Raw genomic sequence first — 71,816 nt, 5'->3', positions numbered from 1 at the left:
GAATAGCGACCAGCTCTCGCTTCATCATGACAGTCAGTTTTACCTTTCTCCACTGAGGTGCTCGACCCAGCTCAACTGGGGCACAATCGCAGTGGTTCTCCTAGTGCTACCTTAGCCGATATAGCGGAATGTAAGGCACCAAAACATAGGAGCCGGGCAAACCCAACTATTGACCCAAGACATGATTCAGAGCCGATGCATATAATGATATAAGTTCGGGGTGCCGCACTTGTTAAAGTGTTCGGACTTCTCACACCATATTGAGGGGTACTAAAGCCCCTGGCGTATTTTGGCCGTACCAACATGTACGGGTGCAACATGTCATTAAGGAACATATATAAAGAAAAAAGGTAATGCAAAAATAGACGAAAGCTATGCATTGTTTATTAAAAAGGGGTGCGATCAAGGCACAACGATACAAGTAATGCGATAAGTGGAAGGTTGGACTAGTTAACATGTCCGTTCCAGGGGCAAGATGCGGAATAGTATGCGGAATGGGTATACTGCTCGTGATAGAGACCACCTGGGAGTTTCGTAATGCGGCGTGGCTTGTCTGCTTCCCTGGTTCTTGCATCGTTTGTGCGGCAATTGAACTGCCGAACAGACCTTCTGAAGGATGGAGTCCTGAAAGTAAGAGAAAATTAAAAAATCGGCAGCGGTTTAAGCCGTGTTTTGGGCGTGCCGTGATGGTGCCCCTCCCCCTGTGCCCATGGTATCTCTAGAGCGTAGTTATGTACGCGAAGTACTGGCGTCGCCTTTTTGCGAGGGTTGGGGTTGAGGCCGCATTGCTACGCCTGCTCGGATCATGCCAGGCGGTCTTGTTGTAGGTTACTCCGGGCGCACTTGATGGTGTCCCGTCATTTAATGGCCGGACTGGAGAACTTCCTGGAGAGGCTGCTTTGTACTTCCGCTGCAAGGGCCGCCGTGTGCTCCTCCATTCGGAGGGAGCGTTCGGTGTTTCCATTGACCGTAATTACTCCTCGAGGGCCTGGCATCTTGAGCTTAAGGTATGCGTAATGCGGTACCGCATTGAACTTAGCGAATGCGGTTCGCCCGAGCAGTGCGTGATAACCACTGTGAAACGGGACTATGTCGAAGATTAACTCCTCGCTTCGGAAATTATCCGGAGATCCGAAGACCACTTCAAGTGTGACTGAGCCTATACAATTGGCCTCTACACCTGGTATTACGCCTTTAAAGGTCGTTTTGGTGGGCTTAATCCTCAAGGGATCTATGCCCATTTCCGCACTGTATCCTGGTAAAGCAGGTTCAGGCTACTGCCGCCGTCCATAAGGACTCTAGTTAGATGAAATCCGTCAATAATTGGGTCTAGAACCAATGCGGCGAATCCGCCATGACGGATGCTAGTGGGATGGTCCCTTCGATCAAAGGTGATCGGGCAGGAGGACCATGGGTTGAACTTTGGGGCGACTGGCTCTACCGCGTATACGTCCCTTAACGCGTGCTTCCGCTCCCTTTTGGGGACGTGGATTGCATATATCATGTTCACCGTCCGCACTTGTGGGGGAAAACCCTTATGTCCACTGTTGTTCGGCGGCCGGGGCTCCTCGTCGTCATCGCTATGCAGCCGCTTGTCTTCATTTTCGGCGTTTAACTTGCCTGCCTGCTTGAACACCCAACAATCCATGTTGGTGTGATTGGCTGGCTTTTCGGGGGTGCCATGTATCTGGCACGAGCGGTCGAGTATTCGGTCCAAACTGGATGGGCCCCTAGGATTCCTTTTGAATGGCTTTTTCCGCTGACCGGATTTAGAGCCTCTGAATCCGACATTGACTGCCGTATCCTCAGCATTGTCGTCGTTAATGTGGCGCTTCTGCTTGTTGCTATGCGACCTGCCACTACTATCCCTGGTGTCCGAATTACCAGGGTTCTTGGTCATATTGTTGCTACGAGCAAGCCAGCTGTCTTCTCCCGCACAAAAGCGGGTCATGAGTGTCGTGAGTGCTGCCATAGATTTCGGCTTTTCCTGTCCAAGGTGCCGGGCTAGCCACTCGTCACGGATATTGTGTTTGAAGGCTGCTAGGGCCTCAGCGTCCGGACAGTCGACTATTTGATTTTTCTTTGTTAGGAACCGTGTCCAGAATTGCCTGGCCAATTCCTCTGGCTGCTGAATTACGTGACTTAGGTCATCGGCGTCTGGGGGTCGCACATAAGTGCCCTGGAAATTGTCGAGGAATGCGGCTTCCTGGTCCTCCCAACAATTGATTGATCCTGTTGGCAAGCTGTTAAGCCAATGCCGAGCTGGTCCTTTAAGCTTGAGTGGGAGGTATTTGATGGCGTCGAAATCATCGCCGCGGGCCATGTGGATATGAAGGAGATAATCCTCGATCCATACCGCAGGATCTGTTGTGCCATCATATGATTCGATGTTTACGGGTTTGAAACCCTCGGGGATTTGATGATCCATTATTTCATCTGTCAAGCAGAGTGGGTGTGTGGCGCCTCTGTATTGGGCTATATCGTGATGTAGCTCCAATGAGCCTTGTCTACTGTGTTTGGCCCCGCCGAATTTGTGGCCGGCGTGACGGTTACCGTCTCGAGCCGTGGGGCGCCCACGCGATCCGTAGATCGATCTTGTTTGCCTTGCCTTGTCCTCCAATATGTCTCGTAAGTCCGGCACATATTCCCGTGCCTTGGTACGGGGTGCAGCTTGAGTGGAGGGCCGAGAGGCCTCTCTGTCGCGACCACGAGGTGGCCGGTCGGCCGCATCAAGTGCTTCCTCCTCTAATCGGGGTAGCAACCTGCGCTTTGGGTAGCTCTTGGAGGGGCGTTCGAGTTTATGCTCTTCAGCCACAAGGACTTCAGTCCATCTATCGACTAGCAAATCTTGATCAGCTCTAAGCTGTTTCTGTTTTTTCTTGAGGCTTCTTGCCGTGGCCATAAGCCTGCGTTGAAAACACTTTTGCTCGACGGGATCCTCTGGCACAACGAATTCGTCGTCCTCGAGGCATGCCTCGTCTTCGAAGGGAGGCATATAATTATCGTCCTCGACCTCTCTGTCTGCCGCTCTCTCATGAGGGCTGGTTTCTCCATCCTCCTGTGCTAAATCTTGCTGGAGGGGGTTTTCTTCGGCGCTTTCCGGAGTATTATTATCTCCCGTGCTGGAATCACCTTGTTTGTTTTGGCGGGATTTTGAGCGGCGCCGCTGACGCCGACGCTTAGGCTGTTTCTTGGAGGGGTCATCCTCCGTTGTTCCATCGCCATCTCCCTCTTTTGGGGTGTCCACCATGTATATGTCATATGACGAGGTGGCTTTCCAGGGCCTAGTAGGCGCTGGTTCTTCATCATCTCCTTCATCGGCGTCCATACCGTCGATATCTTCGGAGTCGAAGTCAAGCATGTCGGTTAAGTCGTCAACAGTGGCTACAAAGTGGGTGGTGGGTGGGATTTGAATTTCTTCATCGTCCGTACCCCAACCTTGCTGACCGTAGTCCAGCCAGGGCTCTCCTGATAAAGAGAGAGACTTCAGTGACTTCAAGATATCGCCGAAAGGCGAGTGCTGAAAGATGTCCGCGGCGGTGAACTCCATGATCGGCGCCCAATCAAATTCGATTGGCAGGGGCGCGGAGGGTTCGGAGTCCGGAGAGGAATCCGGCTCCTTGGAGTCACGAGTCTCGCAGAGTACGGTGCTGGTGCTTGGCTCAATCGCCGTTGGGGTCACAGCCCCTGAGGTGGCGTCCAACCGCCCATCCTCGATCGGCGCAGTTGGCTCTGAATTAAGGGTCGGAGCCGATGCGGGTGCGGCCTCTAGGGCACTGTTCGGCGGCAGAGCTAGGTCATGCTCGTGGTGACAGTGTGGCGCGCTCGGCAGTGGCTCGAATCCGTCAAAGATCAAGTCCCCGCGGATGTCAGCCGTGTAGTTTAAACTTCCAAATCTGACCTGACGGCCAGGGGCGTAGCTTTCGATCTGCTCCAGACGGCCAAGCGAATTGGCCCGCAATGCGAAGCCGCCGAAGACGAAGATCTGTCCAGGGAGGAAGGTCTCACCCTGGACTGCATCGCTATCGATGATCGTAGGAGCCATCGAGCCTGGCGGCGACGACACAGAGGAACTCTCAATGAAAGCACCAATGTCAGTGTCAAAACCGGCGGATCTCGGGTAGGGGTCCCGAACTATGCGTCTAGGCCGGATGGTAACAGGAGACAAGGGACACGAAGTTTTACCCAGGTTCGGGCCCTCTCGATGGAGGTAAAACCCTACATCCTGCTTGATTAATATTGATGATATGGGTAGTACAAGAGTAGATCTACCACGAGATCGAGGAGGCTAAACCCTAGAAGCTAGCCTATGGTATGATTGTTGTGTAAGTTGTCCTATGGATTAAAACCCCCCGGTTTATATAGACACCGGAGAGGGTTAGGGTTACACAAAGTCGGTTACAATGGTAGGAGATCTTCATATCCGTATCGCCAAGCTTGCCTTCCACGCCAAGGAAAGTCCCTTCCGGACACGGGACGGAGTCTTCAATCTTGTATCTTCATAGTCCAGGAGTCCGGCTGAAGGTATAGTCCAGCTATCCGGACACCCCCTAATCCAGGACTCCCTCAGTAGATAAAGCTCTTGTGATTGAAGGGAAGCAGCGGCAGCTTGAGAGCCGCAAGAGGAAGTATGGACAAGGGAAGTACAATTCAGGAGCTCAGGAGAAGCCTCGTTTCACCCCGAACCCGGGAGGATTTACCCATAACCATGGAGGCCATAACCACAATGGAGGAATTCCTCATAACCACAATGGCTCTAGGAATGTAAATGGGAGTGGAGCAAGCAGTCAGAACCGCTCTAACCCAAGTACACCCGCCAAGAAGGACCAAAGCCACATTACTTGTTTCAAGTGCGGGAAGACTGGACACTATGCCAATGAGTGCCCTGAACTCAATGATGGAAATGGCAATGGAAGCTCTGGAAAGAAGCCCAACCCTTTCAACAAGGGACAAGTGAACCACGTTAACGTGGAGGGGGTTGAGGAGCAGCTAGATGCAGTTATCGGTAAGTTTTTGGTTAAGTCATTTACTGCAATAGTTCTTTTTGATATTGGTGCATCGCATTCATACATATCAAGGGGATTCATGGATAAGTATATGTTGCCCACCAAAGTTCTTAAGAAACCTATCTTAGTAAGCTCACCCAGAGCAGAGTATATGGAAAGCAGTGGATGTTTTCAGATGCCATTAACCATAGGTAGGCATGTTTTTTCCTCAGATTTGATAATTTCGGAATCACAAGGATTGGATGTGATACTCGGTATGGATTGGCTATCGAATTATGGAGGAAACATTGATTGCGCCAGTAGGTCAATTCTACTCACCACACCGAAGGGAAAAAGGATTAAGTATGTATCCAGGCATACTCCTAAGAGTACTCACGTAAATTCCCTCACGAGAGTTGTTTAGGAAGAAGTGTCTGTAGTAAAGGATTACCCAGATGTATTTCCAGAGGAACTACCAGGCATGCCCCCAGATCGAGACATTGAGTTTTTTTATAGAGTTATTGCCAGGCACCGGACCAATATCAAAGAGACCATACCGGATGCCCGTAAATGATCTAGAGGAGATTGAGAAACAGATTAAGGAGTTATTGGAGAAAGGTTACATTCGACGAAGTTCGTCACCATGGGGATCCCCAGTGCTCTTGGTTGAGAAGAAGGATAAGTCTCTGAGAATGGTTGTTGATTATCATGCATTGAATGAAGCGACGATCAATAACAAGTACCCACTACCGATGATCAATGATTTGTTTGACCAACTGCAAGGAGCTAAAGTCTTTTCCAAGATCGATCTTCGATCAGGATACCACCAGCTGAAGATTCGAGAACAGGATATACCTAAGACAGCTTTCACCACCAGGTACGGGCTGTATGAGTATATGGTTATGTCATTCGGATTGACTAACGCCCCTGCCTATTTCATGAGTATGAACAAGGTGTTCATGGAGTTCTTGGATAAATTTGTCGTGGTGTTCATTGATGACATTTTGGTGTACTCGAAGAATGAAGAGGAGCATAAGGAGCATTTGCGTTTAGTTCTCGAGAAGCTCAGGGAACATCAGTTATACGCCAAGTTCAGCAAATGTGAGTTTTGGTTGAAGGAAGTTGGATTCCTTGGACATGTTATATCAAGAGAAGGTATAGCAGTAGACCCTACTAAGGTTCAGTCAGTCACTGAGTGGTTGGCACCCACCTCAGTTGGAGAGATCCGCAGTTTTCTAGGACTCGTGGGATATTATCAGAGATTCATTGAGAATTTCTCTAAGATTGCAAAGCCCATGACAGAGTTGTTGAAAAAGGACACCAATTTTAAATGGACAGATGAATGTGAGGCAAGTTTTCAGGAGTTGATGAAATGTTTGACTACAGCCCCGGTGTTGGTTCTGCCAGATTTACGCAATGATTTCCAAGTGTATTGTGACGTGTCTCGCTTAGGACTTGGAAGTGTACTTATGCTAGATGGAAGAGTTGTTTCGTATGTCTCATGAAAGCTTCGACCACATGAATTGAATTATGCCACGCATGATTTGGAGTTAGCAGCCATAGTGCATGCACTCAAAACCTGGAGACATTTTCTTATTGGAAACCATTGTGATGTGTACACGGATCATAAGAGTTTGAAGTACATTTTCACACAGAAGGAGTTGAATCTCAGGCAAAGGAGATGGTTGGAGCTCATATAAGGATTATGATATGAATTTGCACTATCATTCAGGCAAGGCCAATGTCGTAGCAGACGCTCTAAGCCGGAAGAGTTACGTCAATACCCTCGTGAGCGGAGGATTGCCAAAGGAGTTAGCTGAAGATCTCAGGGAGCTTCGTTTGGAGATAGTCCCTAGAGGTTTTGTTGCAGTAATGGAAGTTCATTTGACATTACTGGGAAAAAATCGAGAAGCTCAGAAGGATGATAAGGAAATTGCTGAGATAAAGGAGAAGATGAGCAAAGGAAAGGCCAAAGGTTTTCATGAGGATGAGCATGACACCTTATGGTTTGAGGATCGTGTTTACGTGCCCAATAATGCAGAAATCAGGAAGTTGATACTTCAGGAAGCTCACGACTTGCCATACTCGATACACCCTGGAAACACCAAGATGTATTTGGATTTGAAGGAGCATTTCTGGTGGACGTGTATGAAGAAGGACATTGCCGAGTATATAGCCATATGTGATGTAGGTCAGAGAGTGAAGGTAGAACATCAGAAGCCAGCAGGATTATTGCAGCCTATGCTGATACCCGAATGGAAGTGGGATAAGCTTGGCATGGATTTCATCACCGGATTACCCAGGACCTGATCGGGATACGATTCCATTTGGGTAGTAGTGGATCGCTTAACCAAAGTGGCTCACTTTATCCTAGTGAAAACCACCTATACCAGTGCGAAATTGGCAAAGATATACATGATCAGGATCGTATGTCTGCATGGAGTTCCGAGGACTATTGTATCAGATAGAGGAACCCAGTTTACTTTAAAGTTTTGGCACCAGCTGCACCAGACTCTGGGCACCAGGCTAGAGTTCAGTACATCTTTTCATCCACAGACAAATGGATAGACCGAGAGAGTCAATCAGATTCTGGAAGATATGTTGAGAGCTTGTGTGCTTGATTATCGTTCTAGTTGGGATGATAATTTGCCCTACACAGAGTTCTCTTACAACAACAGTTATCAAGCTAGCCTAAAGATGGCACCCTTCAAAGCTTTGTATGGAAGAAGGTGTAGGAAGCCGTTGATGTGGGATGAAGTTGGAGACCGTCAGTTGGTTGGACCAGATTTGATCAAGGATTCATAAGAGAAGGTTAAGTTGATCCGAGACAGACTGAAGGTAGCTCAGTCCAGGCAGAAAAGTTATGCAGACTGAAAACGCAAGGAGGTAGTCTACGAAATCGGAGATAGAGCATATCTTCGTGTGTCACCCCTGCGAGGAGTTAAACATTTTGGCGTCAAGGGAAAGCTAGCCCCAAGATTCGTAGGACCATACCAAGTTTTGGAACGTATGGGAGAAGTTGCCTACAAGTTGGAGTTACCCGAAGGACTGTCAGGAGTTCATGATGTGTTTCACGTTTCCCAGTTGAAGAAGTGTCATGCAGAGATGGCCGATATTCCTCTGAGAGATACAGTGCCCCTAGAAGCAATTCAGTTGGAAAGTGATCTGACCTATGAGGAGAAACCTGCCAAGATTCTCGAGTTTGCCAGCCGAGTTACACGCAGTAAGGTTATGAAGTTTTGCAAAGTTCAAAGTTCAGTGGAGCCACCATACCGAGGATGAAGCCACCTGGGAATGAGAGGATGATCTACGGAAAGACCACCCACACCTATTTTCTAGCCAACCCGAATCTCGAGGGCGAGATTCATCTTAAGGGGGGTAGGTTTGTAACATCCCAAATTTTCAATTTGGAATGTTATACATAGATCATTCATGCATATCATATTTTATTGCATTTCGTTCTGCGATCCTCGAAATTCTAAGAAACTCAAGGCCCACGGAGAGAGTTGGGGATTTCATCGTTTTCATATTTGAATTTTTCTCAAATATCGAAACAAGGATCATTTTGGTTTTAATTATTTTCAATCCGAAAATATTTCAAGATTAAAATATATGAGAGGTGATAATATGACTTCTCCAAAATAAATGAAATATTGGAGGAAAAATATTAAAATCAAACAAATAATTTTATTTGGATTTTATTGCTATTTTATTTGAATTAGAAAAAATGCATTTTTCAAAATTGCATTTTAGGCCAAGAAAATGTTCACTTTGTTCTAAATATTCTATTTAGACAGTGAAAATTTGTTTTGATATTTTTAGATTTTGATTTTATTTTCTAAGATTTTTCTGGCGGAATATGTTTTAAAAAAAAGTTAAACTGACCTAACGGGCCATGCCCGAGCCGGACTCCTCCGACCAAGGCTTTAAAAGTCGCCGCCCGAGGCCCCGAGGCCCAAGTCGCCGCCGCCAGTGGCGCCCCCCCCCCCCCAAACCCTAGCCGCCCTCCGCCCGCGCCCCTCCCGTACTGCCGCCGCGCCGCCACCCGTTGTCGCCGAAGCCACCGAAGCCGCGTCGGATCTCGCCACTGACCCCGCCGCCATTGACCGATCAGTTTTCTTCGGTAACCTCGGTTTTTTTAGTTTCCGGATTAATCTATTAGATCGGGTTTTTTCGATCGATTTATTTATTTAGCGGGCGCTCGTCCGTTCGTTCGTTTTAACGAGCGTATTCGCCGATTAGGTTCATACAACGAACGTTCGTTCGTTAGCCTTTTCTTTTTCTTTTATTTTCGGCCAGGGACCTATCCGCGATTATTATTATCATAGATTAGCCCCTGATCTTCAAACGCTAGCCGTTTCTTAACCGTTTGTCCAAATCTAGTGAAACCAACGCCAAAATCTACGTATCGAAACCCTATTTCTGTTTAATCAACTTGAACAATGTTTTGAAAATTTTAAAATTTGGTTTCAAGCAGATTTATTTTCGAAGTTCTTTTGACCGTAGTTTCAGTTCCGTAGCTCCGATTCGATTGATTCTTTTTCCAGATCGAATCTCTTCAGTTGAGTTTTCAGATTCAATCTTCTTATTCGATATTTACCCATGCATATTTGCTTGAGTGCTTATGTATGCTATTGTTTGTTTGCGATAGAATTCCCGGAGTGCGCAGCGTGCTACTAACACTTTGATCATATTCCTTTTACCCGGTTTTTATGCATTAGTTTCAAACCCTCAAACATTGCATGAGTAGGATCTCTTAACTTGTGGGTTTGGGAAGTAGATGATGAGGTAGAACCGATTACCCTTTTTATTATCAAACCCTGGGAGTTACTTCTGCGTTATGCTACTTATTGCCATGCTATGCTCGTAGACGTGGATTGGGTTTGAGTGTATCCATGACAGATGTGAGATTATTAATTAATGGTTTACTTAAGGTGGCTACTTAAGCACACATCTGGGTGGATTGGTTGCGGGCACCTGGGGATATACTCGTGCTGTCCTTTTTGGTTTGCCACCCAGGCTCAAAGGGATCATAATATTATTCATGCTAGAAACTTCCGTGTGCAGCCACAAGCTATTATGGGCTCTAGCATAGTTGAGTAAGTTGTGGGAAACCTTTCCATGATGGGCTAGCAGATGTAGGGGTTTGTAGGTGTACCGGCCTATCTATCGGTTAAGGGGACATCTTCGGAAAGACTGTGTCTCGGTCATCCGTTTCTGAAACACCATGTAGTGCGAGAAATACAACGGAGGAGATCAAGTCTTGTGGGGAAAAGTGCACAAACCTCTACAGAGTGTACAAACTAATCATGGTTAGCCATGTCCCCGGTTATGGACATCTTGAGTATCTGGTTCTTGGATTATCATGTGGATCTCATCACTCTAAATTAATTTGCGGGGATGTTAATTACTTTTAATTGGGATTGAGATGGGGTTACCATTCTCAATGTTTTTCAACCAACTTTGTAGTTAAATAAATTATATTCCTTTATTGTAGGGAAAAACTAGCTTTTTGCAAAAACATTATAACCATAGAGCCTCCACCAGCCATATATGCATGTAGTGAGAGCATTTACTTGTTCATTGCTCTACTGTGTTATCTTGCCAGCATATTCCATGTGCTGACCCGTTTCGGGCTGCAACATATCATGTTGCGGACTTTTTAGACGAAGAGTAAGGTGCCTTAGGTCATTTGTCGTGCACTCAGCTATGTCGTTGGAGTTAATGGACTCACTTTATCTTCCAAGCCTTCTGCTGTTATCTTACTTAGATGGCCTTAAGCCATATTTATTGTAATATGTTTTCTTTTGAGACATTCGATGTAATAAGTGTGTGATTGCTACTCTGTTATAAATCCTTCAAGTACTGTGTGTGTCAGCATTACCGATCCAGGAATGACACTTATGCACAGAGACTTGATCCATTCGGGTCGGGTCGCTACACCACTTCGTCCCCACCCACTTGCCGCGGACTCCTGTGCAACTTTGCACATCATCAACTTCTATCGCGACGACCACCCTAAGCTCGATGGCTGTTGTCGGCGGGCGGAGGTCGCGCTCCAAACAGCACGGAATTTTGCCCCTACCGCTTTCCGCCGCCTATCTGCACCGACATTCAAGACTCTGGTCGACTGGGGTTTTCAGTGGGATTGGGCCGGGGATTTTTCTCATGGAGAAGGTAATCAACTTAGTGAAATATTCACTCATCTCTTATCGCAGTCCGTTCATCGTTGTTAATCAACCAGCGAAAATCATCGTGGAATCATTTTTTTCTAGCTGATTCGTGGGCGTTCATTCATGTGTCCACAGTGCGAGCACAAATCGAGCAAGTGTGGTCGCGGCCAGTCGGAAACGAAGTTCTATCTCACCATTCCAGATGACTTCAGGGAGTGCTCGGTATGTTCAATCTCAACCTTCCACGGTCGACATGGCCTAAATTTGTGAACATATACCGTCTGTTGCTACATTATCTACATATTTGCATCAAATCTTTGTTACATTATATATTTTTAATTATATGTTTTTGTACTTTGCATTCATCTATATATTGATATTTTCTATCAGTTACTCCCATATTTGCATCTTGCTCTGTTATTTCAATATATCTAATTTACAGTCTTAATTTTCATTTCAAGCAGTACATCCCTTGCTTTGCAAGAACAGGAGTAGAAGGAAATCTTGGGCTTTACTTTGTTGATGACTCCCGGGATGTCATATTGACAATGCAACATGGATTTCCAATGATGGTTAGCATGAAACTTGATAAAGATGGTCACTCCTATTTTAATGCGGACCTTTGGAGAAAAATGTCTAAGTGTTATGAACTGAAGGCTGGCAATAAAATTCTAGTGCATGCACCAAAGCCTGGTCTAATTAACATGGATGTTTGCTTCCCCAACGTCATCAACTGATCAAAGTCTGATCGAGGTTAGTATCCTTTCAACTTTCTCCATGTTGTCATATTACTTAGCAAAATCGGCGTATTTATTATGAATAATTGATTACTATTTAAGCAACCAATTGTGATTTCATTTTCCGACTCCGTTCCTATGCAGTAACAAATTCTATTTACCAATTTATGTGCACTATATATTCTTTTGCCATGTTTTGAATAAATAATACCTTTCGACCTTTTAAGCACGATATGTTGGATGCATAGTGAACGGTCTGTATGTTACTAAGCGTACCAAATTTCACTGGAAGGACTTGAAGCATGTCATAAACTTTGTTGATAATCTGACAGAGATAGCATAGCCTATGAACGCTGGATTTTGGATGGGATTAATTATACCTATGATGCACATGTTGAACAAGACCAATTGTGTGCACAAAACGCTGGTAGAAGTCTTATTTTAATGTTGATGCTCATAAACTGTATATATCTTCAACGATATGTTACAATTGGTTTTTATTCTACATTTCAATAGAAATTGCCCACTATAGCAGTTCCTAGGTCGATTTCCCGGCGTGGTCGAATTAAACTTGTGCCTTCTAATAACACCAAAGTGATTGCAAGCTACTGCATTTCCCGTGGAAATGGAACCATTCAAATTAACAAGTTCTCGCTTGCGTGGCAATACATCCATATTGGAAAATTGGAAACACTATTCTACTCATGCTCTACCAAGGCACAGGAGGGCTCTTCCTTTTCATTGACGAGATGTCGAGTCGCCATGATCAAGTTGCTTCCAGCGAATAGTTGTGGTTGTTGGCCCTCAGCCTCTGAAAATGTGCTAGCTGTTACTATGTTAAGTATGTAGATATGGACCATATGGTTGTCAAAACCGTGTTATGAAGATCCTCCTTTTGTCCAATAGTGTAATCATTATACATAAGTTACTCAAATGTTGTTACCAAAGTTCTTAAATTTTCATGGAAAGTATTAGTATCATACACAGTTCATTGAGTTTAAGCGTGTGCCCGATGTCCAGAAGGAACTTGCATATTAACTGTCCATATTGCAAATTCACACACATGCTAACATAAGGAAACGTATCTGTAACTTACTAATCATCGCACACGAGTACTCGCTGACACATCATGTGCGATACTCCTAGCCACCGCAAGAAACTAGTTTGCATTTTTCAAAGTTTTTTGTACAGACAGAATCGCACACGAACTAACTGTATTAACAATCTGTGTTGTAATTTCTCATCGCAAATAGTTCATCCGAGTCGGTTGTTTGCCACGTATCGCACACATCTTGTTTACATGACTCATTTGTGTTTTATTGGCTAATCGCAAACAGTTCATCGACGTGAACTATATGCCGCATATCACACACATCTTGTTAAGTTGAACCATTTCTGTTGTGTTCCCTAGTCAAAAATAGTTCGTCCGAGTGAACCATATGTCATATATCACACACACCTTGATCTGGTTAACCATTTCTGTTGCACTCCCTAATAGCAAACAGTTCATCGGAGAGGATTGTGTGCCATATATCGCACACACATTGATATGGCTGTCCATTTCTGTTGTTCAGCCTCATCGCAAACAGTTCAAATTGATTAACCGTGTGCCCTGCATCGCACACGCAACTAAAATCGAAAGCGTGTTTGATGGCTCCACCATCGCAAACATTTTGCACGCTTTTTGATGGTTTTTACACCACTGTTTGCGATTAATGCATCGCACACAGTTTCGTCAAAGGATCTCTGATCGTAATGTCGCGTTAGCAGCATCCTGCAGTAGTGTCAGGTGGACCGGGTCGTCACCCTCGCTCCTCTTCTTTGCAAGCCACGTGTCCTCACAAGCACAAAATCTAGTCATCATCTCCATGAGCTCGGGCACAGTCTTGGCCTTGTAGTGATTGAGGTACCTTGTGAGGAACTCGTCATTGCTGTCATGCTTGAATGCGACAATAGCCTAGTGTCGTTGTACTCGACAATCTCGTTTTTATTTCTTTCTGATGAAATGGGTCCAGTAACTGCGTACCGATTCCTGCTTTCCTTGCCTCACATTGTCCATGTCACTGACATCGACTGGCCTGACGTATGTACCTTAGAAATTTGCCATGAATTCAACCTAGAGGTCTGCTCGGCTTCCAATGGAGTCGGGTTTGAGGGTGTATAACCAAGACTGAAATGGTCCTTTCAACATGAGGGGCAAGTGCTTCACCACGTGGTAATAATTATTGTTTGCCGCCTGGACCACAAGGGTATAGTCACCAATCCAAATCGTGTGATCTGAGGTGTCATCATTGTCGGTGTCAAAACCGGCGGATCTCGGGTAGGGGGTCCCGAACTGTGCGTCTAAGGTCGATGGTAACAGGAGACAAGGGACAGAATGTTTACCCAGGTTCAGGCCCTCTCTATGGAGGTAATACCCTATGTCCTGCTTGATTAATATTGATGGATATGAGTATTACAAGAGTTGATCTACCTCGAGATCATAATGGCTAAACCCTAGAGGTCTAGCTTGTATTGCTATGATGATGAGTCCCCTATCCGGACTAAGTCCTCCGGTTTATATAGACACCGGGAGGATCTAGGGTTACACAAGGTCGGTTACTGCTACCTCTTGAGCACTGCGTTGGTTTTCCCCGAAGAGGAAGGGATGATGCAGCAAAGTAGCGTAAGTATTTCCCTCAGTTTTTGAGAACCAAGGCATCAATCCAGTAGGAGGCTACGCGTGAGTCCCTCGTACCTGCACAAAACAAATAAATCCTCGCAACCAACACAAATAGGGGTTGTCAATCCCTATAAGGCCACTTACGAGAGTGAGATCTGATAGATATGATAAGATAATATTTTTGGTATTTTTATGATAAAAAATGCAAAGTAAAATAAAGGCAAAGTAAATAGAAAAGGAAATAACTAAGTAGTTAGAGATCAATATGATAAAGATAGACCCGGGGGCCATAGGTTTCACTAGTGGCTTCTCGAGAGCATAAGTATTCTACGGTGGGTGAACAAATTACTGTTGAGCAATTGACATAATTGAGCATAGTTATGAGAATATCTAGGTATGATCATGTATATAGGCATCACGTCCGAAACAAGTAGACCGACTCCTGCCTGCATCTACTACTATTACTCCACCCATCGACCGCTATCCAGCATGCATCTAGAGTATTAAGTTAAAAATGGAGTAACGCCTTAAGCAAGATGACATGATGTAGAGGGATAGACTCATGCAATATGAAGAAAACCCCATCTTGTTATCCTCGATGGCAACAATACAATATGTGCCTTGCTACCCCTACTGTCACTGGGAAAGGACACCGCAAGATTGAACCCAAAGCTAAGCACTTCTCCCATTGCAAGAAAGATCAATCTAGTAGGCCAAACCAAACTGATATTTCGAAGAGACTTGCAAAGATAACCAATCATACATAAAAGAATTCAGAGAAGATTCAAATGTTGTTCATAGATAGACTTGATCATAAACCCACAATTCATCGGTCTCAACAAACAAACCGCAAAAAGAAGATTACATCGAATAGTTCTCCACAAGAGAGGGGGAGAACGTTGTATTGAGATCCAAAAAGAGAGAAGAAGCCATCTATCTACTAACAATGGACCCGTAGGTCTGAGGTAAACTACTCACACTTCATCGGAGGGGCTATGGTGTTGATGTAAAAGCCCTCCGCGATCGATGCCCCCTCCGGCGGAGCTCCGGAACAGGCCCCAAGATGGGATCTCGTGGATACAGAAAGTTATGGCGGTGGAATTAGGGTTTTGGCTCTGTATCTGATTGTTTGGGGGTACATGGATATATATAGGAGGAAGGAGTACGTCGATGGAGCAACAGGGGGCCCACGAGGGTGGAGGGCGTGCCTGGTGGGGGTGGGCGCGCCCCCCTACCTCATGGCCTCCTGTTTCCTTTCTTGACGTAGGGTCCAAGTCTCCCGGGTCTTGTTCGTTGAGAAAATCATGTTCCCGAAGGTTTCATTCCGTTTGGACTCCATTTGATATTCCTTTTCTTCGAAACCCTAAAACAGGCAAAAAAACAACAATTCTGGGTTGGGCCTCCGGTTAATAGGTTAGTCCCAAAAATAATATATAAAAGTGGATAATAAAGCCCAATAATGTCCAAAATAGTAGATAATATAGCATGGAGAAATCAAAAATTATAGATACGTTGGATACGTATCAGTTACAAAGAAAGGAATCTGCATATCCGGTTGCTAAGCTTGCCTTCCACGCCAAGGAGAGTCCCATCCGGACACGGGTGCAGTCTTCGGTCTTCGTATCTTCACAGCCCATCAGTCCGGCCCATGGCTTACAGGCCGGATGCCCGAGGACCCCTTAGTCCAGGACTCCCTCAATAGCCCCTGAACCTGGCTTCAATGACAAGCTATCCGGCGCGTAGTGCTGTCTTCGGCATTGCAAGGCGGGTTCCTCCTTCCGAACTCCAAAATAGTCTTCGGACGAATTGGTCGTGTCCGGACCTGTAACACACACCACATACAACCATAGAGAGAATATAATAATACACGAGTCCAATCCGCTGACAACTTTTACAGCATGACATCACATCCATCCGGTCATAATTTCAAACCATTTTTTGCCTGCCGCTCCATGTTTTGAGACGCGGTTGCCATTGGCACGTCTTGTCAAAGCAAAGATCGTGTCCCCTTATTACGGTATTCTCATCAATACGGGCGTGGGTAACCCAACCGTGCCGTTTACACAGCTCTCGGAAGCAGGCGAATTTTGAGGCGAGTGGGGTGGCGTTCAATATTCACTGCCCTTATAAGGAGATAAGATTCCTCCTTCTTCCCCCACGCCTTCTTCCTGCCTTTCCACTCTTGAGCTCCAGCGGCCAAGTTCTTGCTTCCCCCGCCGAACAAAACACTCCAACCATGTACGGATCAGGAGCTGGTGGCAAGTGGATGGCTTCTTCTGTCAAGAAGAAAGACGTCAAGGAGCTTCGAGAGGCCGGATACCTAGCCAAGGAGATCGTTCACCATCTCCCGACCGAAGGAAAGATCGTCCCTACCCCAGAGCCCCATGACAGGGTTGTATTTCTCGCACACTTCATCCGTGGGCTAGGATTCCCTCTCCACCCATTTGTCCGCGGACTGATGTTTTACTACGGGCTAGACTTCCATGAACTAGCCCCCAATTTTGTCCTCAACATCTCAGCATTCATAATCGTTTGCGAGGCTTTCCTCCGTATCCCGCCTCACTTTGGCCTATGGCTGAGGACATTCAATGTAAAGCCGAAGGTGGTGAGAGGCCAACAAGCAGAGTGCAGAGGCGCCATGGTGGGCAAGATGCCCAATGTTACATGGCCTGAAGGCTCCTTCATGGAGACAGTGAAGGGGCGGAAGTCAGGGTGGTTCTACATCACCGAGCCACGCGACACCAACTGGGCGGCGACCCCCGAATTCCGATCCGAAACTCCGCTGCAGCTTACCCCCTGGCAAGAGAAGGGCCTCGCCTGGGGCTCTTCGAGCGAGCTGACTGGGTTCTAGATGTGCGTTCAGAACATGCTAACCAAGAGGATCAAACTCGTCAATGTGATCCAGGTTATGCTCATTCCCCGGATCCTTCTGTGCCAGCACCGGACTTGCTATTTGTGGGAGTTCGATCCGGCCCAGCACCAGACGCTACGAGAGCTCTTCGGCACAACGCACGAAGATATCTAGAAAGTGCTCTTCAAGGCCGGCGAGACACCACCGCCCACGACGAAGATCGCGGGCTCAGCTTAAAGCGCCGGGCTAATTCGGTAAGTTCTTTCATGTATTCAAGGTATAGCCTTTACTAGCATATTTTGGGAAGGAGTCTAAGCCTTCCTATGAATTTTCAGGCCTGGATAGACATAGCAGAGCGGATTAATTGTCCTGCTCCACTTCCCGAAGACGAGGAGACCCCACTCCTAACGAAGCTGCTATTCCTGGCGCCTTATGATGTGCCGGAGAAGAAGGCCAAGAAGACGGCAAAAGGGAGCGGGAGTGGTCTTCGCCGAAAGGGCGCTTCGGACATGCCGTCCGAAGATGAGACTGACTCTTCGGTCGCCGAAGGCGACGGCGAGGAGGAAGAAGAAAGTGACTTCCCCCGGAGGGGGGAAAGAAGAAAAGAGAGGCCTCCACGAATCTGGAGGCGAAGGCGCCCAAGAGGGGGAAGGGCTCCCTTGCGGATAACTCCGCATGGGATGTAGTAGTCTGGAGCGAATGCCCCGGACCAAGCCTCGGGCTGCCTTGTAAGTACCAAAACCCTATGCACCTCCCAATCACTGGCCTTTTCAGTTTAATATGTTTCAACTATGACATTACAGTCCGGCCCGCGACAGCTCCCCGCGATCTTTGATAGAGGGTTCGCTAGACTCAAAGGAGATGGCTAGCATGTCTCCGCCGCCCGCTCATTCTGCCTCGCCCAAGGGTGATGACAATGTGGCGTCCCAAAGGATCTTCCCAAACCAGGGGATATTCCAGAAGTCGTTAAGGTGGCGCCACAGGATGACTCCTCGGCTCCCGGACACATGGGGGAAAAAGGCCCCATGGGGACTAGCAGTGGGGGCCAAGTTCTCTTCGGCCCTCAGTCGGATACCATTCTAGAGACCTATACGGCTCCACAGTCCAGCGAACGGCCTTCCCTGAAAGGAGGAGCTGTGTCTGTTCCACTGATGACCTCTGTCCAACCAGAGGCATCGGACAATCTGCTGAAGGCGCTACGAGGCGCCGCCATTGTGGATGAGCACCGTGTCCTTATGGGTACGGTGATCGAAAAGTTTCAGTCCGCCAAAAGCGCATTGACCGAGGCCTGCACTAGCCTTTTAACAGGCTTTGAGGCAACAATTGTAGAAAAAATATCACAATGTGGATAGTAGCCCCTGATGCTCTGTTCGGTGTCCGGAAAGGAAAAGCCAAACAGGGGATCAAAATAATTTTCGCAGGAGTCTAACATAATATGCCTTTGTGAATAAGCAGGTGTCGCTGCTGGCTGCTGCCGCTCACACTGCGGAGGTCTCCGGACTGAAGCAGAACCTGGAGCGGACCGGGAAAGAGCTCGGCCTCGTGAAGAAGCAGCTGGAGGACAGTAAAGGTATGCAGTAACATGCGTGTATTTTTAGGAAGGATGAATGGTTCGTGATGACTAAAGTGCCATGAACTTTATTAGGGGCCACGACCGAGGTGGCGGCCCTCAAGAAGGACTTAAAGCGGGCCGAGGACAAAGCGGCCAAGGAACGCACCGCGCGCGAGAAGCACGAGAGGCCCGGGTTGGAGAGGTTCAGCAAGAGCTCTAGGACGCCGTCAAGAAGTGCGAGTCCTTGGAGCGCGATTACAAGACGCAAGCGTCCGAACTTGCGAAGGCCCTCCAAAGTGCGCAGGAGGCTCGAGCTGAAGCCCAGAGCGCCCTTCAGGAAATCCAGGCGGCCCGGAAGATCGTGGCGGTAAGGCTTTCATTATGCAAAGCAAGTCTGTGAAGGAAATGTTACTATTACTTACCCGAAATTGGAGTTCTCAAGGGGTGTTTACGGATTTTCCGCGTAGCATATCAGATGCTGCCGAGTTCTATCTAGCCGAAGAAGGGAGTTCTACGGAGAAGCTGTTCTGGTCTCAATATCTTGGACCAGAACATCTGTTGTCCTTCAGTGACTAGCTGAAACAGTTGGTCGAGCTGCACAAGGCGGCCGAGCTGGCCATGAAGGAGCTTATAGTCCGACTATGGCCTGCCGCGCCGATGCCCAGTAACTACTTCGGACTTGTGAAGCGGATTGTTGATGCCTGCCCGCGTCTTGAGGTGATAAAGCAGTCGGTCTCTATCGAAGGTGCACGGCTGGCCTTTGCCCGCGTCAAGACGCATTAGGCGAAGATGGATGCCAAGAAGCTAATGACTGAGGGGCCACCTGAGGGCAAGGAGCACCGCCGACCCGAGTTATATTTTGATGGTGTCCTGGAGGGATCCCGCATTGTTGTGGATCATTGTGCAAAAGACATTATCTTTGAGTGAATGTACTCAAGCTCCCTCTACCTTGTAAAACAAAGTGTTTATGCCATATAATGCTTGTTATGTTTTTTAATTTTTACTTCCTGTGCGGCCGTGTTGTATGAAATCTGAGGGTTAACCAGTCATCGGCTTCTGCCCCCACGTAGGTAGTACGGGGATGTTTGGGATGGAATCTAAACAATCTTGATCCAATTATATGGTCCTTGAAGGAGTTGTTTAGCGCAACGAACCAGGCAACCAGACTATGCGGCTGTAACGCCCTCACTTAGCCATAGGAGTGCGACAATAAAAACATGGGCGCAGCCCCTAGTATCCGAACTAGAGTGCTATAAGCGTCTGATCGGGAAGTACCAATCCTTCGCGTAATGCGGAAGAAATCTCCAACGATTTGCAACCTCCGAACAACTGACCGGCTCGCGCCGCATCATGACAGTCAGTTTTCAGCTTTCTCTACTGAGGTGCTCCTTTGGATAAACCAAGGCACAATCGCAGTAGTTCTCCCTTTACTACCTTAGCTGATATAGCGGAACGTAAGGTAGCAAGCACAGGAGCCGGGCAACCCAACTATTGACCAAAGACATGATTCGAAGCCAATGCATATAATGCTAAATTCGGGGTGCCGAACTGTACTTATAAAAAGTGTTCGGACTTTTGTTGCCATAATGTGGGGTGCTATGAAGCCCCTGTCAAACGTCAAGCGTACCAAAGTGTACAGGTGCTACCTGATAGGATTATCCACAGGAGAGCTGAAAAGGAAAAAAGGGAAGAAAACAGAAAAGGTACAAAAAAGTTGGAGTCATACAGCTCCAACCGCAAATTGTTCTCATTGTAATTTAATTAGTACGTCAAGGCACATTGATACATGTAGTGCGATAAGCAATAGGCTATTTGACATGTCGAAACCAAGGAAGAGCTGCATGTGGGTCCTGAAAAACAGGTACAGTTATCATTAACGGAATCACCTAAAAAGTCCCCCATACGTCTGCGTTTCTCGCCGTCTTGGTGTGTTTATCCTTCAAGGGGACCGATGACCAGGCCATCAGATGGTGCCTGTGGGATTGAGACCTAAAAAGGAAACAAGTAAAAATGAAAGTATATGTGTATCCGACATCGGTTGAGCCGTACTATGGACCACAAGCTAGTTATGCCTCCATCGATGCCCATGGGATTTTGAGCGCATAGTTATGTACGCGCGGCACGAATGCCACCACTTGATCGGAACTGCGACAGAGGCCGAATTGTTAGTCGAGCTCCTGACGAGCCAAGCTCTCCTGCTGCAGAGTTGTTTGGACCCTCTTAACGGTGTCCATGGGCTCAGAAGCCGAGTTAAGGTTCTGCTTGAGAAGGCCGCTCTGTACTTCTGTTGTTAAGGCAGCTATGTGCTCTTCTGTACGGAGGGAGCGTTCCGTATTTCCATTGACTATTATGACGCCACGTGGACCGGGCATCTTGACCTTGAGATAAGCATAGTATGGTACTGCGTTGAATCGAGCGAACGCAGTTCGTCCGAGCAGTGCGTGGTAGCCACTGCGAAATGGGACGATATCAAAGATTAACTCCTCGCTTTGGAAGTTGTCCGGAGATCCGAAGACAACCTCGAGTGTGATTGAGGCAGTACAGCGGGCCTCTATGCCTGGTATGACTCCTTTAAAGGTAGTCCTTGTAGGCTTGATCCTTGATGGCTTAATGCCCATTTTTCGCGTTGTATCCTGATAGAGCAGATTAAGGCTGCTACCTCCATCCATAAGGACGCGAGTCAGGTGGAACCCATCAATTATTGGGTCTAAGACCAGTGCGGCTGAGCCACTGTGTCGGATACTGGTCGAATGATCCCGGCGATCAAAAGTGATTGGGCATGACGACCATGGATTAAATTTTGGGGCGACTGGCTCTATCGTGTAGACGTCCCTGAGCGCACGCTTGCGCTCCCTCTTGGGGATGTGGGTAGCATATATCATGTTCACCATTTTGACCTGACGGGGAAACTTCTTCTGTCCCCCTGTGTTCGGTTGTTGGGGCTCTTCGTCATCGTCCTCGCTTTGCGATCCCTTCTCACTATTCTCGGCGTTTAATTTGCTGGCCTGTTTAAAAACCCAGCAATCTCTATTTGTATGATTGGGTGGCTTGTCTAGGGTGCCATGAATCTGGCACAGATGATCGAGTATGCGGTCTAAGCTGGATGGGCCTGAATTGTTCTTTTGGAACGTCTTCTTCCGCTGACCGGACTTAGGGCCTCTAAATCCGGCATTGACTGTCGTGTCCTCGATGTTATCACTATTGTTTCGACGCTTGTATCTGTTGCGTCGAGACTTGTCTTTGCTAGTTTTAGCTTCAGGGGTGCCGGTGTCGCTTGCATTGTTTTTGCTATGAGCCAACCAACTGTCCTCGCCCGCACAAAAGCGGGTCATGAGTGCCGTGAGGGCTGCCATGGATTTTGGCTTTTCTTAGCCGAGGTGGCGAGCGAGCCATTCGTCGCGGATACTGTGTTTGAAGGCTGCTAGGGCTTCGGCATCCGAACAATCGACGATTTGGTTCTTTTTAGTTAAGAACCTAGTCCAAAATTTCATGGAGGACTCTCCGAGATGTTGAACTATATGGCTTAAGTCATCAGCGTCTGGATGTCGAACATATGTACCTTGGAAGTTATCGAGGAAGGCCTCTTCCAAGTCCTCCCAGTTGCCAATAGAATTTGCAGGCAGACTGTTGAGCCAGTGCCGAGCTGGCCCTTTGAGTTTAAATGTGGAGAATGAAGTCTTCGATCCACACCGCGGGGTCCGTGGTTCCATCATATGATTCTATATTCACAGGTTTGAACCCTTCTGGGAATTCATGATCCAGGACCTCATCAGTGAAGCAATGAGGGTGTGCGGCGCCTCTATATCGGGCCGTATCACGAAGTAGCTCGGATGGAGTCCGTCTGCGGTTTTCGGCCCGCGCGTGACTAAGTTTGTCACGTCCGAATAGGTGGCCGTCGTCGCGTGTCGAGCCATGCCCTCGTGATCCGTAGATTGATCTAGTGTGTCCTGGTTTGTTGTTCAGGGTTTGCCGGAGGTCATATGTATGCCCATGGGCTAATTTACCTCTGCCTATGTGCTGAGGCGGGGCTGGCTGGTGTTCGGCGTGAGTTGCCATTTTGTCTCAACCACACTATGGTCGATCCGCCGCATTGTACGATGGAGGTATGTAGTTCGGCACCTCCTCGTCAAACTGAGGTAGCAGTTTGCGCTTTGGGTAGCTTTTGGTTGGGTGCTTGAGGCCGTACTCTTCGGCTGCTAGGACATCGGTTCATTTATCATTGAGAAGATCTTGGTCAGCTTGAAGCTGCTGCTGCTTCTTTTTCAGGCTCCTTGTAGTGGCAATTAGCTGGCGCTTGAAGCGCTCCTGCTCAAGAGGTTCCTCAGGCACGATGAAATCCTCGGTGCCGAGGCTCACCTCATCCTCGGAGAGCGGAAGGTAGTTATCGTCCTCCGAATCTTCGTGCGTGGCCTGTTTACCGGGGCTAACATGCCCACCTTCCCGTTCATCTTGTTCATTAGTTGTACCGACGGGGTCTTCGTTGTCTTCGGCACCTTCTGGAGTGTTGTCTTCTCCTGTGTCGGTACTGCTTTCTTTGCTGCGGCGTGACTTAGAGCGGCGCCGCTGACGCCGGTGCTTGGACTGCATTTCAGAAGGTTTATCCTTAGCTGGATCTTCCTTGTCCTCGCCGATGTTCTCCTTTGGTGCATCCACCATGTATACATCATACGAGGAAGTGGCCGTCCAGCGTCCGGTGAACGGCGGGTTCTGGACCTCTTCTTCCCCGGCATCGTCGTCCATACCGTCGATGTCCTCGGAGTCGTAGTCAAGTTCGTCGGTCAAATCCTCGACCGTGGATATGAAGTGGGTGGCGGGTGGGAAGCAAAATTCTCCACCGTTAGCCCCTAGTTCGAGCCGGATATACTTCGGATGTGAGTCCTCTGTCAAGGATAGGTTCTTTAACGAGTTTAGCACATCGCCCAAAGGCGAGTGTTGGAAGATGTCCGCGGCGCTGAATTCGAAGATCGATAAACGATCATGCTCGGCGTCCGCGGGCTCACATGGTTCGAAACTTACAGCCGAAGGCGAGTCCGGAGTTCCGGTGACCAAGACATCATGAGAGGTTGAGTCTATGTGCGGCTCCAATGCCGTGGAATCTGCGGCCTCCGTAGTGGGGTCAATCCTCCCATCCTTGGATGGCGGGCTTGCTCCAGATCTAGGGCAAGAGCGGTTACACGAGCAATCTCCTGGATGCGGCCAGATGACAGATTTAGGTCATGATCATCTGGGTGACAGGGAGCGGCTGTCGCGGTCTCGAATCCGGCGAAGATCAAGTCTCCACGGATGTCCGCAACGTAGTTCAAGCTCCCAAATCTGACCTGATGGCCAGGGGTGTAGCTTTCGATCTGCTCCAGATGGCCAAACGAGTTGGCCCGCAGTGCGAAGCCGCCAAACACGAAGATCTGTCCGGGGAGGAAAGTTTCTCCTTGGACAGCGCCATTATTGACGATCGAAGGGGCCATCAAACCTTTTAGTGATAGCATAGAGGAACTCTCAATGAAAGCACAAATGTCAGTGTCAAAACCGGCGGATCTCAGGTAGGGGGTCCCAAACTGTGTGCCTAAGGTCGATGGTAACAGGAGACAAGGGACACGATGTTTACCCAGGTTCGGACCCTCTCTATGGAGGTAATACCCTACGTCATGCTTGATTGATATTGATGGATATGAGTATTACAAGAGTTGATCTACCTCGAGATCGTAATGGCTAAACCCTAGAGGTCTAGCTTGTATGGCTATGATGATGAGTCCCCTATCCGGACTAAGTCCTCCGGTTTATATAGACACCGAGAGGATCTAGGGTTACACAAGGTCGGTTACAGAGAAAGGAATCTACATATCTGGTCGCCAAGCTTGCCTTCAGTGCCAAGGAGAGTCCCATCCAGACACGGGGGCAATCTTCGGTCTTCGTATCTTCACAGACCATCAGTCCGGCCCATGGCTTACAGGCTGGACGCCCGAGGACCCCTTAGTCCAGGACTACCTCAATCATATTTAGCACAACTTGTGATATTTAAATTGGTTGAAAAATGCGTGTCAATTCTATCAAAGAAACAAGGAGGGAACAAAGTGGATGGCCCCCTACTCCTCGGGGAGTGTCAATGGTATGGCGCGCATCATTGATGCTGATAGGCTCGTCATACTTGGAGAATGTTGCTCGGTACCTGTCCTTGGCTTGTTTGTGATACATCTCTGTCGTATCTACTTTTCCTAACACTTTTCCTCTTGTTTTGGACTCTAATTTGCATGATTTGAATGAAACTAACCCAGACTGACGTTGTTTTCAGCACAACTATCATGGTGTTGTTTTTGTGCAGAAATAAAAGTTCTCGGATTGGAACGAAACTTTGCGAGGATTTTTTATATAAATAAATAAAAATACTGGAGCCAAGAACCAGCGGAGGGGGGGGGCCTTGGTGAGCACAACCCACCAGGGCGCGCCCCCCTCCAGGCGCGCCCAGGGGGGTTGTCCCCACCTGGTGGCCCCGTAGACCCTAGCTTCGATGCTATAAAATCCTATTTTCAGAGAAAAATTCAGGGAGGAAGAATTATCTCGTTTCGCGATACGGAGTCGCCGTCACCTCTCGTTCTTCATCGGGAGGCAAGATCTGGAGTCCGTTTGGGGCTCCGGAGAGGCGAATCTTCGGTCTTCGTCATCACCAACCCTCCTCCATCACCAATTCCATGATGCTCTCCACCGGGAGTGAGTTATTCCTTCGTAGGTTTGCTGGTCGGTGAGGAGTTGGATTAGATTCATCATGTAATCGAGTTAGTTTTATTAGGGCTTGATCCCTAGTATCCACTATGTTCTGAGATTGATGTTGTTATGACTTTGCTATGCTTAATGCTTGACACTTTGGGCCCGGGTGCCATGAATTCAGATCTGAACCGTTTATGTTATCACCATTATATCTATGTTCTAGATCCGATCTTGCAAGTCATATTCACCTATTACGTGTTATGATCCGTAAACCCTGTAGTGACAATATGCGGGATACTTTCTGGTGATGACCATAATTTGAGGAGTTCATGTATTCACTATGTGCTAATGCTTTGTTCCAGTACTCTACTAAAGGAGGCCTTAATATCCCTTAGTTTCCTTATGCACCCCGCTGCCATGGGAGGGTAGGACAAAAGATGTCATACAAGTTATTTTCATAAGCACGTATGACTATTTACGGAATGCATGCCTACATTATATTTATGAACTGGAGCTAGTGTCGTATCACCCTAGGTTGTAACTGTCACACGATGAATATCATCCAACAATTCACCGATCCAATGCCTACGAATTTCTCTTATATTGTTCTTGCTAAGTTACTATTGCTATTGTTACTGTTGCACTTGCTACCAAATCATTGCTATCACTGTTACCGTTACTATTGTTGTTGCTACTACTATCAAAACTATCATACTACTTTGCTACTGATCACTTTGCTGCAGATAATTAATCTCCAGGTGTGATTGAATTGACAACTCAGTTGCTAATACTTGCAAATATTCTTTGGCTCCCCTTGTGCCGAATTTATAAATTTGGGTTGAATACTCTACCCTCGAAAACTGTTGTGATCCTCTATACTTGTGGGTTATCAGTTCGCTTAGTCGAGCCTCCTGCTCGCCTAACATCTCGTAGTGGCGCTGGGGACGTGGCATGTTGCACCTGGTCTGATAGATTGTCCGAGAAGCATCATCCTCGGGTGGTGTTGGGCGCTGCTCCTTAGGGTGGGATCTCGATTTCTGCTTAGACCTCCTCTGGTGTAAAGGTGCTTAGATGAGGTGCTAAGTATATTAAATGCCTTAACAACTCAAGTCCCCAATGCAAAGGTGCTAAACTTTTGGGTGCCAAGCTTCATGCATTTAATTAGTTGTAGACTTAGAATTGTGCTTCCACCTAGGTACACGTGCTTAGCACCGTTTCTTCCTGGGGTCACCATACTACCCTCTCTCTCTTCTTAACTATCATGCCACAATAGATTTTTTGCTTAGTTGGCAACCTTAGCACCTGTACAAGGTGGAGTGTTGGGAGGGGCCTTATGCCGGGAGCCTGAGCCACCCATGTTGCGAAAATGCCATGTCGTTGTTCTTGCTGCGATGTCCCGTTGTCTCCAGAGCGCGCTTGTCGGTATCAGTGATGTCTACTACGCAACCTTCTTCTTGTAGACGTTGTTGGGCCTCCACTTGATAGAGGCAAAGGTGTCCCATCTTTCGATGAGATGATGGATATCGCTTTGGTGGAGGTCGACTTTGATGATCCGACTATGAACGTGTGAGGACGTCGTGCCTTAGCAATCGCTAAACCAACTCCGAGAGGTTATTGACCACGCCGGAGCATGATCAACCTCACCACGAAGGTCTATTTCCTGCAAGCAAATGAAGAACAAGCAAGAAACTAAGATTGCAATCTGGATATTGCGAATATAAGATGAAAGCTTTATTGATCAAGGTGGGGTTTTATTTTAGGTCCAGGTTCTTTTGGCAAGGATATGGTGAAAAGAAAAAATATAGGCTGGCCAAATGGAGTGTGGTTTGTAGGCCGAAAGACCAGGGCGGCCTCGGTATTCATGACATGCAGGTCAAGAATGAGGCCCTACTTAGTAAATGGTTGTTCAAACTTCTTACTAAGGATGGTGTTTGGCAAACCATGCTGAGCAATAAGTATATAGGACAAAAGGCAGTGTCTCAGGTATATTGGAAACCCGGAGACTCACACTTCTGGGCCAGCCTAATGGCGGCAATGAAACATCTCTTTCGCTTTGGGTCTTTCGCGATAAAGGACGGGTCGGAGATTCGTTTTTGGGAAGACATCTGGCTAGGCAATGCTAGCCTCCAAGAAAAATACCCAGCCTTATACAACATTGCACGCGATAAGAATAATACTATTGCGCAAGTGCTCAGTTCATCCCCACCAAATATTTCGTTCAGGCGGGATTTGATTGGCACCCGACTTATGTCATGGAATAATCTATTGTCCCGTCTGGATTTGATTATCCTGACACAAGGTCGTGATGTGTTTCGCTGGAACCTTACTACATCGTGGTCTTTCACAGTAGACTCTATGTATCGTGCACTCACGCATTCTGAGGTACCGGTGAGTAATAACAAAAAAATTGGAAAGCGAAGGTACCACTTAAAGTCAAAATATTCATGTGGTATCTCCGTAGGGGAGTTGTGCTAACAGAAGACAACCTCGCACGACGCAACTGGTCGGGAAGTAAGAAGTGTTGTTTTTGTACTCATGATGAGACAATTAAACACCTCTTTTTTTACTGTAAGTTTGCGCGTACTACGTGGTCAGCCATCCAAATAGCGTCAAATTCGTATCCGCCCACAAGTGTTGCCAATATTTTTGATCATTGGCTGCACGGTATTTCAAATAGGTACAAAACGCTAATAAGGGTGGGAGCAAATGCCTTACTATGGTCACTTTGGCTATGTAGAAATGACGTTGTTTTTAATGACAAAAAATGGTTTCTCCTTTGCAGGTTATTTTCCGTTGTACGCACTGGCTTCGTACGTGGTGTACGCTACAACGAGCGGAGTACCAACCGTTGTTCAAGGCGGTGTGTACACTGTTGGAGCAGGTGGCTACAGAGGTTTTTACCCAACATGAATGGCAGCATAATCTCCGGCTCGGTCCATCATCTCTTTCGACATAGGGATAGTGTCGGTCTATGGACTCTATTGTTGCCGAATTGTCGGTCTTTTATCTTTCTGTTTATCAGACTACTGGTGTTTGGCTGTGTGCATCCTACTTATGCAGAGGCCAGGTGATACTCTTAATGCTTTGTATCACTTTGATGCTACATTTTGAGATAATAAAAGCGCCCTTCATCGGAAGAAAAAAGTGCAGAGGTTTGTAGGACAATAGCAAATTTCCCTCAAATGCATGACCTAAGGTTTCTCAATCAGTGGGAGGCGTAGGATGAAGATAGTCTCTCTCAAACAACCCTGTAACCAAATAACAAAGAGTCTCTTGTGTCCCCAACACACCCAATACAATGGTAAATTGTATAGGTGCACTAGTTCAGCGAAGATATGGTGATACAAGTGTAATATGGATGGTAGATATAGGTTTTGATAATCTGAAAATATAAAAACAGCAAGGTAGCAAGTGGTAAAAGTGAGCGAAAAACGGTATTGCCATGCTTCGAAACAAGGCCTAGGGTTCATACTTTCACTAGTGCAAGTTCTTTCAACAATGATAACATAATTAGATCATATAACAATCCCTCAATGTGCAACAAAGAGTCACTCCAAAGTCACTAATAGCGGAGAACAAACGAAGAGATTATTGTAGGGTACGAAACCACCTCAAAGTTATTCTTTCTGATCGATCTATTGGGCTATTCCTATAAGTGTCACAAACAGCCCTAGAGTTCGTACTAGAATAACACCTTAAGACACACATCATCCAAAACCCTAATGTCACCTAGATACTCCAATGTCACCACAAGTATCCGCGGGTTTGATTATACGATATGCATCACACAATCCCAGATTCATCTATTCAAACCAACACAAAGAACTTCAAAGAGTGCCCCAAAGTTTCTACCGGAGAGTCAAGACGAAAACGTGTGCCAACCCCTATGCATAAGTTCACAAGGTCACAGAACCCGCAAGTTGATCACCAAAACATACATCAAGTAGATCACGTGAATATCCCATTGTCACCACAGATAAGCACATGCAAGACATACATCAAGTGTTCTCAAACCCTTAAAGACTCAATCCGATAAGATAACTTCAAAGGGACAACTCAATCCATTACAAGAGGGTAGAGGGGGGAAACATCATAAGATCCAACTATAATAGCAAAGCTCGTAGTACATCAAGATCGTGCCATATCAAGAACACAAGAGAGATAGAGAGAGAGAGAGAGAGAGAGAGAGAGAACAAACACATAGATACTGGTACATACCCTCAGCCTCGAGGGTGAACTACTACCTCCTCGTCATGGAGAGTGTCGGGATAATGAAGATGGCCACCGGTGATGATTTCCCACTCCGGCAGGGTGCCGAAACAGGGTCCCGATTGGTTTTTGGTGGCTACAGAGGCTTGCGGCGGCGGAACTCCCGATCTAGATTCTGTTCTAGAGGTTTGGGGATATATGAGAGGTGTTGGCGTCGAGAACAAGTCAGGGAAGTCCACGAGGGGCCCACAAGGTCGTAGGGCGCGCCCTAGGAGGGTGCAGGCGCCCTCCACCCTTGTGGTGCCCTCGGGACTCCTCTCGTGCATCTCCGGTACTCCGTGGGCTTCTTTTGGCCCAAAAAAATCGTCATAGAGTTTCAGGTCAATTGGACTCTGTCTGATATTCCTTTCCTGCGAAACTCAAAAACAAGGAAAAAACAGAAACTAACACTGGGCTCTAGGTCAATAGGTAAGTCCCAAAAATCATATAAAATAGCATATAAATGCATATAAAACATCCAAGATAGATAATATAATAGCATGGAACAATAAAAAAATTATAGATACGTTGGAGACGTATCAATCAGCCCGTCAGCCTTCATGGCGGGGAGACCGATCTCCTACACTGGTGTGCAAGTTCTTCGTCAACATGTGTTTAAAGGCCAAACTATGGTCTACGACGACGCCCAAGCCTTTCATTAGGTTTCTGTCGTGCTTGTCCGATGTTTCCTTTGGTGCCTTTGGTTCTAATCACCCTTCACGTTCTCCTCGTACTGGGACATGTTGGCAGCGATCCTCGAGGGCTTGAATCCGTTTGAGCAGTTGGTTATTCTCTTTGGCTACTTTCCTTGCTGATTTGAGTAGCTGTAACCGAGCTTCGTCATGGTGAGAGTTGTCGAACAACTCATTCAGCATGTCCTCGTCATAGGGGCCAAATTCACCGCCTAGCGATTGGGGTTCCCCCTCCTTGTCACGTGATCTATCATGAGGCGGGCTCTCCCTCTCGGGAGCATACCGGTGTCGCCCTTAGGTTCATTGTCGTTGCCATTGTTGTTGTCGTTGCTAGAATTGGCATTGGGTGTGTTCACCATGTAGCACGCGTAGGTCGAGGTCGCCTGCCACTTGCGTAAGGGCAACGTGGCTGGCGGTTGGCTGTCCGCGGACTGCCGACTTCCTCTTTCATGTCTTCTGCCTTGGTGGCTCCCTCAAGGACGTCGGCGAGGTCTTTGATGTTGGCGATGAGATACGTGGTGGGTGGGTCGAAAATATTAACTTCTTCCCACAACTCCAAGATCAGATCTCACATCGAGATCGGAAGGACCAACGTCTGCTGATCCTCGATCCGACGAGATGCCAAACCCGCGAAGATCATCTCTTCGTGGAAATTCTTGGTGTACTCCATGTTGCTAAATCTTACGATCCGACCTGGACTCGACCTGGCCAGTCGAGTTTGCGACGAGGGTGACGCCGCCGAAGACGAACATATGCCCTGGCGGGAAGATCGCGCTGGAGCCCATCTAAGCGTTGATCTGAACAATGCCATATCAATCTTTGTAACCGGATTGGACGACACAGCCACAAGTGCAACTCGAGGCTGAGGCTGGAGCAGTGGGGTACCGGGCTCAGTTGGAGGCCTGGCCCAAGCACTCCGCCGAGTGTGCCTCGTTTCCTTTGAGTGCAACAGTCAGCAGGTGGATTAGCAGGGGCCATGGGAACAGGGATGCTGATGGTAGGCTGTGGCTGCAATCTAGAGGTCTCAGACATGGGTAGCAAGCACATCAACCAAAAAAATCAGTCTTTATTCGCTAATCGTATCAGTACAAGGCTACAAGATTCGCTGATGTACAACGGGAGCAGTGGAATGGAGCAGAAGAAAAGAAGTAGTGGTAAACGCAAGAGAAATCGACCAAGCGCTCTGTCCAACGAACTGGAGGTTCAGGGAAGGTGAATTCCCCGCTGCCTAACTCAAAATCAAGCAATCATGCTGCCCGCGCTAGTGTGAATTGCCGTCCTTGCCCTTCTCCTCCCCGTCGCCACCCACCGCCACCGGCGGGGAGCCCTCCGCCGGGTCGACCAGGGGCGGCGGGCGCGCCAAGTGGAAGGCCACGAACTGGGCGGCGGCGGGGTTGAAGGACCCGAACTTGGGCGTCGTCTCCACCCCGGAAAAGCTCCGCGCGAGGAACGAGAACCCGTCGTCCTCCTCCTCGCTGGCAGCCGCGGCAGCAGCCGCCGCGGCGCTGGGGACCTTCTCGAGCGCGGCCACGCGCGCGCGCCGCCGCTTCGGCTCCGGCCGCTCGTCCCCCTCCTCGGCGTCCGTCGGCGCGGCGCGCTTCTCGGGGGGCAGCGGGCGGGGAGGGGAGGGCTCCTCCGCCTGCGGCTGCGCCTCGGCCGCGGGCGCGGCCACCGCCGCCATTCCTCCGGGGAGGGATCTGATCAGCTCCGGGCCGCGGGAGCTTCCGGGGATTTTTTTCTCTCCCTCCCTGCCCCCGCTCCGATCTGTGCGCGCTAGTGCGCTTGGCTGGGCGCGCGTGGTGGGGATTGCTCGGGCGGTCGCACTCACATGGGGGCTCTCGGCCGCGCGGGCTCACGTCACGCGGCGCGAGCCTGTGACACCGCCGTGGCGCTGGCGCCGTGCGCTCCCCCCCTTGTCGCGCGTGCGCGCCCCGCCGATAAGGACCTGCCGTGGACTCCTTGTCCCCGTAGAATTCTTCCCCGTTTTCTGTCGCGGTGATCAACCGTCGCCGTTTTATACTGGTGCGTTGACTGGCTGAGAAGTGCTTACGGAGGTGACTTGGGTAAGCACCAATGGCCATTGGCATTCCAGCTTGTATGCTAGCAAATGGTGGTTACATGTTTCTCTATTTGGGAAATAGTGAACACGTGTCGCGGTATGCCGCAAAAACACCTGCTTTTATAAGGCGGTGCTAGGACCGCCGCAAGACTCGGCCGGTCGCCTGCCAGCCGCACGATGCGCGATCTGTGTGTCGTCCTCATCTCATGGCTTTGCAAAAAAAAAGAAAAAATTTGTCGACGTCCTTGTCGAAATGCCGCATTGGTGGGTTCTCCTCGCCGCGCCGCGGTCGCGAGATGTAGCACCATGGCTATGGCTTGCTGGTCGCAGCTCCAGTAATCGCCGGTCACAGCAAAGTGGCTTGTCGACTACAACAAAAGTGACTCACAATTGCAACTCTGGAAGTCGCTAGTTGCTTTGATTGTCCTACCTTTGGTAGCCGTTGGTTCCAGCAAAAAATGCTCGTTGGAAATTCGTCACTCCTTGTTCCAACATCTTGCCAGCCAGTTCTAGCGCGCGGTCGTCATGGTCGCAACATCTTGGCCCATTGATTCCAGGGCACGGTCGTCGTGGTTGCAACATCACACCGGCCTGTTCTAGGTTGTAGTTACCACGGGCACAACAAGCCTTGTTGTTGGTTCCAGCAACCGCGGCTCCGCTGGGTTCCAATACCAACTCGTGCAGTCGTCGATGCCTCCACCCACCGCACTTCTGGTTGCAGCACGTCGTGCGTCCGCCCATGTCACGCTAGTCGTAGCACCAGGGGACACTGCTCGGAGAAAGCCCCAGCTGCGGTTGCAGGATTTGCTTCCACCATTGCAGCTAGCGGTTCATCCCGACTCATCATTTGTTGTCGTCACTGATGACCGGCAGTCAACCCCGTCTCCTCCCAGACCTGGACACAAGAGGAGGGAGAGAGGGAAGATCGAGGAGAGAGCAAGCTTGCAGCGTGTGGCGTCCCTATCATCGACGGCTAGCTGTCGTATGTTGCTATCCCCTTAGAGCAAGGAGGAGAGCGCATGAGATAAGGAAAGTGGAAGAAAACGGGCGTCAGTGCGGTCCAACTTCTGTTGCCATGGATGTAGTTATGCAGGTGAGGATGTAGCTCTGTCGCCGGCAGGTTCCAGCATGCGATCGTCATGGTTCCAACATCCGTGGCTGCCGGTTCCAGCACGCGTCATCATGACCTAGCATCCGGTGGTACTCATCTCCCACCACCGACTGCCGCCGGTGGGTTCCAATTTTTGCTGCCATGGATGCAACTTTGTTGTCCCCGATCGGTTCCAGCAAGAGGCCATCATGATTGCAACATCTCTGGCACACGGTTCCAACACGCGTCACTGCGATCGCAGCATCCAGTGGCATTCGTCCCCATCGCCAGCTGCTACCGGTTGCTTCATCGGTGGCCACCATCTCGAAGCACGCAGCTGCCGGATGCAGCATGCGGCCCTAGAAAAAGCGATGACGAGGGATGCAAGACCATGAACACCAGGCACATCCAGCTTCCCCTCGTATCGTGTGGTCATGGCCTGTGAGCAGATAGGTCTAGGACGTGGTGCGGGCCCGGTGGCCAGTTCACCGGAGTGGACCAAGGGAGGGGCACGATGGGTTTCGTGCGCGGTGGTGCGAAGACCTGCTCCTGCAACAACTCCGCTCGCATGGATAAGAAAGAAGACCCATGGGCGAGGTCAGTGGAGGAAGTCGGCGCGGGGAGCTGTGGTTTGGGGTGGGAACCTGCGCCGGAGTGGACTAGCCGTCGGCGGCGGCAGGATCTAGAGAGGAAGAGGAAAGCGACGCGCGTGATGATAGGCGACCGATGGATCGCCGGGCCGGTCCGCCGATTAGAAACATTTACAATTATAATCTTCTCTTAATCTAATATCTAAACCTTGTTACGTGTGAATACCTTTCTGTCCCTGATGTGTGAATGGAACGATCGACTGGGCAGAAATCGCATCTCCCTGGCTCTCTCGGCCTCTTCCCCTCTCGCGCCCAAGGCAAAGCGACGCCGGCGGCCGCGACCTGGCCCATTCTCCGGCCATCTCGCCGCCTCTCCCCGACTGCGTCCCTCTCCACCCAAAAAAGAAAAAGAAGGAAGAAAAAAAACTGGATCGGAGACGCGCCAGGTCGCCATTCTCTGCGACGCAAGCAGCAGAACAACAAGACGGCCGGTGGCTGCGAGCACCGGAGCGCACGGCGGGGAGAGGGAGCGACGAGGCGCGGCCGGCACAGACCAGAGAGGTACTGTATCATTTTGCCGCACTGCTCTCTTCTTCCGCTTATATGCTTGAGACCTAGAGACTAGAGTCTAGTTGGAGGACGGCAAAATTGTGAAATCTGATTATGTGAATGTGTAATTGGATTGCATTTTTTTTCTATGAAATGCAGACACAGCCGCACGGATTCTGAGATGTAGGATACTGTAATTTTCCTGATTCCGCCATAGTAGAATGCACACACACTCGTCATTTCCCAGTTTAGAGATCTAGACACAGCCACCATTTGCAAGCTGCTGTGAGGTGCTCTCCTAGTCTCTTTTGCATAAATAAACTCCTCCTTCCGTTTCAAAATAAGTGCCATGGTTTTAGTTCAACGGAATCAGTGTGCAAACGATGGTTGTTGCACGACACTACTCATCAACGGTTGTTTCCCACTGAACAAACGGGATACAGGGCTGTAATCTTGTGTCGTGCGAAGATCGGCCATAAAGTATCATCCATGTAGCACTGCTCTTAGTTCAATTTGGAACGGAGGGAGTATTTGTGATGTACTCCCTCCGTTCTGAATTACTTGTCGCAGGTATGGATGTATCTAGATGTATTTTAGTTCTAGATACATCCATTTCTGCGACGAGTAGTTTGGAAGGGAAGGAGTAGTTGGTATTTGATACCCCCTCCGTTCCATAATTATTGTCGTTGTTTTTGTTCTGTTCCTCGAACTCTGTACGCCCAATATTTGCAACCATGCCCTGGATTGTTTTTTGCCTTATACTGCTGGTACCAATCCCTGGCTCCATTGGATGGATATATGTCATTCCCAGAATTTGTTCCACTATTGGGGTTTCTTCATTACCGTGCTGGCAGCGAGTGATTTAAATTATTCTTTCTTCGCTCAGATAGTCGCTGATTTTTCTTTGCCCAGGTGCTGGGGCAGCTTCTTCTTCAGAGATGTTTCTAGGTCTGTTGAATCCGCATGTCCCACATGGAAAATTGCTAGCTGTGGTGCTTGTGGCCGCTTGGACCTCCATTGCTGCTGCTGGTTCGTCGCCTAGTGAGCAGGTACACCAGGGGTTGAATAACGTGTTTGCCTATGTGATTCTACGTCGGATTTTCTACAGATTTGCATTGCTGAATTCAGTTCTAGGAAGCAGGATTTGTGCACCCATCCAATGTTAGATTGAGTTACTCTGTGAGTTTAGTTTTTTGGTGGTAGTTAACTGTGTTTGATGATTAACGAGAGCCACAATGTTAACTACTTAGGCGCTACTTTAAATTTTGGTTCATTTTTTTCCAAGACGTTCAAAATTTTGTCTGTAAGTTCTAATTCTAGTTCCGCGCAGGCATGGAGCAGCCAGAAATCTTTCAATTGCATGCCCTGCTCTATGACATACGTTTCTGATGCATATCCCGGCACCTTGACGCCACGGCTTGCTCAACATATTGACTTAGCTGACGTACCTGATTCTTCTGACTTGTGCAAAGGACTCACTAATGACCCTGATGTGCCTGTGCTTTTGGAATCGCACCGGCAACTTGTTGGTGAAGGTTCCCACCGCCGTCTTGTCTATTCCATGAAATTTGGTAACAGCGAAGATACTTTGGTAAAATTCCTTGATGGCTATGATGCGAATCTTGTGATAATTGAGAGCCTCTCTAGTGGGGTCTTTGTTGACCCATTCGAGCTACATCATTTTGTTGAACGAAAAGGTGAGAGAAAACTCTGAGCTAGCAAGTCAATTATACTATATACATTTACATTGTGATAATTTGCTTTTATCTTGTAGTTTTTCTTGATGTTGCTGTTTTTGGAGACACAAACCTGGAACTCCCCTCAGCTCTGTCCAACCGGTCAGCTGTTGAGATTCATTTTGATCTCAAGCCAAGCACATCAATGAACTGTAACCTTGTGATGGAGCTTCCTCTCCATGCTAGATACCCAGTAAGTTTCTAGTTTCAAAGAAAATTATCTGCGGTAACAAGCTGTCAACTTGATTTATTTGGTTCATGCTGTCTGCAAAGACACATACTTCTGATTGGAAATCTTGCCTTCTCAATTTGAGGAAATAGGTCACATGATTATTTTCACAACATTCAACAGCGGTCTAATGTTTATGTGAATATCACCTCCTTGATGGAAATCGGACAGTGCATCCTGATGACAGACAAAATAACTATTGTAGACCAGGTTACCGGCTTGGCGCACATAATGGCAAATAATGCATGCCTAGCATGTTATTTGCAGAACAGGCACCTAACAAATATCAAGTAGAGATCAGCAATACCTTGCAACTGTAGTAATTTATGTTTAGTTTTGCTTTAGGTCACATCTCATTAATGTCCTTGTATTTATGGTGATGTTATGGACCAGCTATTGAGCATCCCACCATAAAAGGTTTCCAGATTTTCCAGAAGAACACTGAAGCTAGTGAATAGTGTGAGAGATGGTACATCTGGCAAAATTGAAATTTCTGATGAACTAAACTGCCCGAAAAATAATTGCTCAACGGCATAGTCAAACAAGAGACCGAGAAATGAGAAAGGCGAACCACGAGATACATGCTAATAACTAAGTGGCATAAAATCGCAATTCATTGTATATTTGTGTGTTTTGGGTTTCATCGTTAGGTCGAGTTTAAGATTTTGCCAGACTGTGGGTCCCTACCTTGATCCCACGTGTTTTTAGGAAATTTTGAAAAGCTTTAATGATATCAACGGATCAAATGAAGCAAGGGACACTGCAGTGTGTGTGGGCAGGCAACATAGTTGGTGAAATGGGAAGCTACAGAAGTACAATTAATTTACCTTTTCTGGAGAATTCACTTTTTTTGCGAGGGTGGAGAATTTCACTTTTAGAATACTTTCATCTGAAATGTTACGTGTATTGGAGATTGCTGCTGGATGGTAGTAGAAAGAAAGAGAAAACCAGTGGAAGCTCCACCCTCCATTTGCATGTTCTAACTTGGTGCAAACATGCCTGAAATGCACATGGTGTTACGAAAATATTACTACATGGTTCTCATGTTGATCTCCTTTACTTCTTACTTCCTCCGTTCCTAAATATAAGTCTTTTTAGAGATTTTAATATGGACTACATACGGAGCAAAATGAGTGAATCCACACTCTAAAAGACGTCTATATACATCCGTATGTAGTTTCTTTTGAAATATCTAAAATGACTTATATTTAGAGACGGAGGGAGTATTTGTCATGGAAGGTGGATGTACACGGCAGTTATCTTGGAGTAATTTTTTAGGTCTTAGGTTCCTCCCAAATTCTCTTGTAAGAGATGCTTGATGTTATTAAAGTCGCTTTCTCCCCCAAGATTTTTTTTCCAGCCTAAATCCCTCAAGAAAATGACTAAGATTCTGTAGTCCAGTCCAATTCTAGATGTTACCATGGATCCATGATAAAATTTCACATACAGGTTTTCAGTTATTCCCTTCTTCATCGTAACACTTTTGAAGAAATCCCCTAGCAGACTACTGATTGTCGTATTTATTTGCAGCCTCTCGACGCCAGTGGTTACGCAAGGGTTGAGTTGGTCAGCCCTGACCTGCTCCTGCGTTACAGAAGAAAGGAAACCCATCCTGATTCCTGCCTGTGGATCCTCCAGAATCTCGACGCCGCGCCTGTGGAGAAAGCCACGTAGCGCATACCCTGTGGCGACGAGGCGCACACAGGATTTGTATCTAGCCTCACTTTCATTTTGGCTCTGGTTTGCTCCATGTCCATAGTCCTAGCAGCCTCCCTTGTTTCTTGATGCAAGTACTGGAATCGCGAGGCATGATGCATTGGTCTACTTCAAAAGTCAGATTGCTCTCACAGGTTTTTGCACGTCCATATTCAGAGGAAACCAAGTACGGGAAAAAGAGCATCAGTTGCATGCTTGGTGTTTGCCCAATGTTTTTGGCAATCTTTTAAAGAACTATGTGGTTGTAAATTGCCTAGCTTACATCCTGCTACTTGGTCACATGACTTGCTTGATAATGCCTTTTGTCCACAGGAGCTCTGTCGTGCTATCCTTTGCGGCATGTGGGCGATCTGGACCCTCAGAAATAAAAGATACCATGGGGAGATGGCATCAGATATGATCCAAACATCAAATTCTGATGCAAAGGAGAAAGAAGAAGCTAGAATCATTAAATGGAAACGCCGCCCTGTAGGTTTTGTAAAGGCGAATGTTGATGCATCTTTCAATTTGGATACTCGACAAGGAGCCACAGGGGTGATCATTCGGGATGACCAGGGTTGGGTTACTGCAACAAGGAACAAATGGTGTGAAGCCCTCCCTAATATTATCACTGCTGAAGCTCTTGCTCGCGGGGACGGAGCAGATCTAGGGTGCAACCTGGACCTGCTGAAGGTGATTATGGAAATTGATAGCCTTGAGTTGATTAATTTGTGGCGTAGTAGGAACGTTAATAGTTCGTGTATCCTCCCTATGGTGTATCAAATCCAAGATCTTACTAGGGTGTGTATATCTTTTGAGCTTAATCATGTTAGAACTTAGAAGAGAAGCCAAAATGGCTGCTCACTACACAGCCAAAAAGGGCTCCAAATCGAATGTTGTGACTTGTGAGTACTTGGATGTATCAGGTTCCTGTATTCCTAAATGCCTGTATCCAGCGTGATTCTCATGCTGACAGTGAGTAATACATGGCTGTTTGTCTCGAAAAAAAGAGTTGCATGCTTGGTGTGAACCTGTCTTGTCATTGCATGCTTCACTGACATGCATAAGAAGGGGATCGTCCAGGAATATGAAACAAAAAAATGTGTGTTTCCATGGCAGCAACTTGCAGGTTTGAGGCAAGCACTTGTGGTCTGTATGACAGAGTGGATCCGCTGGACCCGCTGCACAGGGCCACCACGATGTCTCTTTTCATTTCACCTCCCTATTTTACTAGTTCAAAGCGTACAGGGCGGCCTCTTCTGTTTAAAAATGAGGTGGTTTCATTTGCAGGATTTAAATTTACTTCCTATATTGTTTGTTCGGTGCAATATATGGTACCCAATAATGTAGCATTATATTCTTACTTCCTCTTGATTCCTCCCCTAACCCTAGGTCGCTAGGGCAAAGTTTTCCCTCTAGACTTCACCGGTGAGCCTGTTGATGCGCCTCTCCTCTACCTGCCGCTTTGGCGGCTGGTAGCAGAGAGGAGAATCCTGATGCCTCAGCTCCGGTTAGTAGTTTAGGTTAGAGTTTTTTAGACCTCGCAGGTACGACTCTTGGGCGGATAACGGTGTTTCTTCTGGGCTTCGATACTCATCAAGCTTGTCACTTCGGACGTAGACGATGGAGTTTTGACGCAGATTCTTGTCGTCTCCCTAGGGCAGTGCGGTTAGAATTTCTCGTCATGTGACGAGATTTGGTGCCATGTGCTTCAGATTTATGCAAGGGTTAACGGCGACGACTGCGGTTCCAGGGCGCTGGTCCTTAAAGGCATGTGCACAAAGACTTCCTGGCTGTCATGGACAAGGTCAAGAAGGCTCCGGTAGGGGAGCGGCGACAGCAGCTCGTTCTGATGGCATTAGTGGTCATTCGGTGGTCTCAGAATCTCGATGTAATTTTTATTATGTTTGAGATGATTTGTATTTTCAATAAACTTTTATAATAGAATCCTATCATTTTTGCAAAAAACAAGATAAAAAACAATATACGATCTACTGACACCCCATTGCAATTACTTTATTTTTCATGTCTTTGTATATCGTTAGAATCCTTTGAATCAATTGATAAGAGTAAAAGGGTCCACATAGTATCATTTTAACCCAAACGGTGAATTTTATTGGCTCAAAAAAGGTGCATCAAGATTCAAGTGAATACATGCCTTAAGAGCACACATCCGACCGCTGCATAGAGAAGATGCACACAACCAACACCAACGCACGCATACAAAACACGCGAGGAAAAGAAGTCTAAAGTAATCAGATCCCATGCATTGCTTCCTTTCTCTATTTTTTTTTTCCTTTTTACCGTGAGGGAAGGGATTTTGATCGATCGATCGAAGGGACAACGAAACAAAGCGAAACGAAACGATTACAGACTGCCCCTTTAGGAGTAGAGATGTCGTGCGGGGAGGGGTTCCGATCGATCGATCGAAGGGACAGACGAAACGAAACGATTACGGACACCTCTCTAGGAGTAGAGATTTCTGTGAAGAAAAAACCTCGTAGTTGTGTTTCAGCACGAAATCTTTTTTTATTTTGACATGGCAAGAACTCTGATGTGTTACTAGCACAGTAGCACCTGATGACAGTAACAAGCATGCTTGCGTGATTCGAACTGGAAAAAAAACCATGCTTGTGTGAACTGCGAGGCGATGCTTCCTCCATGACATCGCCCCCGACACCACGAATGATTGAAGGAACCCCGTTTCCTGGGCATCCCATCGCACCGGAGCGAGAGCCAGCCGAGACGTGGCAAATTTTCGTATTTTGACCCCTTTTTAAAATTTATTCGAGATTTGACTTCAGTTTAATTTTTTTTTGAGATCTAATCATTTTGCTACCGTCAGAGTCCATGACGGTAGGGTTAACAGCCTACCGCCAGGGACTTTAGCGGTAGGAAACATCGCTACCGCCAACCGGGCTGGTGATAGCCTGCACAACCCTATCACCAAGGTGCTTGGCGGTAGGCACGAGTACGCACTGTGTTCAATATTTAATAGGTTTTTGGCGGTAGGGCATGCAACCCTACCGTCAGGGACTTGACGGTGCCTATCGCCATGGTCCCTGGCGGTAGCAAAAGGATCAGATCTTGAAATTTTTTCAAACTAAGATCAAATCTCGAATAGGCTTCAGAAAATAGTCAAAACATGAAATTTAGCCCCGAGACGTCATTCACTTATTTATCAAACCCTGCGTAACGTACATCTCCACCCTTCTCCCACAAGACGACAAAATAAATGCAATCCCACCGTTGTGCGTGCAGCAGATCTGATGATTGGTGGATCTTGATCCAGTACGTACGTAGCGGCAAAGAAACGGAACGCCCGCAGCGAGCGACCGAGCTAATTATCGGACGCGTGTGCCGCTCGGCCAACCCAGGCGCGCCGCGTAGCCCCAGATATTTCCGCGTGTGGTCTTCCCGGCAGCCACACGCGTCGGCACCGCCGCCACCCCCGGCCGAGGAGCCAACCGAATCCTGAGACTATCCGGTGCCAGCCGCCGTGATCGCGCCACGCGTCCCCCGCCAAGCGAGGCCCGGCCGGCACGTGTCGCCCCAGAGCACGGGCGCGCAGGCGCGACCGCCGGGGCACGCGTCCCGCCCGCCAGTGTGCCCGCCGTGGATGCTGTACGTCAGCTAAGTAAACTAAGCTCGCATGATACATGGCAAAGTAAACTAAGATTGGCAGTGTGCGCGCAAGATATTTTGGGGATGGCGAGCAGCGCTGTGCTGCACCCGCATGCGCAGCACCGGCGCGCTCTGTCCGGGCAGCGAGCCTGGATCGGGCGGTGGCGACAGGCGCTGCTCCGGTCCAAGAACGGCACTGTTTTGACGGGGGCACGGCAGACGGCACGCAAGGCAAGAGGGATTAGCGTGCGGGGATGATGGAGATATTTTGCGTGCGGGGGAGTGCGACAAGGATCGCTTTTCTGATCGCAACCGTACCGCGAGCGGCTATTGCGGCCGAGCCGTACAATTGTCACGCGCGGCGCGGCGACACGAGGAGCAGGGCTGGCCGGCCGGGTCGGGGTCGCCTCCAGGGAGCACGGACGGGACGGCCGCCCACGTATATAACTGCCCACCCGCCGGCGCCGCCCCGCTCCGCGCTCGTACTCGCGAATCGCAGTCACGCTCAGAGTCACACCACCACGTCGGGCAACTAGGTTCGGCTGGCACGCGCGGAGGCGCCGGGAGGGAGTCGCCGGACTCCGTTGGCTCGGTGCACGGGTTGGGTAGCATTCGGTTAGCATGAGCGAGGGAACGCGGGAGATGAGGCGGCTGCGCGTTGGCAGCGCCGGCGGCGGGGGCGGCAGCAAGGCGAACGCGAGCGGCGGCATCGGCATCGGCATCGCCGACGAGTGGAGCAGCGGGGGGCGCGGCATTGGGGCGCGGATCCGCGGGGTGAACGTGGGGATCCTGGATGAGCAGGTGCTGGCGCTGGTGTTCCGGGCGCTCAACTGGGACCCGCAGGCGCTGTGCTCCGTGGCGCGGGTCAGCCGCCGCCTGCGCGCCGTCGCGGAGCGCGTGCTGTGGCGGGAGCTCTGCGTCTCGCGCGCGCCGCGGATGGTGTCCACGCTCACCACGGGCTCCTCGGCCGCGTCGGGCCGCGTGGGCGGCGGGTGGCCGGCGCTGGCGAAGCTGCTGCTCTTCTGCTGCGGCGCGGCGGGGGCCGGCGTGCGGGGCCACTTCGCGCCCGTGTCGCGCTTCTCCAAGACGTCCGGCCGGAGCTTCCTGTCGCGCCGCTGCGGCGGGGACCTGCTGTACGTGTCGGACCCGTGCGAGCACGCGGCGGCCGGCGCCGCGGCCGACGAGGACGTGGGCGCCTACCGCGGCGTGTTCCGCGGCTTCATGCGCTCCCGCACGCGCGCCTGCCTGGTGGGCGGGCGGGCCCCGCTGGAGCCCCGCGTGCGCTGCCCCTACTGCGGCGCGCGCGTCTGGAGCGTCACAGCGGCCGGCCTCGCGCCCCGCAGCGCGTGCCGCCGGCTCGGCGCGCACGAGGGCCGCCTCGAGTACTTTGTCTGCGTCAGCGGCCACCTCCACGGCAGCTGCTGGCTCGCGCGCCTCTCCTCCAGCGACGGCGACGGCGACGGCGGCCGCGGTGGCGAGGACACCGACTCTGACGACGACGGGTTCACTGCCACGGCCGACAGCGACGACGGGCACATGGAGCTGTGACGCGAAGAGCTTGTCTTAGCCACATGAAAATGCAGTAGAGTAGAAGCATATTCCCCGTTTGTTTTGTTGGCTTTGTATAATCTCGTGGCTCCTGTGGCCTTGCTGCAATCCATTTTTGCACTGCCGCACAGCTGTTTGTTTCTTCTATCGGTTCAGAAGCGACGTGCGTTGGTGCGGCGCCAGCTACAGATTCAGACTTGCTCTTTCGAGCGACCTCCTGCGGCCGCAACTTACCTGAAATAAACTACTCCTATAGTAGGATCTCATGGCTGAATTTCATGACCTACGCCATGGATTGATTGATTGATTACCTTAGTTTCCATTTGAGGCGATCTCATGGCTGAGTTTCTAGCATCGGCGTCGATTTGTTCTCCATGCCGCCGGCATCGCTCCTCCCTCCCTGTCCTCCGCGTCTGGTGAGCCACTTCTTCGGTTCATGACAGACAAATGGACAACAGAATGGTCAGGCCATGGCTCGCGAATCTGCCATGCACCAGTCACCATTGCTTAAAGGTAGAACCACTGTCGTCAAGCTCGATCGAATAGCTAGGCCTAGGTGATGGGTGATGCATTGCGGCGGCTGTCACGGGTCACGGAGGAGAGGCCCCGGAGCCTGGGCTGCACTGGAGTGGCACGTTCGGAATTCAGAGTTTCAGATAAAAGTGCTGTCGATGCTTGTAAGTGATGCCGTTGCATCCCGCCTACCCAAGCAGGAATGTTCGATTCGATACTGAACTGGCGGCGGTGGCCTGCACCATCAATGATGGAAAATAAGTTGCCAGTAACGAAGCTATATAAGAAGGTGACCCTAGGTATATGAAGCCATTGAATTAAGCTATATAAGAAGGTTGTGGTTGCTTCATATCATACTGCTCTCTAAGTTACAGTTATGTGGCGATCCATTGGTCCTTCAAGGCATATGCAGAGTGGGTTGGGGCAATCCTTCGAGATATATGATGATCCACTGCCTTGACTGTAAATGGAACGAATGCAGGGAATTAAACTGTGATGCTTACGTGATCGGAATGTTGGAACGCCATCTTTGGCTGACCACTCGATCGTCCTGCATTTGTCGACTTGGCTGTACCTATTGAAAGTTAGTTAACGAATACACCATCTTCACTGAAAAACCTAAGAACATAATGCGCTGCGCTGCGCTGCTTAACCCAGATTCGTATGTGCCATCTGGATTTGATTACAAGTTTACAACACCAAGCTGCAAGCAGGTGATCGACTACGGGTTTTATCATTCTCCCGAGATCTCTGACTGCACCTGGGTAGATTGTCTCTGAATCCACAAATATCGTTGCTCACCCGGAAGATGGTACTGTAGTATACTGCACGCAGTATCTGAATTCAGTAACGTCGCTCCACGCAGTGCCGCATTACAGTGCGCATTGGTGTATAGTACTACTACTACTACTAATCAGGAATTACCGCAGAGACCTCGCCTAGACAAGGACATCGCACACAGGGTTGCATAGGCAGCAAACTGTCTCTTTGTGGCCACTATAACAAACAAAGAGAACGGCAATGATTTACACTGACGCAAGGATTTCATAGGCACCACACCGTCGTCTTTACGAAGAGTACTAACACTGAAATGGTATTCAACTACTACAGTAGTATGGTAGGATAGTAGAAAAATCGTACTCCTATATGCTAGAGTAGGTCTTTCATGCTGCTGCATCAACATCATTGTCTAAGCAGACAGGCAGTTCGTCTGCTGGCCGGTTATCCATCAACAGTACTCTCAGATAACACATGTACAGGCTACTACTAGCACGATCTTGTAAGCACGACACAAGGGTTTGACTCGCCTACCGTTTCTTCAGAAAAGGTTCCAGCAGGCCTCGCGCTTGGCAGAAAGAGTAACAAGTTGTGCTTGCCTTGCGTTCCAAGTGATATGGCAGCCCACGCACTAGCTTCGAACATGGTCCTGCCGATCGATGATACTCATGCCTCCTTTTTTCCGAGGAAAAGCGGCCCAACGGACCCCGTTTCGTTCGGAATTTTTTGAGACAAAAGAACCCAGCTGTCTTGTGCAGTTACCCTCATCAAAAAGAAAAAAAAACTGTCTTGTGCAGTGCAATATGTTATCAGGTAAACAGGGCAAAGCCCCTGTTTACTGCCAAAACATAGGAAATCAAACCTTTGCTTGACATACTAGCTAGTAGTTGCTCGAAAACAGTTTAGCTATGCATCAGTGGGGGGTCAGTCGATTTTTCAACGAAGGAAGGAGAAGGAAGGGCGTCGCCGGAGATAACGAAGGGGCTCGCCGTCATCACCCCAATATCTATCTTAGGGTACAGGGTGGGGGCGGTGGTTGCCGGCGGTGTGGGGCAGTGGCGCACTTCGCCAAAGAAAAAAAAATCCAACAGCGGGCGGGGCTAGAGGGATGGCGGGGGCGGCGGCTAGACCGGCGGTGGGGGCGGTTCCGGGGAGGGCGGGGCGGCGAGGTAGTCACAGGAGCGCCGCCAACCCCAGGTGGTGGTGGCTGGTGGTTCGTTCCGCGACACGTTTGGCGGTCTGGGAGCGGAGGAGGAAAAAGATCCAGACGCCATACGATCTTCATCCAACGGTCCATAAATTGACTGTTCCTAACTAAAAAATTCAGTCGACTAATGTGTAGCTTCTCCCGCTCAAAGTTTTGCCTAGGTATTGAGATTGTGAGATAGGGAAAAGAAACTACATTTTTTAATGAAATAAAACAACATTAGTAGGATCACTAGGTTTAATATCTCAAGAACATGAATTGTTTCATGTCTTCTAGATTGTCCAAAAAAACATAGCATTTTATCGCACCATTCAGTAAAGATAGAGGCCTATACAACTGTAATCAAAAGACTCAAAAGTACCATAACCGAGCCTAGCTATACCATGGTAAATTTAACAATAACCGCATAAGATCTCCACTAAGAATAAATAAAGAAATACTGGTAAAACTCAATAGGCAGCCCAAATACGCCTGGTACTTTATTGTGCTTCATCTTGAATATGTTTGTTTTTATTTTATTTTGTGAAGGAATGAAAATAATTCTATATAGAATGGGTTGGGAATTATGCCTAGATCCCATGTAAATGGAAATTTCATTGATAAGACCTCCTCAATTGTAGCCAATATTTTTTTGCAGTATAATGAGAAGAAATACTATAAATAAAATAAAAAGAAAGAACTCTATTTCTGACCTATGAGGCCGAATATTATGTTTTCTTATTCACTCTCTACTTTATTTTTTCTATTTAAAGTAGATCAATTTACATGATGTATCTATATAAAAAATTAATAAATATACTTTAAACAAAGTAGGAATTCGTAAAATTAATTTTTATTCCTTCATAGAATAAAAAAATGATAAGAGACTTTTTTTCCCAAAATCCCTGCAAAAGAAGAATTTTTACCTCTTTCTAACGGAGCAACTCTTATTTCCTTTTAGCTAAATACTTTTTCGAATATTTCTCTATCAATTCATCAAGAACACAAGCAAAAGGGAGCTAATACTAAAACATTAGAAGCTACTGGGCTAAACAAAGACTTAGAAAAACTAGTTGCATACAGTAACATATGCCTACCCCCCTCCCTCTTATGTAAACCCCTCATGTCTCAAAGAGATGATTTTGTTCCTCTCTTTCTTGCCACTAGCCTTGCCATAAAAAGGGAAAATGATAGCATGTTCCTGAAGTGGGTCTTGCTCCTTAGATCTCCGTATCTGCTAAATCTCTTCTTCCTTAAAATTTTATGCAACCTTTCAACAAGTTGTTTCTTCAAAAGAAAATTAGCAATAGATAAACAAAAACTTTCACTATGTTTGCCAATACTCTCCAGTTCTTCGGACGACAACTTCCACTGTCTTCTGTAAATACCTTTAGGCATTCTTCTTACTAGCTCTATTTTGACATTTATCTAAGGATTTCCTCTACATGTATTTGCCCAAGCCTTAGCTACTACATCTTTTCAGATCATGTCTAAAAAGTCATATTGTTCAAATTTAAAAGGAGAAGTAATCTTTAGCTTTTTCAAAACCAATATCTACAACTAGAACATTATGCTCAGGATAATTCTAAGGAAACTTCTGGAGAAGACAAAGGGAAACCAACCCTCCCATTGTGTATTGGTGCTTCAAAAACAGGATCCTTATGATTGTTTTTTTTGCGAGATGATCCTTATGATTGTTGGACCGAATAAAACTTCTCCCAGCTAAATCAAGTTTTTTTAACTACTTATACCGGATAATAGCATTAAGAATCTGAGCCGATCTAACAATTATTGTAGCTCTATAAAGTTCAGTACACTTCCAAATAATATTAAAGTCCCCACCTATAATAAAAAGAGTCATCACGCTTAAGGACAAGAACAAGTTCTATTAATAATAACATCACTTTATCTCTATTATAACCCCCCCCCCCCCACACACACACAAAAGATAATCCTTTAGTAGGAGAGAAGCACCAAATATGTGCACATGTATTTTTTGCCTCCTATATAACAACAAAGTTTAGTTTTAAATCATGCACCGATTCACAAACAAGTCCCTTTCCTTTCGGGTCACCAGTACCCCTCGCGTTTCAGTAAATGCCTGGTATTTAAAGAACAACTATTGATATAAAGAAACAAAATAGTTTCTACCTCTATTTTTATCTATTCTGCATATTAGCTTTGTCCAACATCAAACTTTATAAGATTTGACCAAGTTTATAGAAAATAATATGTACATTTCAATAACAAGGATATATGATGTGAAAAAATATTCATTGATGAATCTTCTGGTATTGATTGTTGTAGATGTTAATGTTTTTTCTATAAACTTGGTCAAAATTTACAAACTTGAATTTATGACAAAGCTAAAATGAGGACTACTTCCTACTGCTACATCAAAATCACCCATGCCTAAAAAATGCCTTTTGTATGCTGACGTCACGACGATCAGATAGCGCTCAAGAGGTTTTTCTCCACACGAGAAATCCTTCACCCGCAGAGAATTCAAATAGATGTGTCGAAGATCATCAAAGAAAGGAAAAGACTGAGTTCGATCCATGTCCTCCTTTTTGTTTAAACCAAGAGCTACTCCTCCCTTCCCGGCCCGCAGCAAGTCTACGGCGCCAACGTGCGCCTAGTATTCTTCTACGGTGATACGCTGGAGCTATGCAAATGTTGTGCTCCAGCCTCTATATGCGTTCGATCCATCTACTCCCTTTTTTAAAAACCAAAAGCTAGAGACCTTTTACGGTACATCAATTAAATTGGGGCCGTTAATTTCTATGGTTTGACGGTTCAGATGAGGCAATACTACACCAAGTTTCAAGTAGTATATTGAGCAATTAGGGGCCTTTTGGGTAGTTTGCTGTTAATCCATCCCGCAGGGCAGATTTCCCTCCAAATCAAGTGGAGGGCATAGTCAGGTGATTTATTGAATACAAAGCTAAAAAAGGCTCTTCTTTTACTTGGCAAAGTATTATGACAGGGGTTAATTGTCTAAATCTTGGTTATATTTGGCGTGTTGGAAATGGTCACAACATTGATATTTGGGAAGATGCTTGGATTCCTAATTGTGCAAATAGAAAAGTAATCACACCGGGAGGGAGTAATTTGATCTCAAGGGTATCTGATTTAATTGATCCCGCTACTAGTAATTGGGACGAAAATTTGGTCACACGAATGTTCTCGCCAGTTGATGCACAAAGGGTCCTTGCAATTCCTTTGTCACAACATGATATGTCGGATTTTGTCGCTTGGAGCTATTCAAAGAATGGAACTTTTTCTGTTCGATCAGTCTATGCAGTGCAATGGGAACACCAACACGGGGGGAAATTAAGGAGAACCGATGATATGGGACACATGACTATCAATCCTATTTGGAGTGAGATTTGGAAATTATCTTGTCCATCGAAGCTTAAAATTTTCATTTGGCGCGCACTGCATGGCACCTTCCCGTGTAGAGTTAATTTGGCGAATAGACATATAAAGGTTACCCCCAATTGTCCGCCATGTTCCTTTGGATCAGAGGATACAAAGCATATATTATTTCAGTGTCAGAAAGCAAAGGAGGTTTGGAAAAAATTGGGTCTAGATCAGGTCATTAAAAGAGCGTGCGAAGTTGATTATGCTAGTGAGGCGGTGCTTGAAATTTTGCTTTCTATGTCTGAACGGGAGCTTATGATCTTGGGTATTCCGAATGTCCGTGAATTAATTGCAATTTCAACTTGGTATTTATGGTGGGAGAGGCGAAAACTGGTCCATAAGGAGAAAACCCAAGACGCTAACCAGATCTTCATGGGAATTCGTGCAATTATGTTAAACTATGTTTTGGCTATATCACCAAAGGCTACGATGAAAAGAGGAGGTTGGGTCCAACCTCCAAGGGGGTTTGTAAAACTTAATGTGGATGCCTCTTTTGATCATGACCGGCTTAGGGGCACGGCTGGTGCTGTTTTGAGAGATGATAAAGGAAAATTCGTTGCAGGGGGAATTGAAGAATTGATTGATGCACGGACGTTTTGACGGCTGATGCTATGGCGCTTAGATATGGTCTATCTATTGCTCAAAGGGCGGGCTACAACCGCTTAGTTATTAACTCAGATAACATGGAGGTTATCGAAACCATGAACAATGAGGATGGTCATCTAGTACAGCGGCGGCAGTTTTGACGATTGTTATTTTTTAGCATGTGACTTTCCTATTACTAAAATTGAGCATTGTAATAGAGAAGCAAATAGGATCGCACATGAACTTGTTAAGTTAGCTAGATTTTCTTCATCATTGAACTGGTTTGAGGAGCCCTTGAGTGAAATTGTATCCCTCCTCATAAACAATGTACTTGTTATCGCAAATGAATAAAGTTTCTATGTTTCTTTAAAAAAAAAGTGAAGGGCATAGTCGTTCCTTTGGTCCATCGATCCTGCTCCCGCCATTGCCAGCGGCTACCGCACCTCCGTATGTACTGTATAGTTTGTGATATGCAGCCGGCCATTTTCAGCCCACCCTGTGCGGATGTGCCATCGCCCACGCCCAGCTCATCCGGCGTCGTCGCTCCCATCCCAGAGCGCACAGACGCCGCAACGGCGCCCATTTCGTCCGACGTCACGGACCCTGATTCAAGCGCTGCCACAAGACATGTTCACCGGCCTGAGCCTCCCACGACCACACAGAGGCCACCTCGCGGCCCGTACCGGTGCCGAGGCAACGACCTTCGCCTTCCCTCTCTACCCTCTCCTTCACTACATCCCCCATTCCCCCTCAGTCCTTTCCTCCGCCATCTGCAGGCGTGTGCTGCTGCTGCTGCTCCGCGTGCATGCGGTGTGTTTAGATTAGTGGAAGCCGGCTGACGTACGTGCGCGATGAAGAGAGGGCCAGAGGAGAAGCGATTTCAGACCACCTACCGAAGTGCGTGCAGACTGTTGAGTAACGTGATTGTATTAGGAAATATAGGTTAGACTACGAAATATCCTAGCTTGCCATGTACTCTAAATAGATAATGTACTCCTATATATATACCCACGAGGCTCAAGCAATACAACGAATTGTTTCACCAATCCCTCTCTCTATCTTCTAACATGGTATTTATCGCAAGTCGATCCTAAACCCTAGCAGCCGCCGCTTCCGCACCCGCGCGCCGCCCCCGGGGCGGTCGGCCTCCATGATCGCCACCGGGGGCCGCGCCGCCCGTACCTAGGGTTCGTCCGCCGGCCGTGTTGGTCGGCTGCCCTAGGGAGTCTTTTTTTCCCGATCCTTTGATCCGGGTTTTCTCTCTCTCACCGGTCGCTTTGATCGGCGTCTCCTTTTTGGTTTTCCAGTCTATGTGATCCGGTTTGCGTCGCCCACCGCCGCCGTCGACCCCGTGGGCCTCTACTCCAACACCGGCGTGATCAGCCGGCTTCTTGACCGACCCAGCGGCCTCACGCGTCGTCCGCGTGTCTGCCCGTCGGTCGCCCTGACCCGGCGGCCTCGCGCGGCATCCTTGCGTCGGCCCGCCGGTCGCCCCGACCCGGCGGCCTCGCGTCATGCGGCGGCCCTTCACCGCCGCCGTTCGCGCGACGGCCCGCCCGTCGATCTACGCCGGCCGTCACCGCCCTGCTCCGACCGGGACTCCTGCATCACCCCGACCCGATGGCCTCGCGCCATGTGGCGGCCAATCATAGCCGCCCTACCGCCCGCCGCCGCCGGCTTCATCCCGGACTCCGCTGCCACCGCGCCTCCACCGAACGGCGTCCCCGACCTCGCGCGCAATCGGAGTGATCACCCGCCCGCCGCCGCGATCCGCCTCATCTAGGCCGTGCGACCGACCTGTCCCGTCGGTTGCGGACGCCTCTGCAGGCCCCGTGAAGATCGTCCCGAGTTCAGCGCGTGAAAGAACATGCGGTGCCCCCATGTTTGGTTTTGGTAATTGATGACAATCTCTATTGACTAATGGTTGCCTTGAGTTATATTTGAAGGTTTTGTCCATAGGCTTTTTTTGGAGTACACGTGTTGGTTTCAAGGAAAGTTTGTGTCGACCAAGGTGCTATTCAAGGAATTACCTAAAGATTGGTCTTGTGAGAGGTTGATCAAGACTAAGTCAAAGAGTGAATCAAGTTGATCAACCCACAAAGCGTAGAAGATGTACCGAGAGGGATCAAGTGATCCCATGGTATGGTAAGAATTATCAATTACGCTTTGTGTACTAACCCATGGTCTTCGTGAGGGTTCTTTGTGGGGTTAGGTTGCGGTGTGCAAGTTCAAGTGGAGCATCACGAAGAGATCAAATGCTTGAAGCTTGCCGTCCTTTGTGGTGACAATAGACTTGTGAAGATGTGCGGAAGAGTGTCTCACCCATAGTGGAGTATGGGGGAGCAATCAACTAGTCTTCATCGAGTCAACACAATCAAGAAAGGTTGCGGTGTGCAAGTTCAAGTGGAGCATCACAAAGAGATCAAATGCTTGAAGCTTGCCGTCCTTTGTGGTGACAATGGACTTGTGAAGATGTGTGGAAGAGTGGCTCACCCATAGTGGAGTATGGGGGAGCAATCAACTAGTCTTCATCGAGTCAACACAATCAAGAAAGGTGGTCCAACTTGAGGGAGTCAAGATCGTCATCATCTAGCTCAAGTGGACCATGTGCAAGGCAAAGGTTTGCCCTTGATAGGTTTTCTATTTTACCGGTCTCATGATGGTAGTTGGGAGACCGGGTTATAGGATTGATTGCCGTACTATCAAGGGGGGGGGCTCTCGATGAGTAGTTTGATCGTATCGTTCGTTGAGAGCTCAAACCATTGCATCCTTGCATCATCTTTATTGGTTCTTGTTTGGTTCTCTTTGTGAGTCTTAGAGATTATGGTCATCTTGATGACAAGCTCGAGTTCATCGAAAACGGAGTTCACATGCATCTTCTATGATGTTTTCGATGTTGGAGGTTATGCTCGTTCTTCTCTGTTGGAGGTCTCACTCCTCCATTTGTTAGGCATACCTCCCCTGCCTCTTCTTACTATAACAAGCTCGAGTTTGATGCTACTCGTCGTCTTGTTTCCAACAAGTTTGAGTTTGCTCAATTCAGAGCTCATATGCAGAAGTTATGGCAGTTCTTGTTTTCTTGAGTGTGGTTTTTGTCTGGTCCCAGCGGTAGTACCGCGAGCCCAAGTGGTAGTACCGCTTGGAGCTCTCAGCCGTAGTACCGCTGCAGTGCCGCTCTTCTACCGCCTCGATTTTGGGTCCTGCTCTTTTCGTGTCGGGTTTAGCAGTAGTTGCACGGCAGTAAGGCACGGTAGTACCGCTCCGGTCGGGCGGTAGTACCGTTTCTGCTTCACTGCCGCCATACTATATTCTGCCTGCCTCTTTTGGTCCTGTGTTCTGCTCCTCCAGCGGTAGTACCGCTGGGGTGAGCGGTAGTACCGCTTATATGCGGTACTACCGCCCCAAGGTTCATGTTTTGTTGCTCCTTTTCCCTATTTCTTCCGCCTGAGCGGTAGTATCGCTCGTGTGCGGGCTGAGCACATAACGGTTGGATTTTCCCCCTCCTATAAAAGGGGGTCTTCTTCCCCAATGAACCTTATACTTTAAGCTCGCGTTCTTCCCCCATTGTTGACCTTCTTCGAGCTTGCTAACTCTCAATCCCTCCATAGTTTCTTGCTAGATTTTGAGGGAAAAGAGAGAGGAGATCTAGATCCACATTTCCACCAATCACTTTCTCCTCTGTGTGAGGGGAACCCCTTGGATCTAGATCTTGGAGTTCTTGGTGTTCTCCTTTTTGTTCTTCCTCTCATTTTTCTCCCTAGCGTTAGTTGCTTCGGTGGGATTTGAGAGAGAATGACTTGGGCACTACGTGTGCCTTTGCCATTGCATTTGGTGTATCGGTTTGAGTTCTCCATGGTGATACGTGGTAGTGAAGTTTGAGAAGCTTATTACTCTTGGGTGTTTGGGCACCCTAGAGCTTATTCCTCTTGGGTGCCTTGGCGCCCTAGACGGTTGGTGGTGTTCGGAGCTCAATCATTATGGTGTAAAACTCCGGGCAAGTATCGGGGTCTCCAATTAGGTTGTGGAGGTCGCCCCGAGCAATTTAACGGGTACCGGTGACCGCCCCCAAGGGTTGTCAAAGTGTATGGGTTCGGTGACCGCCCCAAGGGTTACCATTGTACGGGTTCGGTGACCGCCCTCAGGGGTCCCTTAGAGGAATCACGACATCTTGCATTGTGCGAGGGCGTGAGGAGATTACGGTGGCGCTAGTGGCTTCTTGGGGAGCATTGTGCCTCCACACCGCTCCAAACGGAGATTAGCATCCGCAAGGGTGTGAACTTCGGGATACATCGTCGTCTCCACGTGCCTCGATTATCTCTTACCCGAGCCCTTTATTTATGCACTTTACTTTGTGATAGCCATATTGTTTCTTGTCATATATCTTGCTATCACTTAGTTGTTTATCTTGCTTAGCATAAGTTGTTGGTGCACATAGGTGAGCCTAATTGTTGTAGGTTTTATGCTTGTCAAATTAACCGCTAGGTTTATTCCGCATTTGTTCAAGCCTAAACCGTAATTATTTTAAAGCGCCTATCCACCCCCCTCTAGGCGACATCCATGATCTTTCAGCGCGCCCCTCTACCGATCGAGCAATGGGCTGCCGCTGCGTCGCCCCGTTGGGCCGCAGCGCCGCCGCCCCGTGGTTCTTCTCCCAGTTGCACTGACCGGCGTCACCGCTGTGTCGCCCCTTCGGGCCGTAGTACCGCGGCCCGAGGTCCATCGCTGCCCAGAGGCCGTCCGCTCTAGGTCGTCCCCGTGGCGGCACCGACCCTCGCGCCGCCACTACGTCGCCCCGTCGGGCCGTAGCGAGCGTGGCACGCGGTCCACGTCGCCGTCCAGAGGCCGTCCCCGCGGTTACACCGACCCGCGCTCCTCCACTGCGCCGCCCCTTCGGGCTATCGCGCCGCGGCCCGCGGTCCCTGCCGCCGCCCCAAGGTCTTCCCGCCGTCACCCCGACCTGACCGTCGCCGCTGCGTCGCCCCTTCGGGCCGTAGCACGGCCGCCCACGGTCCACTTCGTCGTCCACGCGCGTTGACTTCCCGTGGTATGCGTCGCGCCACCTCCCTTGGCGCGGGAACGCCACTGTCCGCGCCGGTCTTCGTCATGCTGTCGGGTTCTTCGCCTACTTCGAGCACCGCCGCCGCGCTCCTAACCTAGCCGCCGCCGCCACCGTCAGGCCGCCGCCGCCGCTCTTCTTTGGCCGCCGCCGCTACGCACGTAGCCGCCGCCGCACGTCCACCTCCTTCGTCTTCGTCCAGCACTGGCCCATCGCCAGCGTCGCCGTCATCTACCCCGACCACTTCGTCTACTCCAACAACCGCAGACGACATCGGCTCCGCGCTGATTGACGCCGCAACCGTCGTCGAGTCCTTCTCTGCTGGCCTCTCCGACTCCTCCGACATGGCGTACAACTTGTGCAGGTCCTCGTCTATGCATGCCCGGTGCTGGCAACACCGATGCGTGCCTTCGTCCACGATGTTTCCCCGGGCCTGGCAAGCCTGGTGTGGCGCTTCGTCAACTTCGTCTTCGTCCGTCTACGCATGCCCGGTGCTGGCAACACCGGTGTGTGCCTTCGTCTACGATGCGTCCCCGGGCTTGGCAAACCCGTCGCAACGCGTCGTCAACAACGTCTTCTTCCCAGCGCACCACTACTTCGACACCACTGCGCCCATGCTAACTCGGCGCCCTCTTGCGCCCGCGGCTCCACGACGACATCCTTGACACCGGCTCCCCAACTCGACATCGACCACGACATTCTTCGCGCGGCTACCTCGACCACGGCTACACCATCCTCGGCTCTCGGCTACATCGACAAACGGCACAAAGGGCTACCGCCTTGCTTGAGCAACCTCGTCGGTTTTCACTCCAGCCACGACTCCGTGATGCGTCGACCGTTACGACTGTGGGGGGTGTCCGCCGGCTTGCCTTCGGATTCTTCTCTAGTCTCACCGTCTGCGTCGCTACCGTTGTGACTGCGGGGGGATGTTGAGTAACGTGATTGTATTAGGAAACATAGGTTAGACTAGGAAATATTCTGGCTTGCCTTGTACTCCAAATAGATCATGTACTCCTATATATATGCCCACGAGGCTCAAGCAATACAACGAACTATTCCACCAATCCCTCTCTCTACCTTCTAACACAGACGGGGAGAGGGCCGCCGTGCGGGACAAGGCGGCTGCGTCGTTGCTGGGATGCATGGGAGGAAGATCTCGAAGCAGCGACCAGAGGTCGTTCAACGCAGAGCGGTCGGCCTTGTGCAACCGAGGAGACGGCCGCCGGGCGGCATCATCGAGCCGTCAAGTGAGGAATGCCAGACGAACAGAGATGGCTGCATCGTCGAGATGGCAATGGCATCGCGTTGTTATTAATTACATTATTAATCGTTATTATAAAATTTTAAAAGAAAAAAAATCCACACTAATAGTTAATTACCGAAAAGACCTATAGCAAAAATTTAAGGAATTAATACCGATCATTGGATCCATTATATACTACCCACTGTTTTAGGTAATATGATGTACCGTAAAATCTCTCAAAAGCTACTCCTCCCTTTTCGCCCGCAGCGCGTTGCGCCGCAAGTCTACGGCACGAACGTGCGCCTAGTATTTTACTACGATGATACGCTGGAAGGAACTATGCAAAATGTTGTGCTCCACGCTCTATATGCGGCCTCCAAACCTTGAGCGCACCCCGCCAAGACGTGTAATGACGAAAACAGTAGCGTTACTCGGCCAAATTAATGGACCACCTCAGCACCACCAAAATCTTGTGGCCACCATCAAATTACCACCACCCCATTATGCTCTCTCCTCCGGCCAGCCGCAACGTGAGTGAGGCGCTTTAACCGGCCGGTGTACGTGCTCCAATAATCCAGTTGCATGAACAGAACCCCGATCGATCGGCACCGTCTCTCCGGTTAATCCACTCCCAAAAGCGCCATGGCCACCTACCTGGCTACCCATCTATATCTACTAGCTAGCCTTCTAAGAATACTACGATCGACACTCCCTGTCGGGCCCTCTAGTGGTGGCCTTATCACCATCGATCTATGGAAGAATCATACATGCACTCACGGCGCCTCGCAGCAATCTATGACCACAAAGGGATGGAAAGGTGATGAGGAGTGGAGTGGACCATTCCTCCTCCTCGACCTCAGATTAAACTAGGCTGCATGCACTAGCTTGTGCTGCATGTAGTAACCGGAGGAAGGAGGAAGAGATTTGGGCGGGGCAGGCCGGTCGATCCAGTGGATGTCCTTGAAAGCAATGCATGATCCGGGACGACATGGATGACCACTGCACCTGGGAACGTGGAGGAACGGCAACATCAACCAAAGCGACAGCACACAGCTGCATGATCTACTAGCTTGACTGAATCGCATCACGCATGCATCCCTTCTTGTATTCTCGTTGCTACATCTAGCAAAGCGAGGAGAACCTGAGTTTTGCTACAGCTACGGATCTTACGGAATTAGACTTACAGAATGAGGTGGCAACCTACGTTATGAGTTAATAAAAAGCCCTTTATTTTTTTTAAAAATTGAGGCGACAACATCTGGTTGGAGCCCCAGGGGGGCCACAATGAGACTCGGTTTCTTCAGTAATCCTACACCTACGTAACAATGTTACGTACTCTTACGTAACTTTCTATAATCTAATTCTCTTCCGCCCCCTGATTCTCGTGGGTGGAGCCCGGGCCGTTTTCTGTTCTAATTAAACCACACCAAATCAGCCATCACGTAGGTTTACGTAGGTGTTGCACGTAGGTGTAGCAAAGCCCCGGTTTCTTGGGGGGTGGGGGGTGGGGACTGGGGGTGTCTTGGGGGAGTCGGTACGTACCGGGAATTCCGTAGGAGGTGGGCCGTAAGTATTGTGCGAGCATGGCCCGTAAGTACCGTACATGCATATAGCTGTTGGGATTGTGGTAAGTGATAGTGGCAACATTTGATGACTTTGATTTGGTGATGCTTTCCGAGTACCAAATCTTTGAGTCGCAGCGTGAAACCCCAGACCCTGGTTGATCATACTTGTAACTTCGGGGTCTTTAGCTTATTGGCGGCATTGCTCGAACTCAATCTTCTGAGTGAAAACTCAAAATCTGTCATTTGCCGGCTGAATCCGGCGACAATGGTGGTAGAGCGATGTTTCCTTTCTGTAAGTGTTATTGATGAAGAATCTTCCTCCTTGTCCATATGTTGTTAGGAGATGGTTGGTATCGATAGTCATTGTTGTAGCTCGCTGGTAGTTTTTTCTTTGACATTTTCAGATTTTGTGTGTGTTCATGTAAAGGCCAGGTGTATGTTCACTGTGCTTTTATCCTCTCGATATTTCATTTTAAGTCGGTAAAATTCACCCTTGGTCAAAAATGAAAATACATGCATGATGTGCTGAGATCGGAAATAAACAAGCACCTCAGGCCTAAGAGCATCTACAGCCGGACGCTCCAAACCCGCCTCAAATGCCCGGGACTGGATGTTACTGAGGTTAGTCGAGGGGTGAGTCCGTAGAGAGAATTCCGTATGAGGTGGCACACGTAAGTAATGTGCGAGAATGGTCATCACTTCTGTGGCATCTCATACAAGACCGTGCACGCATGTAGCGTTTGGGATTGTGGTTAAGTACTAGCGACAACACATGATGAATTCATTCGGTGGTGCTTCCCAAGTATCCATCGAGTTGCAGGATGAAATCCCTAGGCCAGACGCTAGTTGATCATACTTGTAACTGAGTGTTTTTGGTCATTATCTTGTTGAAGGCATTGCTCGGACTCAATGTTCAGCTAGAATGGCGGCATAGAGCCGTTTTCTTCCCGAAGGCATTGTTGATGAAGAATCTTCCTCGTCGATATGTTGTCAGGAGATGGTTGGTGTCGATTGTCGTTGTCTCAATGTTTTGATTTTTTATTTTTATTTTTCTGTGCACATGCTTATTAGCCATGTTCATCTTAATTGTGCAAAGGCTAGATGTATGCTCATCGTGTTTATGTCCTCTCAATCTTTCATTTGAAGTCAGTAAAAATTCAGCCATGGTCAAAAAAATACATGCATGCACGATGTGCTGAGATCGGAAAGAAACAAGCACCTCAGCCCAGGCCTAACCAACCGAGGAATACCGGCTCGATTCGCATGTTCGTTTGCAGCGAAAAAGGTCGTAAAGCTAGTGTTCTTGTGGGCGCATGCGCGACCTATGTGCAAAAGGAGATCGGTCCATCCATCCAGCATGGGAGCTGGAGGCAAGCTACATGCATGCTAGCTAGGCTGGTCGTATCTCAGTTGTCGTAGATAAGAGTAGATAGCAATTGCTAGGGGGGCAAAATAGAGGAAGAAGCTGCAGAAGCTGGGTTGGTTCGGCTGGAAAGCAAACCAGCTAGGCCGGTAGGGCAACGGTACCACGGCTGTCTGCGTGCACGTACGTCTGGCCGGTCTCATCAAGGTTGATCGCCGAAAAGTGGGAGAAAGGAGGCGCCCAGTGAATGCTGGAGATGACCAGGAGGAGGATCCTCTGACATTCGGCACCCTGTCGTTCTTCCATTGACATGTCGACCCATAGGAAAACTGGTTCACATGTCACTGGCCCAACGACACACAGCACGGCAGAGGAATCCAGCACGACCAAGAGTTGCCCGGCCACATATAGTTGCACTCAAAATTTTGCTTCTTTTCCATTCAAAGATAGGGTGATCCTCTCTCGATTTCCATTAATAGAAACCAAAAGCTACAATTATTCAACACACAACACCACCGAAAGCATAGTCGTTGCACTCAGCAGTACACAAATGGAAATCGGTTTGCAGATCATCGATCGTGCATGGTAGCGAGCGCAAGTCCAACCACGAACCCCCCCTCCTTCGGCGCGCGCGTGCACGCCCTGCCGCCCATGCGCGCACCACCACCAGTCCACCACCACGCTTCTTGACACTGTAGTACATCCATGCCAGCCTATAAATCCATGTACGCGCGCTCCTCACTCTCTCAAACCCAACTGCCACTAACTGTCCAGCTCCTCTGCTCATCTACTCCAGTATAGCACAGCGTCCAAGCTAGCTAGCTAGTGGCTAGATTCCCGGGACAGCGCTCGATCGCGCCTCGGCCTTCCTCTGGGCGTCCATATATAAGCAGGCCCAGTGATCCGAGATTACTCCATCCTTGAGCTGAATCTAACCAACGCGAGCAAGTTCATCAGCTTGCAACGCTTTGCTCTAATGGAGGCCCGGACCGCCATTGCGCTGCTCCTCGCGCTCGTGGTCGCCGCGAGCTTCCTCTGCGACGGCGTCCACAGCCGCCACCACCACCACACCAAGCGCCACTCCGTGCGGCCGCCGTCCCACGCACCCGGGCCTGCGGGACCGAGGAGGGCACCTTCACCTAAGCATGGGTCTCCGTCTGCACCACCGCCGGCCAGGACGCCACCGTCAGCCCCTCCAATGCCGGGCGCGCCCGCGCCGGCCCCGTCCGACGATGGCGACAACGTGTACGACGTCATCAAGGACTTCGGCGCGGTCGGGGACGGCGTGACGGACGACACGGACGCGATCAAGACCGCGTGGGACACGGCGTGCCAGGACGACGGGGAGGGCGTCGTCCTCGCGGCCGCCGGGCACTCGTTCCTGGTGCACACCACCACCTTCACCGGGCCGTGCCAGGGCAGCGTCACGCTGCAGATCGACGGCACGATCGTGGCGCCCAGCGAGCCCACCACGTGGCCGGCCAACAGCAAGCGCAACTGGCTGGTGTTCTACAAGGCCGACGGCATGGCGCTGCGCGGCTCCGGGCTCATCGACGGCAAGGGCCAGAAGTGGTGGGATCTCCCCTGCAAGCCTCACAAGGGAGGAAGCACCCACGGACCTTGTGACAGCCCGGTGGTGAGTGGCCTAACCCAGCCACGTACTGCTGCTTCAGGCCTTTAACAGTATTTTTAATGGCCAGTAAGTGCTAAACGCCGGACGTTGATCTCCTGTGCAGGCGCTTAGGTTTTTCATGAGCAACAACGTGACGGTGCAAGGGCTCAGAGTGCAGGACAGCCCGGAGTTCCACTTCCGGTTCGACAGCTGCCGCGGCGTGCACGTCGACAGCCTCTCCATTAGCTCCCCGGCGCTGAGCCCCAACACCGACGGCATCCACGTCGAGAACACCCAGGACGTGCTCATCACCAACACCGTCGTCTCCAACGGCGACGACTGTGTCTCCATCGGCGCCGGCACCCTCAACGTCCACATCGAGAACGTCACCTGCGGCCCCGGCCACGGCATCAGGTTCGCATCCACTTCATTCCTCGTCGTAGCTTTTCTTCGGATGTTATATATACTCCACTCCGGTGGCATTGGCTGACATTGGGTGCTCGCTCTCGTTGCAGCATCGGGAGCCTGGGAAAGCAGGGGTCGCGGGCGTGCGTGGCCAACATCACGGTGCGGAACGCGGTGATCCGGCACTCGGACAACGGCGTGAGGATCAAGACGTGGCAGGGCGGCTCCGGGTCGGTGTCGGCGGTGACCTTCGAGAACGTGCGCATGGACGCCGTGCGCAACCCCATCATCATCGACCAGTACTACTGCCTCACCAAGAGCTGCGAGAACGCCACCACCGCCGTCTTCGTCTCCGACATCACCTACGCCGGCATCCGGGGCACCTACGACGTGCGCGGCCCGCCCATCCACTTCGGCTGCAGCGACGCCGTGCCCTGCACCAACATCACCCTCTCCGGCGTCGAGCTGCTGCCCGCCTCCGGCGACACCGTCGACAGCCCCTTCTGCTGGAACGTCTACGGCAACACCACCACGCCCATTGTGCCGCCGGTGGCGTGCCTCATAGAGGGCGTGCCCAGGAACGTGGATGAAGCTAGCAGCTTGAAGTGTTACTGATGAGCGACGTCAAGCCGTCGCACGCCCCTTATAGATGAGGAAGTAATTAAAACCAGAGAAAATATATTAGGCCAGACAAAAAACTTAGTTAAAGCATGGTCGTGTGTAGTATAAATTACCTATATATTGTATATAGAAAGATGAAAATGTAACAGTATGAGATGATTTGCGTGACAGTTACCAGAATATACAGCAGAATGTTCTGTAACTTTTGTTACCATATATTACTTCTTTCTTGTCAACTTAGTGTATGTAATATTTTTCAAGAAAATAAACTCTATAATAACTTTTTTTAGAGAAACTTCCATTATTCAACATTCGCAATGGCAGTACAAGGACACAAGAAAAATTATATACAGGTTCGTAGACCACCGGGCAAGAAGAAGGCGCACCGCCGTCATTGCACCCCTCTCACCGAAGCCAAGAAAATTTGTTGTAGTAGACACTCGAGAGTCGTCATGCTAAGGATCAGCACACCAGAACAGCAACCGCCACAGATGAAGAGAAGTGGCGCCGTGTATTCATAGGCATGAGTGTATGTATGTGTTTGCGAGCATCACGTCTGTAATGTGTTTCTTAATTTATTTATTTTTGGATATACCTCATCAATTTTTTCTACTAGCACATGAATCGGCTCGGAATTCCATCTAGACTTTTCTAACGAAAAATATTTTTGTGAAGTCTGTGAACAAGTACCCTTATGGCTTTATGAAATCTATAATTCCGTGTTGTGGCCTTGAAAGATGGTCTATGGACATGACCATAATTTCTGTTATTTATGTTCTTTGTACTGCCATGGAATAATGAATGGATTGAAAATTTCCTCAGAAAAAAGGATTAGACCCTTCTTTAAGCTCTGGAATCATCAGAACCATGATCAAGCTCGGTGGCACATTTTCCGCAGGATCTAGCATAGTTCCGCGCATCTCTGTCAACAATGTATTCATAGACTACTTGCTGATGACAAACTTTGTTTTCCGTTAGCTCCCCGTCCACAGACCCCTTCCCGCACGGCCACAACTTATAAAACCCAAATTGACAAAGGGAGCACTGTGGATCTCAAACATTATCAAGGACTCAAGGTACAATAATAGATACTACATGGCCTAGCAAAAGGCACAATAAAGGTATCACCGAATGTGCGGCAAGAATTAAACAAAAGCAATCCGGGGCCTCGCAACGCATGCCTAATAACTTTGTGTCCTGATAACGCCACCCACATAACAGAGCGAGAGAAAGGCGTGCGACGACTCTAGACGACTTAACAAGCTAGTATGCCCCCTCAAAAGCAAACTAATAGTAACTGTATTTACAACACTTTCTATATTTTTTTTTGCGAGAAAAACACTTGCTATCTTATTTTTTAAAACACAATCCAGACACAAGCGCTCATATATACGTGCATACGGTCACCCATATGAACACGCACACGCACACCCTATCATATGAGCACCTTCGAGAGACTGAGCCGGCATATCATATTGAGATTTTACGAAGTCGCCGTAGGAGCCTCATAGTCTACGAGAACGTCTCCTACCACTGAACGCGCATTGCTGAAAATCCTGAAATAAATTCAGGATAAATGCGAGCACCAGAACTTGAACCCTGATGGGCTGGGCATACCACTGTCTTTCTAACTATACAATCATATGTTGGTTCGCACTTGTTATCTTGTTATTGCGGGCCTTTTCCTATATTTTTTTAGGAGTGAAAACAAGCACCTAGCTATGTAAGACCTAACCAACCAAGAAGTGTCGGCCCAATTCGCATGTTGGGTTGCAGCAAAAGGAAGGTCGTAAAGTCATTTGATTAGTGTTCTTGTGGGCGCGTGATGACCTATACGCAAAGGGAGGTCGATCGATGGAGAGGGAGCTGGCCGGTGCATGTTGGCACGCAAAGTAGTACGGTGCTACCCTGTAATTGCTACTCGATCCCACATACATGATCATCAGCCTGTACATGATGGTCGTCCGATCGACGTTGGGTGGACGCATCACGCAGACAGGATAGGGCTAGCCAGGCATAATCCTACCCAAGGAAGGAGGAGAAGGTAAAGCGGAACCCCGAGGCGCAGGCAATCTCGGAGCGCCACTCACAGTGCACCCGCACCGGCGCGATCGGCACCCATGCACATGCAACATGGCTCGGAAATCGGAATCGATCGAGCCGCGAGTGATGGAGAGCTCGGTGCCTGGCCTGTTCTCGAGCCAATTGCACCCCGCACGCCCGATCGCGCCGGCCGGCAAGCAGATCGCCGGGCATGCTCGCGTTGCGGCGTGACACATGACGCATCACGCGCGGGGTGGAATGGAAGAGAATGGGGTGGACGGCCGGGTCGGCGGGCGGGCGCACGCACGCATGCGGTGGCGGGGCGGCCGGAGTCAGTCAGTCGTAAAAGGTGGAGAGGCACTGCCGTCGCTGCCACGACGGCCACTACGTAACGTAGCCCACCCAATATGGCTGGGCTGACCGCCTCCCCCCACGTCCCAATATCATATGTGTATTTCGCACTCTCGCGTGGAGGGTGGCAATGGCACGCGCGACATCCAGTTGCGGCGTTGCGTCCGTGTGTTGGCCGGCCGGTTTGCTTTCTTTGCAATTTGCATAGTGCTGCTGCACGTGCTAGAATATTCTAGTCGCTTCTAAGCTTTTTGGCTGTCGGATTGAAAACTTACCAGATGTGGTGGAATTTGTGGTTGCCGGAGAACACCGCCAGTTTCCCGGCCAGAATTTCCGAAGAATTTTGTTTTTGAAATGTACTCCCTCCATAACAAAATAAATGTACAAGGTTGAGACACTTAAAACATCTACAGCCGGACCTCTTAAATCCGCCGTACGTGCGGGCGGGCCGCCCGGTTAGTGTTCGGTCATGATTTTTTAACCCAGGCGGCCCATCAAATGGCCCTCAAACGCCTGGGCTGACCAGCACCCACTATATCCAGCTCAAATATGAGCCGAATATGGTGGCGCCCGAGCGCGCACGGCCACGCCTGTCACGTTGGACCCGGCGCACGCTAGTCCACCCGACCCCACATAAAAGAGTCTTGCTACACACACGATGAAATTGGACGATGCACAGACGATGGATTAAATCTGGCCGGACAAACGTTGATTGAGAAGGGTGTCGGCCGCTGGATTTACGTGCCATGCATAGATCGGCCACTTGTGTCGTGCATGGAGCAATTTCGCACATAAAATCATTCCCATTCGCTCGCCGAACCAAACCCTAACCATTTCACTCCCCTTCCCTCTGCCACCCAAACTCATCTCTAGCCCCTTCTGGACGTCTCCGGCATGGCGAACAGCGGATCCGAATCCTTCACCTCCAGATCCGTCGACCCCAAGCTCATCCCACGCGGCCCCGAGGAGGAGACGGCCGTCCGGCTTGCGCTCCGCCGCGTCCGGATCTCTCTCTCTCTCTCACACACACACACACACACCTTTGTACACCCTTACAACTAAAAGTTACAAATATATAGTAGGAAAGCCTGCCATAGATGCCATTCGGATTTAATTACAAGTTTACAACACCAAGCTGCACACAATTGAGGAAGATATATATGAAGGAAATATGCCCTGGAGGCAATAATAAAGTTGTTATTTTATATTTCCTTATTTATGATAAAGGTTTATTATTCATGCTAGAATTATATTGTTCGGAAACTTAAATACATGTGTGAATACATAAACAAATACCATGTCCCTAGTAAGCCTCTACTAGACCAGCTCGTTGATCAAAGATGGTTAAAGTTTTCTAACCATAGACATGTGTTGTCATTTGATAATGGGATCACATCATTAGGAGAATGATGTGATCGACAAGACCCATCCGTTAGCTTAGCATAATGATCGTTGAGTTTTATTGCTATTGCTTTCTTCATGTCAAATACATATTCCTTCGATTATGAGATTATGCAACTCCCGGAAACCGGAGGAATGCCTTGTGTGCTATCAAACGTCACAACGTAACTGTGTGATTATAAAGATGCTCTACGGGTATCTCCGAAGGTGTTTGTTGAGTTGTCATAGACCAAGACTAGGATTTGTCACTCCGAGTATCGGAGAGGTATCTTTGGGCCCTCTCGGTAATATACATTATAAGCTTGCAAGCAAAAGACTAAGGAGTTAGTCATGAGGTGATGTATTACGGAATGAGTAAAGAGACTTGCCGACAACGAGATTGAACTAGGTATGAAGATACCGACGATCGAATCTCGGGCAAGTAACATACCGATAGACAAAGAGAATTACGTATGTTGTCATAACGGTTCGACCGATAAAGATATTCGTAGAATATGTAGGAGCCAATATGGGCATCCAGGTTCCGCTATTGGTTATTGACCGGAGAGGTGTCTTGGTCATGTCTACATAGTTCTCGAACCCGTAGGTTCCGCACGCTTAACGTTCGATGACGATATAGTATTATATGAGTTATGTCATTTGGTGACCAAATGTTGTTCGGAGTCCCTGATGAGATCACGGACATGACAAGGAGTCTCGAAATGGTATAGAGGTAAATATTGATATATAGGACGATGGTATTCGGACACCAGAAGTGTTTCTGGGGGTACCGGGTACTTATCGGGTCACCGGAAGGGGTTCCGGGCACCCCCGGCAAAAGATATGGGCCTTATGGGCCAAGAGGGGAAACACACCAACCACAAGGGGCTGGTGTGTCCCCCATATGGGCCAGCCTAGGAGGAAAAGAAAAGAGGGGAAGGAAAAGGAAAGAGAGGAATAGTGAAAAGATCTAGATGACGACTAGAGGGGGGGGGGGTGAATAGGCATTTTAAAACTTTTACGGATTTGGCTTTATCCTAATGTGGAATTAAACTAACGGATACTTTTCATGCACAAATCCTAAATATGCTAGGCTCAACTAAGTGCACCAACAACCTATGCTAAACAAGATAGGCACTAAAGGAAACTAGAAAGCACAAACTATATCACAAGATAAGGAAATGTAGGAACTACTAAGCAATTCAACTAGCACAAGATATATCAATACGAGCAAGTATGAATTGCAGAAAGTAAAGGGTGTGGGTATGAGATAACCACAAGTGAGTTGGAGACGCGGATTTATCCCGAAGTTCACACTCGTGAGAGTGCTAATCTCCGTTAGAGCGGTGCCAAAGCCAAAGCTCCGTGGTGTCACCAAGTGACTCACCGTATTCTCCCTTCCGAGTCACCCCCAACGGATGAGCCTCGGTTTACTCGGGGTTGGTCTTGAAGGAGACCACCACACCTTTACAAACTTCTCCGGAGCACACCACAACCACGGAAGCTTCCGGAGGAACTTGACCACCTAGGCCACTTCAACACCCTTCCCCGGAGCACACCACAAAAGGAAGCTTTTGGGGGAACCTTGGCCACATAGGCCTCTTCACAATCTTCTCAATGTATCACCAAACCATCTAGGAGGCGAAGCCTCCAAGAGTAATAAACTCACGGGCTCTCACTCGAACGAATCGATGCGGGGAGCTAAAACCAAGGCAACAAATGCAATGCAAGGTCAAGCAACAAATGCTCAACTCACTCTCTCAATCTCGCAAGATGCAACTCAAGAAAGTAGGGGATTGAAGAGAGGGGATGCAATGGAGGAAATCAACAAATGACTCCAAGATCCATCCACAACCCCCCCTTCACTTAGAGGGGAGATAGGGGTTTGGGAGAGGTGGTAAGAGGCTCAAAATGATGTTTAGAATGTGAATAAAACAACCCCCAAACCGGTGGGGAGGAAGGGCTCTTTTATAGCCAACTTCCAAAACTAGCCGTTCGGGCTCCAACGGACACTTCCTGGACACCCCGTGCCCACGGGGGTTTAGACCCCGTGCCCACGGGGTCCCGTGCGCATGGTACAAGCCCGTGTGCACAGGGCCCCGTGCCCACGAGGGTCAAAAACCCCGTATTCACGGGGTACCCAGAACAGCCTGCAGCGGCCCACTAAAACAGTGATAACTTTGGCATACAGACTCCGAATTCGATGATCTTGGGCTTGTTTTGAAGCTATGGAAAAGTCCAAGGTCCTCACATAGAGAACCACCCAAGATCAACAAGAAATAATGATGCAAGTAATGCAAAGGTTTGATCTCTCTACATGCGACATGATCAAGCTACTTGCCCGAGAGTCCCTCTTGATAGTACGGCTATCAAACCTATAATCCGGTCTCCCTCCAAGCACCATGAGACCGGCAAAACCAGGAAAACCTAGCTAAGGTATACCTTTGCCTTGCATATTCAACTTGCGCTTGGTGATGACTCCAATGCTTGTCTCAAGTTGGAATCCCTTTCTTGTCCACAACCACTTGGTGAAGATGCTTGAATTGCTTCCTCATATTGCAATGAGGAAGCCTTAACTTAAGTCCATCTTCACATGAGCATTATCATGATGTGGACCGCAAGCTTCAAAGCATATAACCTCCGGCTTCTCATCTTGTACTTGGACTCCTCGAACTCGATGACCATCACTACTTGATGTCATCCACACATAGGCTACTTGAGATCTTTCCTTTTGATGCAAGCCCATGGGAAACACCTAACCCACATAGACATAACAAACACACAACATGGGTTAGGTAACAAAGCACAATTCAAAATTACTTACCATACCACTAGATCACTTGATCCCACGTGGTACAATGTTTGCGCTTTGAGAGTTGACCATCTAGATATAATATTCGAGCTTCATCTTGGTCAACCAACATCTTTACTCCAAGCTCCATCTTGGTTTCTTGAAAACCACAATGAACTCTTAATTTCCCTTCATTGCTTCAAGACAATATCACCAAAGCTCTTTCATGACCATATCAAGTTCCACTATGAATATCATCTTGATCACCACTTTCCCTTCTAAAAAACTCCATCACAATCTCTTGAGAGGCATAATGAATTCTTCGCTCTAGTTGCTTGCTTTAAGACTTGATCAACTAAAACCCAACACATGAGCTCGCCATGATCTTTTGTTGAATCATAAATTGAATTCTTCTCTTTGATTATTCTCTCAAACCCTTGATCCTTAAAAGTCCTCCATCATAATATCTTGAGAGGCATAATGAATTCTCCACTCTAGTTGCTTGCTTCAAGACTTGATCAACCTAAACCCAACACATGAGCTCATCATGATCTTGTCTTGAAACCATAACTTGAATTCTTCTCTTTGATTATTCTCTCAAGCCCTTGATCCTTAAAAGCCCAAATATGTCAGTCTTAGAGATCCTCCAATGAACTCCACCATGAACATAATCAGATTAGGCATAAAAATCAATCTTGATGGATTCAATAGAAGTACTCGAAGACCAACTTGAAACCTCACTGGATATGGGATCTCGAGAGCCAACACCTAGGCCTCGTGATCACGTGGTATCCAGAGAGTTGACACTCGACCCCATGCGCATGGTACAAGCCTGTGTGCAAGGGGTATCCAGAGAAGGATACCATGAGGACTTCTTCAGATGCTTTGATGGAAGACTTCACAAAACAACCCAATGCACTTCAAGCATCACTATGGAACATATCTTCATATAAGATTCAATGCACTTGATGCTCCATAGGAATTGTCATTTAACTCCAAAGCATACAGCAAACATATCTTCATATATATGGACTTCATCCTTGATTCCATCCAATATCCTTGAGGCACCATCTATGGACAAAACCTTCAAATATATCTCATTGAGAAAATTAGTCCATAGAGATTGTCATTTAATTACCAAAACCACACTTAGGGGCTACATGCCCTTTCAATCTCCCCATTTTGGTAATTGATGGCAATCTCAACAAGAGGGTTTATATAATGAATTTAAAACAAGTATGCAATCTATCCGAGAATAAATTGTATACTTGAGGTGGTTTTGATAGCCTCAACTATCACAAAGATAGTTGATGTTGTCAAAACCGATTATACTAGCATCAAAATATTACACAAGAATGTGATGCTAGTAGAACCACAATATATAGAGCAAACTCCCTCACAATATATGCATGTGAAAGAACTCGGTGGAGTTTTCTCTATATACACATCGATGCAACGAGCAAGCACAACAAATGTATATATGCATGAATGACAGGAACCAACCCACTTCTCCTAAACCCTCTAAACTTCTCCCCCATTGGCAACAAGTGCCAAAATGGAAGAAAAATCTAGACAACCAATATAGTATGGGTTCCTCCTTAATTTGTGCATTCCTCATATTGTGAGTGGAATCAAGTGCACATATCCAGTTACGAACAAACGAAGAAATTCACACTATGTTGAGGATCCATAGAATGCACCAAAAAGATATGTCATGAGAATCAAACATCCAAAGGATCAAAAGAACATATTTTGGACAAGGGATAATGGAGATATCCAATATGATAATCATGCTAAGCATGGGTCCAAAAATATATCAAAAAACCCATGAGTGCAAAGGTATAAGAAATACATACAAGCACTCACTCAACAAGTACTAATCATGCCATGATGCAACATACACAATGTTGACTCTAACTTAAATAAATGCATGAAGTAAGTACTTGTTACCGGGAGAGAAAGCATTGGTTCAAGGGGCCCTTGATCTCTTACGCGAACTTGAGGGACTTGATCTTGTTCTTGGATAGGTACATGATCCCCCATAGCATCTTGCTCTTGTGTTGGGGGTGATGACTTCCCTTGTGGTCGGTCCACAAGAGGGGCTCTTACTCCTGTTTCTTCTACATGGACAAGGGGTGTTTCTTGTGGAAGAATATGACCAATCCCCATTGTACTTGTAGCTTGGGAAGGAGCCTCATCACCTACAACACTTAAAACAAATTGCTTCACATGGAAGCCGTTATTCTCATCACACTCCACATTCACCGTTTCCTCAATACATACCATGGATTTATTGAGAATATAGTAAGTGTGCGACTTTGATGCATATCCAACAAAAAGACCCAAATTGTGTATACCGGGTTTACATGGTGAGAATGCAACACTTACATGGAACCGGGTTTTCATTTATCTTCTCTCTCAAATCAAAGAATCAACCAAGCTTGGCTCTAATAATTTTCCATGGTGTCTCCACCTTCCTCATGAATAAGCCAAGCATCCAATGCTTCTCCAACGTACCTAAAACACATTAAGGTACAATTTGGTCCCCAAACTTATTGGGTCCGAAGTAGTTAGTCCAACCACAATACATAGGAAAAACTCCATATTAAATATGTGCAAAAGGATATGAACTTGAAGTTCATGCACAATTTTAATAATTAATGATTTGATGGAGTTTACCCTATATAGAGGGTCAAGTAGAGAAATGAAGGCATGAAAAGTTATATAAATAACTATGCATGCACATGCCTACCAAGATCCAAAGAGATACAATTTGGACAAAAGAACACTTAAACGAAGAATACTCCAAAAATAACATGAAGCATTCAAGTTGTCCAAATTATATCAGTGACGAATCCACACAGGACCGCACAAAAAGTACAACATATGAACTAAGCAAAAACCAAAGAGCATATAGGATATACATTACACACATGCTCAAAGGCTTATCTCACTCAAGTATATAATAGATAGTACAAGCAGTGAGATAAGGCAGGTTGAAGCACAAGCCAAGAAGAAGATGATCATAAAATTCTACCACAAGAAGAAATACCAATTGGTATTTGGAATTAACACTCGGTGGTAGAATCCGAAGAAGCACAAGATCATAATCAACAACCACCTCGTGCGCACGGGGGTCAGAAGACCCCATGCACATGGGGTATCAAGGGAGTTACGCAGTAC

At 48.4% G+C, this 71,816-nt stretch overlaps 3 protein-coding genes across 3 annotated transcripts; all 3 read left to right on the top strand.

The window, feature by feature from the left end:
• Positions 1–34,237: 34,237 nt before the first annotated feature.
• LOC125536678 lies at positions 34,238–39,544 on the top strand. Its single transcript, XM_048699928.1, has 5 exons — positions 34,238–34,899; positions 35,800–35,936; positions 36,218–36,584; positions 36,662–36,816; positions 38,383–39,544. The coding sequence occupies exons 1-5, from the start codon at positions 34,578–34,580 to the stop codon at positions 38,524–38,526; spliced, it is 1,125 nt and encodes a 374-aa protein (XP_048555885.1). The 5' UTR covers positions 34,238–34,577; the 3' UTR covers positions 38,527–39,544.
• A 2,232-nt stretch (positions 39,545–41,776) lies between these two features.
• Positions 41,777–43,847, top strand: LOC125536671 (EID1-like F-box protein 3). The gene has a single exon (XM_048699922.1). It carries the CDS (start codon positions 42,793–42,795, stop codon positions 43,717–43,719), a length of 927 nt encoding a protein of 308 aa, XP_048555879.1. The 5' UTR covers positions 41,777–42,792; the 3' UTR covers positions 43,720–43,847.
• A 16,320-nt stretch (positions 43,848–60,167) lies between these two features.
• Positions 60,168–62,238, top strand: LOC125522676 (polygalacturonase At1g48100-like). The gene is made up of 3 exons (XM_048687720.1): positions 60,168–61,066; positions 61,167–61,456; positions 61,558–62,238. Exons 1-3 carry the CDS (start codon positions 60,407–60,409, stop codon positions 62,060–62,062), a joined length of 1,455 nt encoding a protein of 484 aa, XP_048543677.1. The 5' UTR covers positions 60,168–60,406; the 3' UTR covers positions 62,063–62,238.
• The last annotated feature ends 9,578 nt before the right edge of the window (positions 62,239–71,816 follow it).

This window comes from Triticum urartu, chromosome 1, assembly GCF_003073215.2.
Source record: "Triticum urartu cultivar G1812 chromosome 1, Tu2.1, whole genome shotgun sequence".
Taxonomy (NCBI): Eukaryota; Viridiplantae; Streptophyta; class Magnoliopsida; order Poales; family Poaceae; genus Triticum; species Triticum urartu.
This window is presented reverse-complemented; position numbering and strand designations above follow the sequence as displayed.

Coding starts and splice junctions, on each gene's coding strand:
- LOC125536671 (XM_048699922.1), top strand. CDS start 42,793: ATGAGCGAGGGAACGCGGGAGATGAGGCGGCTGCGCGTTGGCAGCGCC.
- LOC125522676 (XM_048687720.1), top strand. CDS start 60,407: ATGGAGGCCCGGACCGCCATTGCGCTGCTCCTCGCGCTCGTGGTCGCC. Junction 61,067..61,166: donor GACCTTGTGACAGCCCGGTG/GTGAGTGGCCTA, acceptor TCTCCTGTGCAG/GCGCTTAGGTTTTTCATGAG. Junction 61,457..61,557: donor GGCCCCGGCCACGGCATCAG/GTTCGCATCCAC, acceptor CTCTCGTTGCAG/CATCGGGAGCCTGGGAAAGC.
- LOC125536678 (XM_048699928.1), top strand. CDS start 34,578: ATGTGTGAATGGAACGATCGACTGGGCAGAAATCGCATCTCCCTGGCT. Junction 34,900..35,799: donor GGCCGGCACAGACCAGAGAG/GTACTGTATCAT, acceptor TTCTTTGCCCAG/GTGCTGGGGCAGCTTCTTCT. Junction 36,817..38,382: donor CTCTCCATGCTAGATACCCA/GTAAGTTTCTAG, acceptor ATTTATTTGCAG/CCTCTCGACGCCAGTGGTTA.